Raw genomic sequence first — 72089 nt, 5'->3', positions numbered from 1 at the left:
TCCATGTGCGCTCACGGGGCCGGTTTGCCTGTTCTGGGGACGAAAAACTCGAGTTTCCGGAAAAACTCCTACCTTGGTTCAATTCATCAACGGGAATTGAACCCAGGTCTTTCCAACCAAAGAGCTTCGTCTATTCTGACTGAGCTACGCAGGCTCCCTTCTGCATAAAGGTTTCTAATTCATTTGCCGATATGTGCAAGATGCGGGTGAAGAAGATGGCATCTTTTATATCTGGATTAGTGAAAATAATATCATGAACATATCTGGTAGTTTTAGTTTTGGTTTCTTCTTGAACGCACGAGAATGGTATATAAACAAAATTAGCTGATTGGCGTCGTAACAACAGTTAATTTTGTTTAAAAAAACAGAGAAGAGAACTGTTAATATTCTGTCTTTAGCAGATAGAAGTTATATGCTCATAACCTAAAACTTAATTATCATCTCACTTATGTTTGGTTTGGTCTAGTTTGACAGATATTCGCTTGCACCCGTCTTGTCCTTCATGCCACTAGGCCACGGAAGGTATCTTGGAGGTACTGTGGATGAATTAGCCAGAATAACATCCCGGAGGTAATTTTACTTTAGATTATTTAAGGTTATTTAGAGAAGGGGGGGAGAGACTATGTTTTCTTTGTACTCAAGATGAGTAGACGTTTCATTCACCCTATTTAATGATGGTATGAAAATCAATGCCTAGAACACTGGTTGTCGAAAACTGGAGGATTTGCATAATTGCTCACTTTGAACGGAGAATACCTTCATTAGAAAATCTATGGAGAGGATTTAGGTGTGTATCAGATCATTTATGTATCCGGGTAATGATATTCTATTACAAACCCAAACAGACGATCATTTATGCATCCAGGAAAGAATGGTATGACAGAATCCCGAAGCAGATCTGCATTGGTTAGGATATCTGAACAAACTCTGTGTATTTAAGACTGAAATTTTCTGAATAATAATAATAATAATAATAATAATAATAATAATAATAATAATAATAATAATAATAATAATAATAATAATAATAACTTATAAAACTGGGAGGAGAATTCGAATTGGACAGGATTTTCTCTTTATGGCACACAATACACGCACGCGCGCGTGCATGCACACACACGCCCACACACGCCCACACATTAATGTATATATTTGCTTTTAAGAGCTTAGAAATATATAAATGTATTTATACTTCCCTCAGAGGACTATTTTTATTTTTGTGACCGAAAATGAAACCATATTTTTGCTGGCGAGTTACATCATATAACCATGAATTTGATAATAATATAAATTTCTAGTGGAGGATTTCAATAACCGAATTTTTTGAAAATTATGTTTAATGTTACTCGTTTAATATTTTCAATATTTCAATAAGCATTTTTATGAATATGGCTAAAAACGCGTATTGAATGTTATATATATTTATATACAGGGGGATCAAAATTAAAGTATTCCTGTTTAAGGCCTTGTGGAGCGCCACCCAGTGATTTAAACGCTTTGCAGGAATTGTGACAGCGACATCTGAGAAGAAAAAAGTAGTTCTAAAACTCACCACCAGGGGCGCTGTATGATGTACTAATGTAGATATAGTTATTTTTCTGTGGGTTTAAGAAGGAGAAAAGCGACACAAGCATAAATAACACATTATTCACTTCCATTATGCATTCACTGGCTCTACTGTTCAGTGTGCTGCCCTTCCCGGTATGCTACAAACTGCATTCTTTGCACAGTGTGTTCAACCGCAGCTGATCTGAATTGATATTGCGCACATGCTACAATACGATGTCTTTCAGCACTGGAAAGTTGTCAGGATGAATTTGATAAACCCCGTCTTTGAGAAATCACCACAGTCAGAAGCTACAGGGGGTCGGATCAGGTGAATGAGACCGGCATGCAGTGGGAATTGCACGGCTGATCATTCTGGCTTCCGTAAAATTGTGTGTGTGTGTGTGTGTGTGTGTGTGTGTGTGTGTGTGTGTGTGTGTGTGTGTGTGTGTGTGTGTGTGTGTGTGTGTGTGTGTGTGTGTGTGTGTGTGTGTGTGTGTGTGTGTGTGTGTGTGTGTGTGTGTGTGTTGCGTGCGTGCGTGCGTGCGTGCGCGCGTTCAAGTCTCATTCTGTATGAAAATAACTGAATCCATGTGCACATGCTCGAGCAAGAAATGTTAAAGCGAATGTCAATTGACTTCCAAAGTCCTACGGGCGTAACTCCTGTGTCAGAGTTATCTTGAGTGGGCAGAAATGCAGAATCTTCTGTGTGTCTTGATACAGCACGTTACTGTAGGAATCAACGATGCTATTCGTGGCGTTCCACAACGGCAGTAGCAACTGCATTCACTTGTGGCGAACTGACTGGTTTGCGAACTCTGCCAGATCTAACTCTCAACGATCCCATTTCTTCAAAACGACTAATCATTCCTCGTTGAGCACATGGGGGTAGTGGACCTGGTCGAAGAGATTCTTGGAGTGTTTTATAAACTTATAAAACAGTATTTTATAAACTTGGTTATTTTACTCCTAAAATAACCAAGTTTATAAAATTACTTGGTAACCCTAATATACATTATTCCCAAGGTAAAAACCTATTTACATCTATATCTCCTCCAGAGATTCTTATTCAAAATAAAAACACCTAGTAGCAACTTGTATAGGTAAATTTGATAAGGCTCTGTATTACTACAAATTTGGTATTGAGTGAATTGTGATTATTATGGAGTGTTGTTGATGCTGTCATTGTGATCGGACGTATTCCTTTAGACTCTGCCTAGTTGATTTTTATATAAGGTTTTTCGGGAAGCTTGCATTGCACTGCAACTAACACAGTTCGTGACCTACTATCTCCACCTCTGTATGAAATATGCAGAGGTCTAATGGCCGGCAAGCCCCACCCGCAATGAGGACCAGTGATGGTTGAATTTTTTTAGGGAGGTAGGTCGCTGCACTGTGTCCAAATAAGTTCCCGAAACTCCTTTTTCCTCGTTTTTAGGTTAGTCAGCTATAACAAACTAACTTTTTGCTGGTAGACGCTTACTCTAAGCTGTCTACGGGATTTGCTAGTAGACTCTCAATCTACAGGATTACTCGGGAAACCGCTATTTTCTCTCAGGCCAAACTATGGACTCTCCATACGATGAGCTTTATTTCAAGCAGCTATTGGCAATCTTTAAGCATGTAGGAGGCCTACTACAAAGGAAATGGCCAGGAAAGGTGGCAATCCACCTAACAGAAGAGGTTGAAACAGAGGACTGTCAATCCCCTGACCCTCTCCCCAGCACTTCTCAAGATAACACCAGAGAGATTATGTCACCGGTTAACGACCAGCCCCTAGTGGACTCATATAACTCTACAGACTTTCAGGTTGTCAGCAGAAAGAAGCGTAAGAAGGGTACGCCAGCAGCAGATCCTGAAATAATACGTCAACCCTTGGAAAAAACAACTCCAATGGACTTAACAGCACAACCTGATGAAAGAATAGAGACTGACTCCACGGCACAACCCAAAGAGAGGATTCCAACTGTAATTTTAAGAACAAAGGAAAAATGGTCTTCAATTACAGCGACGATGAAGAACGCAAACATCAAATTTACATCAGCCAAGAGTACAGATGAAGGAATCCGAATTCAACCAGAAGGAATTTCGGACTACCGCCAGCTCACCAGACTTATGGATGAACTAAAAGTCCCATATCATACGTTTCAGCCTAAAAGCGAAAAAAATTTAAAGGTGGTAATCAGAGGGCTGGCTGAGACCATACCAGCCGAAGAAACAGCTACTGACCTCAGATCACAAGGCCTTGAGCCGATTAAGATATCGCGTACCGATATCTTAATCGGTACCGATTAAGATATCGGTACGCGATATCTTAATCGGTATAAGATGTACCGAGCAGACAAACGCCCCATGCCTCTGGTCTTGGTCGAGATCAGTAAAGACCATAGAGAAATTTACGACCTTAAAATAGTTTGCAGCTTAATCATCAAGACCGAACCTCTCAGAAGAAAGGCTTCAGCTGGTCAATGCCACCGCTGTCAAAAGTATGGGCATGCGTAGAAACTCTGTAGGGCGGAATACAAATGTGTGAAGTGCGGAAATAATCATCCCTCGCACGCATATGCCAAACCAAGAACCACTCCTGCTAAGTATGCCAATTGTGGCGGCCCACATCCAGCTAATTACAAGGGCTGTTCATTCCACCCATCTAACCTGACAAGGACTAGGGAGGCAGTAACCCCGCCCACTCAGAAGCGAGTCACACACCTTAAATCGGAAATTAAAGTCCGGAATATTACACCTGATAAATCATATGCCTCTGTAGTTTCCTCATGCAACAAATCAGCAGAAACCACACCAAGCAGACAACATTCTGTTGCAATGCTTGCTGCCACTTTGGGAGAAATGCTATCAGCTTTTAGCAAATCAAATCCAAACCAGGCTGACACAATCAGATTTCTCAAAAATACCCAAGTCATATTCTCGTTGATTAATGGATAATTCGGCCATCACAATAAATTCTATACAGGTTGCATTCTGGAATGCTAATGGACTCAGCAACAACATTCTAGAACTTAAAGAATTTGCTACCCATTTACAAAATTGACATCCTGTTAGTTAATGAGACCCATCTGTGGCCCTGTGATAATCCTAAACTAAGAAATTACTCGTTAATTAGAAACGACAGACCTAATGCCAGAGGTGGAGGTACTGCAATCTTTATCAAGAAAAACATCCGTTATAATGAGATAAAAAAGATTCCTACAACTAATCTGGAAAACACTGGCATGGAAATTTACACCATTAATGCAGGCAACTTAAAAATATATTCTGTTTATAACCCTCCAGGCAGAACTCTGCTATACTCTGATCTTTCTCAGCTGCTTGACACTACGGAAGCAGCAATAGTAGCAGATGATCTAAACTCAAGACATCCCTTATGGAATAGCAAGTGTACCAATTACAACGGAAAAATCCTTTCAAATTTTGCTAAGCTGAGAATTATTATCATCGCAGGCCCAATTGTACCAACACACTATGGAACACATGGCAGGCCCGATGTATTAGATATAGCCATATTCAAAAACACATCTCATCAATTCCAGCTGCAAGTAGTTAACAACCTCAGTTCGGACCACAACCCAGTACTTCTAAAAATGGGAGAGGATCCGAAACTTATTTCCCGTCAGTCATTTACTAATTTCACAAAATTCAAGGCTACAATCAACACTATCATGGATTCAGTGTTGAATAGCTCCACCTGTGAAGAAATTGACGCAGCAGTCAACAACCTGGAAATAAAAATTCAAATTAGCTTAACTGCTGCCTCTTCTATCTCCACTCCAGCTCAAATAAACCAAATTCCAGAAGAAATCCTTGCTCTAATCAAAAATAAAATCAGACGTCGCTTTCATAACACACTGTCTCCTCAAGATCGCCAAGAGATGAACAGAGCATCAAACTTACTTCGCTATGCACTAAAAGATCACAGAAATTTGCAATGGGAAAGAAAATTTTGTTCCCTGAAAACTGAAGATAAATCCTTGTGGAAGTTGGCAAAGGCTATCCGTACGGACCGTTCCAATATCCACTCCATTCACGGAGAAGGAGGTATAGTTTATAGGGACGATGAAAAGGCAGAAGCCCTCGCTGAAGCTCTTCAGTGCAGTCTTAATTATGCGCATGCGGATTTGATCTTCATAGAGAAAATTCACCGTCGAGTCCGTACTGCGCTCCAGCAGCCTAACAACTGTGAAAATATCTGTCCCACCTCTCCTAAAGAGGTCTACTCAATCATTAGGAAGCTTAACAACAAAAAAGCCCCTGGCCCAGATGAAATTAACAACAAAACAATCAAGGCCCTTCCGCACAAAGCTGTCATGTACTTGGTAGTAATCATAAACGCAATACTCAGACTAAACTATTTTCCAATCCGATGGAAACAAGCAGATATAATCTTCATTCATAAGCCGGGAAAAGCGCCTCAGTTACTTCAAAGTTACAGACCCATCAGTCTCCTTTCATGCTTGGGAAAGATTGCAGAAAAAATCATCCTCAATCGACTTCAAGATGTGGTGAACATTAACAACACAATACCGAAAGAGCAGTTTGGGTTTCGAACCGGACACAGTACTACACAACAAGTTCACAGACTGGTCGAATTTATCACTACTGGATTCAATTGGCGACAACATACAGGAGCTGTTTTTCTGGATGTAGCAAAAGCCTTTCATAAGGTTTAGCACAAAGGCCTCATCACAAATTATTTATGGCCAAAGTTCCCCTCTACCTTATCAAACTTATCGACTCCTTTCTAAAAAACCGGAAATTTCAGGTCAAGTTGAGAGGGCTCAAATCCTCTTTGAAAAGAATCACTGCAGGTGTTCCTCAAGGCTCGTTGCTCTCTCGCTACTTTTTAACATCTTCGTTGCTGACGCCCCTAACATGACATCAACCACCACAGCTTGCTATGCGGATGACATGGCAATTTTGAGTAGATATCTCAGTCCGAACTTAGCTACACAGCGCTTGCAGACCGCAGCAACAAACCTGGAAAAATGGCTCAGGATATGGAGAATAGCTGTGAATGCCGACAAAAGTACTGTCATTCTCTTCACAAGACGGAAGGCATCCCACTACGGAGAAATCAAACTTTTCAACACAACTATTCCATGGAAATCCAGCAGCAAATATTTAGGTATTCAACTAGACAACTGCCTCAACTTTAACTCTCACATCGACTATGCCTGCAGCAAGGCAAACTCCACAATTATGCAACTTTACTCTCTTCTCAACCGAAGAAGCCGTGTCAGCACAGAAAACAAACTACAGATCTACAAAACAATCATTAGACCCACATTAACTTATGGATCACCTGCTTGGGGTCACACCTCTTCTGGCAACATCAAAAAGCTACAGGTCATCCAGAACAAATGTCTCCGTAGATATTCAATGCTCCGTGGTTTGTCGGGAATGCTCTCCTCCACCGAGATGCTGACATTCCTGATATTCACATTTTCTCAATGATACTGCCATTACATATTTCACCAAAGCAGCTAGTCATCCCAATCAACTCATTCGAGTGTCATCTAACTACGATGAAAACGATAGATGGAAACACAAGCGTCCGAAAGCGGCTCTGCTCATCGGTACAGACGTTCCCACACTGCCCTAAAATGGGTGAGCCAGGTACTAGATAAATTCTCATTAATTTAAACAATTTTCATAGAGATGAATGGATGGTAACCATGGGATTGAGGTCCATCTAGCCAAAGAAGTTATCAGTTATCAGTCCATTTCTTTGATAAAATTTATTGTGAAAGCTATTCTGTTAGATGGCGCGCAAGTAATTAAAATGGTATTTTGTGTAAATTTCGTTCAGTGAAATTTCAGTGAAATTCGTAAGAAGGAATTACTTTTTATTTATAACAGTTATATGTGGTACATTTTAGTATACATCAGGTAAGAAAGTGTATTTTATTTCTAAATAACAGAAGGTTCTCTTTCAAAGAGTTTAAATCTTAATGTTAAAATTATCATTGAATCTGTTCCTGAATATTTAAATATTACAACCAGGATCGGACATTTTATTATATGTCGTAATGTCCAACATCGTGTGATGGTTTTGTATCTAAAGAAATTGAAGTAAAATTGGAAATTACAAAATATATGGTTTTTTTGTAACTGCACTGTTTGTATTTCTGTTGCTTTTGTCAACAGGTAATATTATATCAAATACGGGGATTTGTCTTTTTTTTTCAACCTAAGAATTTTTGTTTCAAGCGCTCCTTTATGTCAACAGACTCATTTTCTCTTAGGGATTGGCTTTAGAAGTTCTTCACAAGTGTTTATTTCTTATTGTTAATTTGTTTTTAATTAACTGTGTTTAATTTAGATCGGCTAATCAGCACCTCTTGGATGAATGTAACCTTTTTTAATTTTCAAAATTCAGGAATCAGTATCAGTGAAGTATATTATTTTTGAAAAAAAAAGAATTCAAAAAATGAGGGGGTGATCAGCATATGGACCTTTATTATAGGAAAATTACTATTAAAAATGAACGGGCCTGTAGTGTCGATATATTTGGATGATCACATTATTTTTTAGAATTATTGAATATTAGCAACAGATGGTCCTCGCCTATTACGGTTATGTTTCGATGTAGTCCGCGATTGCATATTAAGCTCTTTTCTTTCTTTTTTTTTTTAGTTGTTGTTTGAATTTTGTGTCATATTTAATACTTTTTTGACATTCATTATTCCTCTATTTACTTTTATTAGTTAGTAGAATATGATTTTTTTTTAAATATTAGTCTTGGATTCCTTGGAGGTGTCCCATATCGGTTTAGTCGGAAACATGTTTCTTTAGTAACAAACAAACGGTTCTTATAAACTGTTTAAGAAATTACCATTAGTTTGCGCGCGATTCGTAAATTCTCAACAGGATAAAAGGCAAAAGGCTACGCTAAGCGAAATTTGTGTTTGAAGGAAGCTCTTTTCAGGAAGGAATATTAAGTTGCACACTTGGATATCCTGTAATGTCTCAAATACATCATCCAGATGATTTCACACGGGAAAGAATTATTGGAAAGCTTGAAGAAAGCCTCAGAATTTGGAATCTCGTATAGCGGTGTATCCAAGCTCTAGGCAGCATTTCAAACCAATCGAATGGTTCCAGGTGTTTGCTGAGAGATCACCCATGCTCTACCATGGAACATGAAGACAGATATTTGGTTATAACAGCAAAACGTAATCGTCCACACATCACGGCAGATCAGCGTTCATGTCTACTCCATTCAAGGACAGGTATGCAGATATCTCGACAAATTCTTGTAAGAAATCTGCGACAAGTAGGCCTGTTGGACTCTTTATGTACTCTTTACAGGTCAGAGTCGTTTAACCACCGAGAATGTTCTTGAAAGGGATAGATACGGCGGTATTGGGGTCATGGATTGGGTAGGCATTTTGCTGGAAAAAGGGACTATGACTGGCGAAAGATATTGCAACGAAGTTCTTCAACGTCATGTTCGATTGTTCTGTGGTGCTGTAGGCTAATTCATTTTACTGGATGACAATGCTATACCATATAGTGTAGCATTGTGGATACCGAGGATATTAATTGAAGCGAGTGGCAAGTACGCTACCCAGATCTCAACCCCAAAGAACACGTTTTGGATGCAATAAGGAAGCGCATTGCTGCTTGACATTCCTCTCCTGAAAATAAACAAGGCTCTCCAAGCTGGCCTACTCCCCCATTAAGGAGTGGGCAAGTTTATCGCAAAAACTCCTGAATCACTTGGTTCTAAGCATGGTAGGACGTTGTGAGAGCTGCATCTCAGTTCGGGATAGACATATTCCATGCTGAAATGTCTCTCCGTACAATTTTCTGTAAGCACTGTAAATTAATCCCTTAACTACGTCCTTAGAAAATTTGTATCTTTGCCCAAAACGTATTGCAATTTAATTTGTACGATTTTAACACATTTTTGTATAATATAATTTATTAGTATGCTGGCAGCAACTTTATGTCCACATTTGGCTATAATCATGAAAAAGTTTTGATATATAGATAAAACTGTAGTTTGTCCTCAGCTTTTCAGGGATTAGGGTTCACAAGCGTTTTCTCTTTCTACTCATGATCGCGTAAAAAAAGGATACTTAATATATAATAAAAAAATGTTGAGCGACCACTACTTTGCTGCATCAAAGCTGAATTAATACTAAAGTATGCGTCAATACAGCTGTTACTGTGGTATGCTAAATCCCTACGGTATTGTTTTAGTACCATCGGAATGTCGGTAATGCAGTACAGTACCGTATACTGTTATTTATTTTTTTTTAATTGTCAAAAATTATAAACTGTGCTATAGCGAAACCCGTGTTGTTTAAAACCGCACTATGTAAGGTATTTGCTGTGTACACCAGGTTCAGAGATTTTTCATTATGTTATCAGTTGTATCTGCTTCTCACGCATGAGTACTGTCTGCATTCAGGAAAATTATTTCATAAGTGCTCTCAATCTCATTCTCACGATATTCTCTCCACATTTTATTCGCATGAATCTTCAGCTTTTAATAAGGTTGCACATGGATTTCAATCCCAGTTTGATCGACGAACTCCAGGGAGGCATTCAAGGCATTCAGATACTGTAAGTATTAAGTTTCGAATGCAATGTTGATATCCTTCCCATTCAGTAACTGATACCATAGGATCGAGCATAGTTTCTGTTGCATTATTTTTTTAGTGTAGTTATACTTTGTACGGTCATTGATTTACACATTTGAAGATACTGTGGTCATTATATCATATTCAGATTTTGAAAATAATATAAATATCGAATTTCGTTCAGGAATGATAAGGTATTTGTAAATTTCTTGTCAGAAATCAAAAATAATACCAAAACATACCAGATGACTTGAGTATCATTTTTAGCAAACGAACATTTGAAAATACAGAAATCTGCATAACTGAAACAATTCATGTGCAAAAAAAGCCTTAAAAGCATTTTATATTTAAGTAATTTGATAGGTGGCGCATGAGTAACAAAAATAACGATATTTAGTGCTTGCCAAGTAAATACCCGTCATGTTTAATTTGGTAGTGAATTCCTTAGCTTCTTTTGTTGTTTTACGATAAATTGTGCAACATTTAAATCGATTACAAACTTTTGAGAAGAAAACAATTGCATTCATAAGGTAATTCACTTTTTAAATTAAAACTGCTAATTTGAAGTTTTTTTGAAGCTTGGTCCTCTTTAAAAAAGAACACGCAGCTATTTTTTCTCATTGACGATATCGGTAATGCTCAGTTATAATTAAAATAAACATGTGCCGCTATCTGACAGTCAGTGAACGAATTCGATAACTGTCTTTAGCATTTCTGTTCTCGGTTGATGTACACTTGAAGTGATATTATACGGTCAAAACCACATATATTTCAATATTAACGTAATACCAGAAACACTATCTTGCTTACAAGTTATTACCTGCGATCCAGTCTTTGTTACAATTTGGGTTCGCTTTTAATTCGCCAGCAAAATGTGCAAATTTAAATTGATGTTTTATGTATTATATCGCATTATATTTTATGTATTATATGGTATTATTGGGTGCATAAATGAGCCTGCGTAGTTCAGTCGGTAGAGACGAAATCCTTTAGTAGGAAAGACCTGGGTTCGATTCTCCTCACGTGACTTGAGGGAATTTTATCTGGTCTCATACAGAGATAAGTGATTTCTTTTTTTTTTTTTTTCACCCGGAAACTCGAGTTTTTCGTCCCACATAACGGGCAAACTGATCCCGTGAACACACGCATCTACAGACAATAAGACACTCTGCGAGGTATAAGGCTAACGACCTTATGCTTGAATTTTCTCCAAAAAAAAAAAAAGTTCTCAAACTGATTACTCACATTAAAATGAATTCGCGCGCTAGTTGCGTTGTTGTTTTCTTTCACGAGGACGTGGGCTCGCGATCGCCATAACTGAATAGCAGAAGGCTGAATAATATGTGTTACGCGCAAATCATGAAGGCGTACAAATCATGAAATGTGTATATAATTAAATTCATCATATGTCTAGGGAACACATCGCCGCCATTTTCCTGATCAAAAATTATACATCGTTATACAACACATATTTGTATTAACTGACTTACATTACTCTAAACCAGTTACTTATCATAACTATGAAACCATCCGAAATATATTATATTCTACTTGCATATATGAGAAAACGTTTTATTAACTATAATAAAATAATAGCCAAAATATGATAGTAATACTTGAATTTTATTTTGTAACATTGTACTGTGCATTGAATTGTATTGTGAAATATTATCATAATTATACACGTTGAATAGTATAATATGTATAATTTGTATACGTGATAATCTCATTAATATTCCTAACTCTTAATAAAATCTGTTTGTTTATACAACACATCGCCTAGTCAAAATGCTAGTGTGTGTGTGTGTGTGTGTGTGTTGAAGTTGGCTAGCATGATGTTTTGATGTGCTTTTAGTTTGTACACAATCGGGAAACAAGTGTTAAGATCTATGTTTTGAGCTTATAAGTTTTCAATTATTTAGATGAATTAGCAGCTTTGGATGTAAAGTTCATTGAATATGAATCGTGAAATGTTTAATGATACTAGCGAGTGTGCAAGAAGCTAAGCCTAATTGTTTTCTGTAGGAGCACCGTATAGTACAGTGCTCGGCCGATAGCAGGTACATATAACATACGCACGCACACCCATCGGAAGTTTGTCGTTAGTACTGGTCTACTCAATCTAGTTGAGGAATCCTTATATAAGCATTATAATTCTAATGTATTATGGTGCTTGTATTCTGTTGATATGGTGATTTGAGTTTAAAGGTATATGTATATTTTGTGAAGATTAATTTTTGAGGAAACGGTAACCAACATTGGACAACTATGGAATCTCAGTAAATTTGTTTGAAGTCGACTGATCATCGGCCGAATATGTTAGCAGCATTGGTGCAATGATTTACTAGTGAAACTCTAGTGGATGTAACATTAATGTGTGAGGGCTTTAGCCTAAATAGTGTTATCTGCGTCAAGTTCGTTCTTTCCCAGCTTATTTCTTGAAAATCCTTATACCCCTTCCACTGTAACTTTGACGCATATGACATTCTCTGATCTGAAAGCTATTGTAAGCTCTCAGATATATTTCAATGTTTAAGGGTGAAATTAACGTTTCGAAAGACCAGCTTGCTACGCTTTTAAAAGCAGCAGAGTGCCTAATGGTGAATGGTTTACCTGAGGCCATAGTTGGATTGTACAACATCCAGTCTTTCCTTGGAGCGCCTGGTTCGTGTGGTAATGAACAATCTTTGATTCCTTGTTCTGTGCCATCTATGACAACGGCATTATGCAATATTGCACAGGATATGTCTGGCTTGGGCTTGGTGTCTTGCCATTTGGATCGCCTGTTCTGTGTTCTTCTCGTGGTGCTCGTCCTAAGATAAGGAACAATATTTATGGATTGCCTTCTTTAGCTCGTTCCAGTGATCGTACGTTTAACAGGCAGCAGCAACCTCATGCGTCATTAAACGGCAAATGGAATAAGTTCGATGTTGGTACAGAGCATGGCGATTCATCAACACTTGATAGCAATTCAATTCTTGTGTCTTTTCCGCTCTCTAAATTGAAGAGGAGTGGTCTTCCAATTAACTATCCAACAAATGATACATCTGATGATTCTCCAACTTTCACTAAAAATGAAGATTCCTGTCAGAAGAGCTCATCATTCTTTTCTGGTTCTGAAATGTATGAACTTCATCTCCTGCAAGAGGAATTGGAAGTGCTCAGAAAGGAGGTTCAGGATATTAAGACTGAGTTAAACGTGATGAGTAGAGAAATTAGGACTATTGAGATAACTTTAGTTGAGGTAAGTAAAACAAGTTTACGTATGAGGGAGAATTTTGTGAATGATGTAATGAATAGAAAGGAAGTGATTGAGAGTTAACATAATGAATGCACAAGAGTTCGAAAGGAAATGAGATGTGAAAGTGAGGGAGTAAGTAAAGTAGTGATGAGGGAAAGTAATGAAATTTGGCGAGTGATGCAGAAGAGTGTTGAAAATGAGGGAATGAGTGACGCTTGTTTGGGTGTGAATGAAGTTATGAGTGATATAATCTATGGTGATTCAATGATTAAGGGTATGGAGAGCAGTATGCCTGAGGAGTGCTTGTCTGGGGGAACAATAGAGAGAGTGACTTTAGCAATAAAGAACGGGCAAGATGCAGAAATGATGATAGTTATGGTGGGCACAAATGACCTGAGTGGTAGTATTAATCGGGTAGCAAAGAATTTAAGAACATTGTTAGATATCGTGAAGAAGAAAAGTGTCAAAGGGAGGAAGTGTGTGTGTGTGTGTGTGTGCTGCCTCGTTTTGACAATTATGAGCTAAGTAGACGAGCGATGATAATGAATGATATGATTGCAAGAATGTGCAAAAAAAAGAGGTCTGGAATTTGTTGATGTCTGGAGTATGTTTGATGGCAAAAAACAGCTGTATGCAAGAGATGGGTTACATCTGAACTTGGAGGGGAATAAGGGTTTGAGGAAGTTACTGTTTTCTGAGCAAGTACAAGTAATTGGGCAGGGAAACTAAATTTTTGAAAAGGTTGAGTGTAACACAGAGAAACTTATGCAGTGAATGTGTGTTTGTTTATTCTTTTTCATGGAATCATTTTAAAAATAGAGTGGATAAAAATCGGCATGGGACTATTGTGAATACTAAAATTAGTAGAATGAATGTCAGTTCTAAAGCTGGTATAAGAAGAAAATGGGATCTGCAGTTTTTGTACACTAATTCAAGAAGCATACGAAATAAGAGGGAGGAATTTTGGGCATTAGTCAGTGCAATCTCACCAAACGTTGTAGGCATTAGTGAAACTTGGCTGTCAGCAGAAGATGTGGTTACTAGAATTGAATGTGATGGGTACAGTATTTTCAGGGAGGATAGAGAAGATAGAACTGGGGGAGGAGTATTGTTGATGATAGCTGATGAGTTGCCACCAAAAAAGAAGTAGTATACCAAGATGATAGACGTGTGAATGATAGTTACATTTGAGGCGGTTTGGTGTGAAATAGCGACCAACGCAACCAAATATACAGTTGGTTGCTGCTATTGGCCAGGGGGTGCAAGGGGTGATGTTGAATTCATGCATCAGCAAATTAGTTTAATGAGTGCAGGGAAATTAATAATTATTATGGGGGATTTTAATTATGGTGATATAGATTGGAAGGAGGAATTATCACTTGGCAAAAGTGAATCCGAATTCAAACACCTTCTAAGAGATAATTACTTGAAACAGCACATAACTGAAGGGACTCGTGGTGTGAGGGTATTGGATCTGGTTATAGGTTCGGAGGGCATATGCATAAGAAAGGTGCCCTCGTTACCTCCAGTTGGTAAGAGTAATCATGTAGTATTGACTTGGGAGGTTATAAAAATTTGTGGATTTCTCTCTTAAGAAGGGATATATTCGAAACTACAGGTTAGGTAACTATAACAAGCTTCGGAGTGAGCTTACAGCCGTCCCATGGCAGAAAATATTGCAGGGGAAAGATGTTACCAGTGCATGGGATATATTTAGCGGGTATCTGAAGGAGACAATATCAGAATGTATTCCCATGGTTAGGAAGATTAACAAGGTAGGCGTTAGATGGATGAATAGTAGTATCAGGTTAGGTTTGACCTACAAAAAAAATAAAACGTTATGGAGAATTTACAAGGAGAAAGGTGATCTGTACACTCATGAGCAGTACAAAGCTCAGGCTAGAAAGGTTACCAGCATAGTACGAAAAGCAAAGTCCGATTATGAGAAGACCTTAGCTAAGGGGATCAGGGGTAATTCCAAAGAGTGCTTTCGCTAAGTGGCAAGTAAATGGAAGAATGACTTTGGAAGGATAACCTTAGTGGGTGCCGATGGTATCGAGGTGACTAAATCAGATGTAATAATAGAGTTACTGAGTGAGCACTTTTCAAAAGGTCTATCACCGAAGTGAGGATATCTCTGTATCTGTAGCTATAACTAATGTGAGAATTCAAGATAATGAAACAGAGGTACTTAGAATTTTGCAGAATTTAAACGCATACACTGCTCTTGGTTTAGATGGAATATCAGCTCGGGTGTTACGCGAATGTGCAAGGGAATTGGCAACTCCTCTTGCTTGGTTATTTAATTTGAGTTTGAACTATGGTATAGTCCCTACGGAGTGGAAGGAAGGCAAAATAGTTCCTTTACATAAAGGTGGCTCCAAGACTTCGGTTGTAAATTACAGACCAATTACCATCTCGGGAGTGGTGATAAAAGTACTGGAAAGGTGGTTAAGGTCAGAATTCAGGATTGGGTGGATCAGAATATGATACTCCATAAGGGCCAACGTGGTTTTGTTAAAGGTCGGTCTTGCCTTAGTAATTTATTAACTTTTTATAATAGAGTGACATCTGAGTTGGACAAGGGGAATGGCTACACAGTAATGCTTTTGAATTTTGCAAAGTAGTGTATGGAGGAGCAGAGTCCAAGATGAGGCAGGTGACCAGTGGTGTGCCCCAGGGCTCTGTGCTTGGACCGTTATTGTTTACATAAATGATATAGGAAATGATTTAAAGGGAGATGTTCAGTTGTTTGCTGACGATGGAATGTTGGGAAGCGCAATAAGAAATCAAGCCGATGTTGAGAGTTTGCAGGATGATTTAAATAAGCTGGCAAAATGGGCAAAAGGTAATGGATGTCAGTTCAATTTGGAAAAGTGTAAAGTTTTGTATTTTGGGGTTAAAAGATTACCAGTTTTGTACCACATTGATTTAACGGTACTCCAAGAGATTGATGAGGCTTGGGGGTATTAGTGGATAGGGAGTTGAAGTTCAGAGGACACATTGCCAAGGTGTCCAAGATAGCACATAGGATTACTTGATTATTGAAGAACACACTAACATCCAGAGATAAAGAGGTTATTATTCCTCTTTATAAGGCGTTGATACTTCCACATTTGGATTACTGTGCTCAAGTCTGGTCGCTTGGATTCCTTGGAGATGAGGAATTGGTGGAGAGGAGAGTGACTAAGTTGGTGAATGGTGTACAAAATGCTCCCTACATTGATAGATTGAGAGCTTGTGGATTACAGAGATTGGTTGATAGGCGGAGAAGAGGAGAGATGATAGAAACATTTAAATTATTTAAAGGTTTTTATAAGATTTATGCAAGGGAAATATTTCAGCTGTCTGATAGTGATGGAAGAACAAGAGGTCATCCTTGGAAATTAAAAGTGTAGTTAACAAGGGTATGAGAACTAGAGTTTTTGCTTGCAGAGTAGTGAATGAATGGAATCCATTGCCTGACTCAGTTGTGAGTACTTTGTCTATAAATGAGTTCTGATAGATGTTGTTTTGATAGTTTGGGTCTCCCGCGATGAGTCTTCTGACTCCATGGAGATACCCATATAGTAATAATAATAATAATAATAATAATAATAAAATATGAACATCAAGTCTCTTTGCAGTACGTAATCATATCATTACCGAGTTTCTACTCTGACATAGTAAGTATTAGTTCAGCATTGTTATAATCATGTCGTTACTAGAGATAGGAATGTTTTCAGACATAGTCGAAATAACACGGCAATGATATCTAAATAGTAATGACGATATTAAATAATATCTAAGAAAGGGAGTCTTCTCAATGATATCATTCGATTGTTTACGTTTTGATGGTTAGATTAGATCTTGCCTGTTATTTCCAAATGAAGACGTGTAAATCCCAAATAAGTAAGTATGATACTCTGTGACAAAGATGTTGCAACCAGTTTCTTGATGGAGGTCCTGTGATAGGATTATGCATAATCAAGGCACAAATACTGTATAAACATGATTCCTAATAACTTACAAGTATGATAAGCATTTAAGGTAGAGCACTATGATGAAAAATAACAGTGGTTTTTCTTTCAATGCTCTTTCTTGAGATGATCACTTCACAACTGTACGATAGATCGCTAGCCTGATTGCTGACTGGTTAGCGTATCTTCTCTGTAATCAACAGGCTGCAAGTTTGAATCCCACCCTGAGCATGAATGTTTGTGATTGTATTTAGGTGGACGATGATTTCATCAACTGGTATGAGACGATGACCACCGCCAGCTTATTTAATTGTTTGAAGTGCCTTGAAAAAGTTCAGTGTTTGGTTTATAGAGCAGTGTTCTGGACTATGTAAAAATAAATAAAAAATATATAAAATTAATAAAATAGGAAAACATTCCTTGTTGTTGTTATGTTCTATCGAGTCGTTTTCGACTCCTGGTGATCCTATGAACATACATTCTCCATTCAAATCTGTCCCTGGCCATATCTTTCAGAATTTCCAAGCGCATCCCAGTTGCTTCTTTAACTCCATTCCATCCACCCATCTAATTCTTGGTCTTCCTCTTCTCCTGCTTCCATCAACTTTAGCAAGCATCATCATCTTGTAGACTGTCATTTACTCGCATAATATGTCCGAAGTATGACAATTTTTGCTTGATGATCATAGCTTCGAGGGAGCAATCTGGCTTTATTCTGTCTATCACTGATTTATTGGTTTGCTTTGTAGTCCATGGTATTCTTAGTAAGCGTTTCCAAACCCATAATTCAAATGCATCTATCTTCCTTCTTTCACTCTTTCTCAGGGTCCAACTTTCACATCCATACAGTACCACAGGGAATACCTTGCTTTCACGATTCTGATTTTTGTTGCGAGGCTAATATCTTTAAATTTGTCGTTGCTTTCTCCGAGTAATAATCTTCTAACTTCTGTACAATAACCATCTTGATCAATTCGGGATCCTAGGAGCACAAAATTGTTAACTGCTTCCATTTTTTCCCCATCCGCTTCAATATCATTAAGTTCACATGTTGTCATAACATTTGTCTTTTTGAGGTTAAGTTTAAGACCATATTTAGCACTTTCTTCTTTAACTTTCATAATAAGTTCCTCGAAATCTTCTTTGCATTCTGCTAGCAAGATGGTATCATCCATGGGTGGGAGTTGCATAAAAATAAAAAAACAAACATTCAACCGAAGAAACTGATAACTATTAGGAAATGCTTATGCAAAATAATATAGGTATCTAACTTGTGAGACATAAAAGTTTCCATCACATTTGTGACTCAAATTGACTTGCACTACGTGCAGGGTCAGCTAGACTTGCAACACTTGCAGGCGCAAACTTGACTGACTTGTCTGTTTGCTTACTTGGGAAATGGAGTAAAAAACCAGGTTTATATTTAAAATAGCTTGGTATCTTTAACACATATATATATATTTTTTTTTTAGTACACCAAGCACATCATATGATCAGTTTACTTAAAAAAATTGCACATCACAACCATCCAAATTTTCTGGACAAGGTATGAAATTTCAGTTCTCTAATATGATACGTTTTTTATCTTATAAAGTGTCAAAGATGATAAACGTGTGGTTCTCTTCACTCAAGTAAGCTCGTGTCCGGTGCAGATAACTGTTAACTTTTTTTATTATATTTATTTCTATAGTAATCACTTTCCAAACGTTTTCTTTTTAAATAATCATCATATATTGTTTTTAATTTTATCTTCAAATGTTATGGAGAAAGGTTATAACCTCTTAAACTATGCCTTACCTATGTTATTTGAATTTAGTTTAAAGAATATGAATAGACATTTTTGTCTTAGTTTATGTAATTGTCATGAAAATTGACTATTGTGAAAGAATGAATAAAAATAAAAAAATGGAATAATAATTATATTCCTGATACTGTACAATTCACGAAATGAGCAGATATCGTTATGCACATGTCATGAACTATACAAGAGCATTGTACAATTTGCTTAATGTAGAAAAAGTTGCTTATTTCATGAATTTTGTAATTACATTATTTGAGTGTAATAACACACACACACACACACACACACGCACGCACACACACACACACACACACGCACACGCACGCACACACACACACACACACACACACACACACGCGCGCGCGCGCACACACAGAGGGTGGTCTGAAACGTTCTAGGCCTAGCGCCATTAACCCATCCCTGTAGTAGTTCTCAGCCAGATCTGCAAAATAACCTTCTACAGCTGCAATCACCTCTTGATTCAAATAAAAACGCTGACCAGCGAGGAAGAATTTTAGTTTTGGGAAGAGATAGAAGTCTGAGGGAGACAAATCTGGGGAATAGGGTAGATGTTCCAACAATTAATAGTGTTGAATTGTTGGAACATCCACCAATTATCCTTAATTTTCCCATTGCCAAAACACATTTGTGTGCAGGCGCATTGTCCTCATGAAAGGTGATTTTTTTCTTCTGCAAACCGGGTCTTTTCTCACGCATTTTTTCGTCTAGTCTGGTTAAAAGATCTGAATAATATTCCTCGGTTATTAGTTTACCCTTTTCAAGATAATTAATCAACAAAATGCTTTAGCATCCCAAAACACAGATGCCATGACCTTTCCTGCTGATGGAACCGACTTTGTCTTCTTTGGCGCTGAACAACTGGCTTCTGTCCACTGTTTTGACTGTTGTTTGGATTCTGGTGTGTAATGGTGAATCCAAATCTCATCCATAGTTAATCGATGCACAAAATCAGTTTTATTCTTGTTAAAACGCTCCAAGCACTGTTCAGAGATTTTCATGCGAGTGCGTTTTTGATCTGCTGTGAGAAAGCGTGGCACTCATTTTGCGCAAACCTTTTTCATTTGTAATTCTTCATGAAAAATATATCCTACACGTTCTTTTGAAATGCCTATCATCTCAGCACTTTGACTCGCCGGTCATCCAATACTATATCGTGCACTTGGTCAAAGATTTCTGGTGTTGTTACACTTTTTGGACGTCCGTCACGTGGATCATCTCAAGGCTGGTACGGCCAAGTTTAAACTCGGCAGCCCATTTCTTCATTGCTTTTATGAACTTTGAATGAATTTCTTTTGGCGTTAAACCTTCTTTTACAAAGAATTTTATAACCGCACGATACTCAATTTTATCCATTTCAAGGGATACAGATGACACTTTTGATTCAGACAGCTGTATAAAACAAACTACTTAATAGAATGACTTGCAATTTCACATGGATGCTTATGACATATTATACCAACTTAGCAAAGAAAAATCTTGTCGACAGTGTTGAGATTTGTGGTCGAGGCCGAGAACTTTTCAGACCATCCTCGTATATATATATTGCTATTCCGTATTCGTTGTGTCAACCAAGTATTCAAGTAAAAAAACATACAGAAGCTAAAATCGTTCAAGAAACAGTTTCGAAAAACAACCGTTGAATGCTTAAAGGATTACGTTCAATTTGTGCATCTACAAAAGAATCGTTTTTTAGAGATAATAAAACTATCTAGGATAACAAAAAACGTCTGGCAACAGTTTATTATAATCCCAAAGAAGGATATTGTGGAATCAATGAATTATAAAGATACTAAACCTATTATTATACATTTTAAAAGAAGACTAACTTATGTTTCTCATATTGATGATCAATGGAAAGCTGATTTATTAAATATGCAACAGTTTAAAAAAATAATGAAAACATTAACATCATATTTTAATGGTGATAAATATATTTATTAAATATGTATGGGATGGACAGCTCCTATAAAAAATAAAACTGGACATGAAATATCTAACGCTTTTAAACTGATTTTTAAAGAAAGGATTCCTGAAAAGATTCCAACAGATCAAGGATTAGAATTTATCAATAACCAAACTCAACAATTATTTAAAGAGAAAAACATTGACTGAGTCACTACAGAGAACATTGAAATAAAAGCTTTAATAGTTGAAAGACTTAATAGAATTTTAAAAACTAAATTATGAAAATATTTTACTGCTAAAAATCCTAGAAAATGGATAAATGTCTTGGATCAATTAATTTATAATTATAAAGTAGAAGTAGGTAAGAACAAAATGAACATGACGTGTACAAGAACTTATTCATTAAAAAGATAAACGAAAGAATACCTAAATTTATAAGAGAAGATAAAGTAAGAATAACAAAGCAAAGAGGAAGGCTAGTAAAGGATTATCTACCTAACTTTATGGAAGAAATATTTATCTTTTCTAACATGTTATGATCATGAATTAGTAAAGTGTGACAAATGAGATGAAATATATGAAATAGAAAAGATACTTAAAAAGAAAGGAAATAAAATATTTGTCAAATGGTTATGATATTCAGATAGTTTTAATTCTTGAATCAGTTCAGATCTTGTAATGACCCCATGCCAACGCATTTATATGATTTTCTTTTGTCTCTTGTGATCATAGGGACTTAATGCTTACACACTTCTATCGAATGTATTTCATATTTAGTATTTCTAATTAAATTCATTGTTCTACTTGTTTCTATGTCTTTAACTAAACATTCTTTATAATCATCAAATGTTATTCTATTTTTAATTACACATTTCTTAATCTCTTCATTTTTCTTCTTTATTTCTTCACCTACTTTTAATGAACACATCTTAGAATACTGCAAACTCTGTCATTTTTGCACTATTTATATCTTAATGTTTCCTATTTGATTCTTCCATTTGGTTCTTTTGTATATTCTAAACCTACTCCATTCACAATCTTTATATGGTAGATATATTCTACAAAAAGAAACACGCCTGAAAATGTATGGTCTATATCCCTAATTAGTGTTATGATAATAGTCAGACTTTTCAGTTTAGGTAAGACCTATGAATGATCTTACATAATATAGTAAAGGCGATATAAAAAAACTGTGTTGTCGGTCTATGGAATGCACGTTTTCTTCTTGTTATTAACATCAATTATTTAAAGGCATTTTCTGTATTCATTTCTAACAAATGTTTGTTTGCTTTTCAGTTTCCTTTGGGTTTCAAATTCAAGCCGATTCATCTCTGGATAAACCATGGACAGGCATCTTGAGGAACTGATTACAGACTTCGCTTCGAGATAATCTTCAGACCATTCCAGAATCCGGATCCGAATACGACAAAACGGGTTACTGGCAAAATATATATTAGAGAGACACACAGAGAGAAGAGTTTGAATTCCTAAAGACATTCGCACCTGAAAATACATCCGTAAAGGTAGAAGGAAATATATTATTGTAATATGTGAACACGAGAAATAAGTGAAAACTCTCCAAAGCAGTACTGAACAAGATTCTCCCATTGGCGTCTATTGGTATATTCATAAATGCACTCTAAACCGAAGCCAGCAAATTAACATTGTTATTCATTTGTTGGCGTCTTTCTCCCATTCAATAGATCCAAACCTGTTCAAATTCCTCTTCATTATAATTGTTATTAGACATTCGTTTATTATTTTGTCTTCCTTGTTCTCTCCTTGATAGAAAAAAAAAGATTATATATATTTTTTTTTATATATATTGTTTATCACTAATAACGTTTCATTTTAGGTTCTGCTTCTTCGCGGAAATCGCCAGAGACTGAAATTTGTCCACCAAAACACTCAAATAAGAAGATCACTCTGTCAAGAAAGATCCTTTGTGATGCCAAATTTGTCCAAGATTTCTCATCTTAAAACGCACATAGAAGTGCACGAGAATGTTAGGAAAACATTCCATCGTAACCCAGCAGCACGTCTTCCACACATTCTCGAATGAAGTTTGGTATATTGCGCAGTTTTAGATATCCTGAAAAAAAAATGTTATGATTAGATGGAACATAAAACAAATAAACGTAAAACAAAAATGTGAATATTTGTCTTCAAAAAGCCAATTAAAGAAATGTTACTTAAAGCTAGATATTAGCGGTTTAGATATTGCTTATCTTATTGCCTTTCTAATTTCGGAGATAAAATGCTTGCTTCTGTGTTTGAGCTCTAAAGAGTTGATTTTCCCTTTTCTTTTAGAATCTTCCTTTTCGCTCGAAGAAACCCTCAGAGAACTGAAGTCACTGAAGAAGAAATCCCGAAAGAAACTCCTTTGTAACATATGCTATAAAAAATTTCCGAGCAAGACTTCGCTGAAAAAACACTTAATGTCACATGTTCAAAAGAACAAAACAGTTTTGTTGTAAAAGACTTTTTGTTTCAAACTCATCTTTTTTTATCATTTTTAAACATTCAGTACTGTTTTTTGTTTACTTTTTGTGTTATTAAATTGTTATTCAATACGAAATTGGATAAGTTATTTATTTCATTGCAAAAAAATATTGTGTCTTTATCAATACCGAATACTTGTGTTTCAACAAGGGGTGTGGAGGATACCATGATATTACTACATGACGTTTACACTATTCCTGACTTCCTATTCACAGTGATAATTGTCTGTTAGCATTCAAGATTCTAATATCGTCTTCTGAATTAGTTCAGTTAAAAAAATCTGCATGAGTGTCTTAAAGTGCGTAGAAAATAGTGAAGGATTATAAAAATAAATAAACATTCATAAATTTCGTTCTCTTACTACCCCCCCACCCTTAACCATCGTATCACACTTTTGAAAAACCTTAATATTCCATGTACAGAGTCTGTATTATCTAAATAGGGGGGAAAGGGTCATATTTTAAGCAATAAACAGAAATTAGGGAACTCAAAAATCAGTAAAATACAAAATATTAAATTCACTTTATAGAGAATAAGAATATAAATACAAAGTTAAAGGAAGTCTAAATAAAACATAATGCAGAAATACACGAAGAAACTATAATAATAATAATAATAAAGCCAACGCCTTTTATTTGCTTATAGGGAGTAGGCGAAGCCTATAAACCCTATCTAGCTTTTTGAGACTGGGTGTGTGGTTCTATCTCCACCAGTAGCCAATCAGAGATAGCTGGCCCATGTCTATCACTAATTATAGGCGGTCACCGATGAAGAGACCGTCAAGCCATCTCTTGGTACCTAACCCTAACAGAATATATTACTGTCAGAAATAATGTGGATTCTACGGTCGATTTTCTTGAGTTTACCAGACGAGAAACCCGATTTTCCGAGAGAGAAAAAGACTCGCTTGCCCATGAAATACTCGGGAACCGGTCCAGAAAAGGATTAGAAAAAGTTCCTCCATTTGGCGACTAGGCTTGAACTATAAGTCTATTTTTGGGAGGCTTAACTTAGAGGATGCAAGCGCCACTTCCACTGAGCTACACAGCCTTTCAGAAAAAAAGTATATTTTTTCTAATTTTGCTTTAATTTTTCATATATGTTTATCATTACAATATTATTTCAATTTTCTCGCGATGAACTGCTTGCTTAGAATAGTCCATGTACTCTGGTACAATATCTTTTTCAAATGCCTTTCCATACTGTAGATTCTTGATAGCTTTATCTATGATTGTACGAAATTCAAAATTTGGGTATAATAATTACATTGACGATAATCTATATTTAAAAAATCATTAAACATACAATAGCTTAAGTAATTTCGTTGTGACACTTCTCAAGAGGCTACTTATAACAATTTTTGTTTATTTTATTTATGGAGAACCCATCCACGAGAGGTTGGTCAAAATATAGTGCACTAGTACCGTGGATGAGCAATAAAGAACTTGTTCATATCCGATTTCAAAAGCTGTGGGATGGATTCCTTGGAAACATATGTGGTGAGATATTTCCAGAAGGAACGAAGACAAAGTTTTTGAAGTTAAACTGTGAAAGGGTGTTTGTTGGCTGCTGGATGCGTTTTGAGGGATTTTGCAAAAGAGTCGAGAGGAATTATTGATACCAATTCTGATGAACGATGGCCATAGAAATACTTATAAGATGCAGGCTGCCGAGACGTAACGCCATGAAAGCGAGTGGGGTTTATTTGTGAGAAAGGGGTCGTCTTTCCATGAAATAACAGAAAGTTTCACTTACTCTTCTGATCTTCTCGACTGATCTCGATAGAGAGCATTTGATAGTGCAAAAGCCATATTCTTCAAAAATAGATATGAAGCCTGATTTGAGGAAATGTTTTTAAAAACAAAGCGCCAAGCAAATCCTTTCACGTATATAAGAGTGAATGGATTCGTTTTGTTAATTGACTCCAATACGTAAAGGTCTATGGTAGGGAGGCTGTCCTCAAAGTCCTATCGTATTCTTACTAAATCCAGAACCGTCCCTAACAATGATAAATTACATGCACCTCCAAATGGACTTCGATTCGATTTAGAGACTATATCTAGCAAACACCGACGATATATTTGGTACTTTCTGAGACTGAAATCTATCCATATCTTCTTCGGTATACTGCAGCAGTTTAGCATGATTAGTGGTCTTTGAACACAGAAAAAAAAGGACTAATATTTTTGGGAACTTTATTTCAACATGTCTTAGGCCCATTGTTATTATTATAACAACACTTCGTGTGACTTTTCTTGCGCAGTGCCCTTTGGTTTGGAAAGACCAAGGTTAGAAATCTCGTGTATGAGGCGAATAACGTTTATCAGGACGTTTCAACTGAAGGTGAGATAGTCTCATGAGGAGGTTGCAGGATGTTTCTTCTGTAATAATTAGGTTTTTCTTCGCAAAACAAAGACACCGGCCAGAAAAATACGCACAATTCGCATAATATTCGTTTTATAGTTTTATTCAATCCAACCTTGTGTGAGAAAACTAGGGAAAGAGAGTCTTCTCTGGAAAAACTTAAACCCTCCCAAGCATCAGTTATCTTTAATCGGGCAGCTCTAGTAATGAAAATGACGTTCATTTTGGATGTTACTCCATACCATAAACATCACAATTTATATTAGAGGGGAGAAAAGAACATTTGTACAGTCTATTAATCCCGATTTTCCCCGAATGAAGTACTTAAAGAACCTTTGACCTACATAAGGACCTACATTTCAGACGAGATAAAAGTTCCTCACGTCCATGAAGTGAGGAACTTTTATCTCGTCGCTTTCGACTAAAGGTGAATTAAATCGCCGGTCTCACTCTAGTGATTTATGCATTACTGAGGGCAAGGGTAGGTGAGAAAAGGCAAGACTGTTTTGGTGTCATCGAAGCTGACCAGATTACCCTCCCTCTATATCATTGATTGATAATGGTGATAATTACTACTAAATGGATGCAATTTTCAATGTTGTTGAAATTATGTACATTTTTATGTATAAATAATTAATCTGTTATCTGATTGAAATGGTACAACGTATGCTTTTCTCCTTACAGCGTGTCTACAAGATTAGAAAGAAAGTAATCAGTTTTCGATTTCTATCTTTATCTAAATTTAATCTATCTATATAAATATGACTTGTTAATTTAAGCAGAAGGTTAAAGAATTCACCACTTACGCATATTAAAATGGACACCTGATTTATTTCAAAAACCATTTTTGTTCGTTCACAAAACCACATATATAATTGCAGATGAAACTCCCTTGAGTAGGTTTTTCACTAAATACTTAACAATTGAATTGAAGTATTTTAGAGCATTCATATATTAAAATATCAATCAGTTCCTGTAGTTCGGTTAAATTTGTTTGTCTCATCGATTTACTTCTTCCCACGCCCCAAAAAAAGCGTTTTGTAGGGATTAGATGGAGCCTTTATTGCTCAGTGTTGGTATAGACGATTCCTCCTCTGGTTGAAACGATTCGTATCCCGTCTGCGAGGAACGTTTATCAGGTCTTTCAATCAAATGGCGAGTTAGCCGGTCTCATACTGAGGTAGAAGGTTTTCTCCTGTAAATTGAGGTTTTTCTCTCTCAGAACAGGCAAATGGATCCCGTGAACATACAAATATAAGGCCAAAAATACTTGCTCCTATGGGATACAGCAGAGGAACAATGTGCTGACTGCATTAATTCGTCGCGAAACTCAATCAGGGCACTCTATTCGTCTTAAGGGACGGATTGGTTTTAAGAAGAGGATTAGACAGGAACGTTGCGATGAACAACAGTTGCCTTCATAGGCATATGTTTTCCTTAAACCATATCACAAACTTCATGCAGCATGACATGGAGCGATAATACTTTGATGCTCAACTAAGTTAATTCTAGATGAGCTTGTGTAGGCAAATGAATTTCAGAATGTTATTAAAAAGTTCGGTTTTATTTACCGGAGGTGGGGGGTGAAAAGCTCTAATAAATAAACCTAGAACAAAAATGATATTAAAGTAACTGATATAACCACAAGAAAGAAAATATCATAAACCCTTTAACCCCCCATGTTTCACCAAACTGTATTTGGTGAAATTATTTTTCTTTTAGGATATATAAGAAGAGTTGCATTTTTCTTCTAGGTGTTTATCAGAACTTTCCAGCCCCACCCCGTATTTTTTATTACTTCAGCCCAAGAGAAGCGTCCTTACACTTCATATAATGAACGCAACACATTCTTTTAAGGATCTACTGTCTCTTCAGGGCAAATTGACGCCATTGTAAGGAACCTTTTCTGCAAAGACTGAAAACGTTATTTTTTCAAACCAATTAGGATTATAAGCGAGTCAGTAATCTGACAAAATATTATTTTTCGTGTTTAGAAGTTCTACTTCTCTTTGGTTGATTGCTAATGTATTAATTGTGTCGAACTCGTGATATGAATAATATCCAGCATGCGGCTCTATGAGAACTCTTCTCTGGGTCGACTGAGTCAAAACCATTGTCCGATTCAAGCACAAGAGCATTCAGTGGGAAACGACGTACAATTCAGTTCCTTTCAAGAAAGGTCCCTCAGCCCACTGGTTCTTAACCTTTTAATACCGATACATAATCATCATCATCATCATCATCATCATCATCGACAACAACCATGGGTCCAATGCCCATAGGTGTCTGATGCCATTTTGATATGATTCTCCCATTGCATTCTATTTTGTGCAAGATGACTCAGTTTGTGTATAGAGTTTCCGCACCATTTGACAATGTAATCGCCCCATTATCAGTTTGGTCTTCCTTTTTTGTTCTTTCCTTCAATCATCCCAGACAGCAACATTTTTATTTCCCTCTCATTATTCATTCTACATATATGGCCAAAGAGACTTAGTTTCCTTTTCATTATTTTCTGGATCAGGTTTTCTTTTGGTTGTATTCGTCTGTAGATTTCCTCATTGTTCACTTTCTGTATCCAGCTTATTCTCAAGATCTTTCTATAGTACTTCCTCTCAAATGCTAATATGCTCCTTTCAAATTCTCTCAGGAGTACTCAGGCCTCGCATCGATAGAGCATGCTGCTGAAGATACAGTTTCTACAATGCGCAGTTTAGTTCGCATCTTTATAGCTCGGCTCTTTCGTATTTTTGTCCATGGCTTTTAAAATAGTTGTTGCTATGGCTATTCTAATTTTTATCTCTTTTTCGGGGTCCTAGTCATGCGTCATGTGGCATCCAAGATATGTGAAGTGTTCCACATTTTCCAGTTGAAAACTGTATATCGTAACTCTGTTCAGTAACTCCTTAGTTTTTTCCAAGTTGACATTTAGTCCAAATAATGGACGAAATATCTTTTTACTTCTGTGTATAGTGTTTGCAATGTCAGTTCGAGCCTTGCTGCGTCTTCTTCGATCAGGACGATGTCATCTGCAAAGCAGGGGTAGTTCATTCTCATGCCATTTATTGAAATGCCTCCACCGTCTTCTTTAATCTTATCTAGTGTTCTCCCAGATGTGTGATGAAGATGCTTGGTGATATTGGGTCCCCTTATCTTGTGCCTTGACTAATGGCAAACCAATCTCCAGTCTCACCTGCTATCCTGATTTTTGTTTGTGCTTGGCTGTTTATATCTTTCAGCAGGAGGATCAATTTATTGGCCACACCATAGGATTCCAAGACAGCCCATGTTATATTTTGGTCAATCTTATCAAATGCTTTTTGAAGTCCATGAAACAGCAGTATATCATTTTGTTCTTTCTTCAACCTTTCTCTGCTATTAGTCTTAGTTTTTGTTTCACTGTACTTTGATCGTTTCGAAATCTGGCTTGCTCATCAGGATGTACCTCCATATGACCCCTACAGGCGTTCTGTTAATATTTTCATCAGCACTTTCCCAAGATGATTCATTAATGAAATAGTTTTGTAATTGGTGCATTCTAAAGCACTGCCTTTCTTGTGAAGAACAACCAAGACCGATTTTTCCACTCTTTGGGTGCATACCCTGATCTCCATATTTCATTGAATAGCTTATGCATTTCATTTACAACTGATTCTCCGCGATATTTTAGCATCTCGTCTATTATGTTGTGATCTTCAGGATTCTTGTTGTTCATGAGTTGTTTTATAGCCTTATTCACGTCCTCTTGCAAGATGTCATAAAGATCTCTGCTGGTGGAGAGATTGCTTTTAGTTCTTTGATTACTTCTGTTGCAGTATTATTTATTTAGTTGATTTTTATATAGTTCGCTGCAGTATCTTGTCCATCTGTGTATGATTTCTGTCTTGTCCATCAATATTTTACCATCTTCTTCTTTGACTGCTACTGATCCTGCTTGCCACTTCCCATTTTATTTTCTATTGTAGTTTTGTGTTCTCCATAGTACTGTTCAATGCCTTTGCACTGGTCTTCCAACCATTTGGCTTTATCAGATCTTGCTGCTTTCCGTACATCATTGCATTTTTGACGGTATAACTCATCTGCTGACTCTGAATTTTAAGTTTCAGTTCTCTTTTCTCTTGTACAAATTTTAGGGTTTTCTGAGTTATATATTTCTTGTTGATATTTTCTCTTTCGGGAATTACTTCCTCTACTGCTTTTTTTTAGCACTGTAGTCAGTCGGTGTGCTCTTGTATTTATATTTTGTTTTTTACTTGTCTTAAGCTTAGTTTCCAATATGTTATGATATGCTGTTCTTAGCCTATCTTCATTTAGTTTTGAGATGTCTCTAGCTTTTTGGAACTTTCCATTGTACTTCTATTTCAGTTTTGGTCTTATATTCGCAATCACTAAGCTGTGGTCCGAATCAATATCAGCTCCTTGGAACAATCTGCACTGTTGAACTGAGGTTCTCCATTTCTGGTCTATTAATATCAGGTCAATCATATTCCTGTGTTTGCCATCGAAGGAGTGCCATTTACGACGATACTTTTGGTGGAATTTGGTATCGTGAATCATCAGGTTTTGTTATTCGTGACAAATTCCAGAAGCATCTCTACACGTTCATTTCTTTCTCCATATCCAAATTTTCCCATAACCTTTTTCCATCCAGTGTTATTTTTTCCAATCTTTGCATTCCGGACTCCTCCAATGATGAGTATATCCTGCTTCGGCACCTCATCAATTTCTAGTTGTAGGCCCCTGTAAAATCTCTCAATTTTTTCACCTGAACTCTCTGCAGTGGGCGCATATATTTGAATGGTCGTGATATTAAATGGTTGGGCACTGAATCTTGCAACCATTATTCTTTCACTAACTGGTTTGTATCCTACCATTGCCTGACAGGCCTTGTTACTTAACAGGAAACCTACGCCTACTTCATGCTTACTTTCATTTCCTTACCAGAGAACTCTTCCACCATTTGATTCTCCTGGCAATGTCCATCTCATTTCTGAAATACCCAATATATCACATCTGTATTTCTTCATTTCTTCTTAAAGCAACTGCAATTTTCCAGTTGCCCAGAGTGTACGGAATTCCATGTACCAATTGATATTCCATCCTTTACAGGCCTGAGTGTGATTTTTTTGCCTTTGTTTTCAGTAAATGATTTTTTTCAACCCTGATTACTCGAATGGGGACGCGAACCATGTTTGACCGGGCGACGTCCGAGCCGGCATGAGTCTTTTCTCTTGTTCTTTGGCATCAGATTTCGATCGTGTTTTCTTTTTACTGTCAGCACATCGACACTTATCTGACAAACCTTCAGTCTTCATTGAAAAGCTTGGGAGACAATCAGAAGGATCATATAGATTTAGGCTTAGGGGGGGGGGGCCTAAGCTCGCCTTGACGCAGTACCGTCATTGGACTTCTGTGGCATCTTATAGAGTTACTGGAGTTCTTCACTAACCCAGCATGTCCGGTTAGTATTGCCGCTTCTTGTCCGGACTGCTTATTGGCTATTCTCAGTTAGCTACCATCTCTGGTGGCCATTCCCCGATCTTACAACGTTACGATCTATGCATTCATACTAGTATTGTTTAAAACTTCAGAGAATCACTTCTATCACACGTCCAGTAGGCAGATGTCACGACTTGCAGCGTTGCCAGCAGCGAAAAGTCGACTTGTGGCGCCACCACAAAAGAAACTACTGCATTAAACTGCATAATTCAGATTATTAATACAAAACGATATAAGTTTGAAACAAAGTAAAATAAGGAGCAAAACATAATTAATTCAACAGATTTCAAAACTTTAAAAAATAGAAACGTTCTATTAATTTTCCGCGGTCCCCCAGGGGGATGAGGTCCACCAGTTAAGAATCATTGACTTAGCCTATAAGTTCACACTCATTCTCACCGCCACGAGGCGTGTTATGGCATCTGAGAATCTCAATTTTATACATGTCAGTTATATATTATTTCACTTACGAGTAAGCTCGTAAGCACTAAAAAAAGGAGTCAGAACAACGAACTAGTTCATAGGATGACGCCACTTGCAAGACAAGACTTGGGCGAAAAATTGTACACTCACGATGCCCAGCGGCATCATCCGTAACATCATCCTATGCCATCTGTACACACTCTCTTACTCCACTGGTATATATCCCAAAGCCTGGCAACTGGTGTATACTCAACCCATTCCTAAAAAGGGTGACAAATCACTGCCATCTAACTACCGCCCTATCTCACTCACTTCAGTCCTAACTAAAGTGAAGGAGAAACCATCAACTATCAACTCCTAATCTACCTTCAAGGTACCTTCTATTAAGCGACCACCAGTACGGATTCCGTCAAAGCAAATAAACAGGAGATCTACTCTCATACATCACCCATCGCTGGACAAATGCCATGAAGAAACTCGGCGAATCCCAAGCAGTGGCACTTGTCTCTAAAGCATTTGACCGGGTCTGGCACAAAGGCCTTCTAAGCAAACTCCCATCATTTGGACTGTCTCGGAGCTTCTGCAGATGGACTGCTATCCTCCTGTCTGGACGAACACTATGTGTGATAGAAGACGGCTCCCTATCTTTTCACTATCCAACTAATGCTGGAATGCCAAAAGATTCAGTTCTCTCAACGACCCTCTTCCTTCTATATATCAATGACCTACTTCAGTTGATCTCTAACCCAATACACAGTTTTGCAGACGACAGCATATTACATTCCTCCCTCTCATTTGACAAACCCTCCTTTACACAACCCACAGAACATCAACCACCACTGCCCTTAATTCTGACCTCCAAACCATCCTCCAATGGGGCTCAGATAACTTCGTCAACTTCAAGGCTAGTAAAACCGAGATCTGTCTTATTTCTCACAAAAAAGAACCATTTTTCCCATAGCATTGTTTTTGATAACACTCAAATTCCCAGACAAGATGAGATCTCTCTTCTTGGAATTACCCTGACATCAAGCCTCTCCTGGCATAAACACATCACAACCACTGCATCCTCAGCTTCCAAAAAGCTAGGTTTTCTCTTTCGCTCAAGACGTTACAGGCTGTTAACATTACATAAATCACAAATCGTCCCAGCTATTTGGGGCTCCTAAAAGTTCCCTCAAAATGCTTCCCTCGATACAGAGGAGGGCAATTAGAGTGATAAATAATGACTCATCTCTCACCAACTTGCTTCCCTCACTTTCGCATAGACGCTTGGTCTGCAATTTGTATATTCTATAAATATTTTCATGGGAAATGTTCAATTCCCCGACTCTGTACTAAGCCCATTGAAACACGTACAGCTGCCTCCCAACATCCTTTCACAGCACACTTTGAAACCCACAGAACAACTTTCTTTTCCTCCTCCTTCATCCCTGCCACTGAGGTAATGTGGAACAGTCTTCCCCCTGACGTATTTCCCAAGGAATACAACATAGAGGCTTTAAAATCAAATGTAAACAAGTTTCTCCTTTCCCAACCCACCACCCATATATGGTAGTAATGTACTATAGGTTGACTAGCCAACCTTTCGTATATGGGCCCAACATAATAAAAAAAAATAAAAATAAAAATAAATGGAAAATGCGTGCCCGCAAAGTTCAGATTCCGGTTATTTTTTGGTATCCTCTTCTAGTATTTTCATAATGATGTCTCGAAAAAAAGTAAATTGTTAAAACCTAACTAATTCTGTTTTAAACATCGCCTGATAAAAATCCCGAAGATATATTCAAGACCGTAAACATATTTATTTAAATTTAAATGCTTTTATCAAAAATGTGAAGTTTTGCTAAATTTTATTCCAAGCAAAATCCAAGAAAATAAGTAAACAGAACGATGTTCTTCTAAATTGGATATCTATTATATTAAAAAATTATTCAATTAAAATTATTTCTTTTGTTTATGGTGTATTACAAGATCAGAATAATGGTTTTTAGATCAAGTGAAGAGTACTCACAGTTTTCTCTCCACCAGAAGGAATCATAGACATTCCACCCTGTTATGTCACCGTTTACTGTGCAACTGTGTAAATTAAACTGTACATGGGAATGCTTAATATTTGTATTTTGGTTCGAATTTTAAAAACATACCAAGACAAAGAAAAAAAAAACAACAAAACGTATTTTAAAAAATAAAATTTTATTTACGAAACAAATTTTTTTAAGCCGCGGTTAGGACTGGTTACAATGAAGACATATTGGTGAATGACGTGCAAATCTCATTTCTTCAATTCTTTCTTATTTCACCTGCAAGAGAGAATAATCATAATAATAATAAAAACTTGTTGAAAAGATTGATATACTTCTGAAATACAACTCTCTCTCTCTCTCTCTCTCTCTCTCTCTCTCTCTCTCTCTGATTACATTAGTTATTTACATGAAAAGTACGCACCAAAACATTAATAAACTAATTTTTAGCAAGTCTTCTATTACCTTAAGCCTACTGTCATGCGTACAATTCCTACTCACTTTTCATCTTTTGTTTAGTATCCTCCATGGCCTCCGTATCCATCTTTTCCTCCGTAGCTACCTTGACCACCTCTTCCTCCACCGTATCCACCACCAAGTCCTCCTGCTAAACCACCATCTGCTCGCCTGTCATACCTAACGCTATCGCCACTGTGACCGTGTTTGCTTTCGTGGCGAATGTAGTCTTGATAATCTGCCAGTACCACACTGACTGCAACCAATACAACAAGAAATAGGAGCTGTCCAAAACAAATTATATATTTTACTTCCCACTGATAGATACCATGATTAAAATTTATATGAAATTAAAAAAAAAAAAAAAAAAAAAAAAATCAGCTAACGCCTTTTTATTCCCGTATATACGGGAGTAGGCGAGGCCATTTAGCCCTATCTAACTTTTGGAGACTGAGTGGGCAGTTCAATCTCCACTGGTACCCAATCAGAGACAGATGGCCCAAGGCTATCACTAATTAAGCGGTACGCAGTGAAGAGAGACGGCTCAAATGTGCCGCCATCTCGTGGCCTCTAACCCTAACACAATATATTTAATGTCTGAAATAATGTGGGTTCTACGGTCGATTTTCTTGAGTTTACAGGACGAAAAACCCGAGTTTCCGGGAGGAAAAACCTGCTTGCCCGTGCCAGAGATCGACTAACTCGGGAACCGGTCGAAAAAAGGCTTAGAAAAATTTCCTCTAGTCGCCGACTAGACTCGAAACCAAGACTTCCTTCGTGCGGCCTAGCGCGGTGGTGTGCAAACGCCACATCCACTGAGCTACACAGGCTCTTGAAATTATAAACAAGAATTGAATTACTTGCCAGAATAAAACAAGGTTGTTTTGAATTAACTCACCGTAAATCGAGCCATTTTATTTCGAGCTCTTCGAGATGGGACTCTGATGTCTGCTTGTATTCGGATCTTTATATAGTTTGTGGTTAACCTTAGGAGGAGTGTCTGATTACGTGATTTCAATGTTGTTTGGTAGTACAGTTCTATCAGATGAAGTGCATTTGTCCTTCACCCAAATGCATTTCGCTCTCATTTACTTATCGTAGAGTATACCTCGTATTTCACAAGAAAGCTGCTCAGTATTTTTCTACTTGAATTAATACTGATAAACGTTTGGTTAATTAAATATGGATTTTTATTTATGCTTCTAATTCTGTTCTTTTTCTACATTTCAATAACAATTTAGTAACGACGAAAGTGACATCTAGTTATTATCATAATAACATCATAATAAATGTGCGTATTAATAATAAATTAATAAATTTCAATAACAATTTAGTAAGGACGAAAGCGACATCTAGTTATTATCATAATAATATCATAATAAATGTGCGTATTAATAATAAATTAATAAATTTCAATAACAATTTAGTAAGGACGAAAGCGACATCTAGTGTATAAAGTGCTTATCTCATTTACAATATATGCGTATTAAAAATAAGATATTTTCTTAATAAATATTTTCACATATTTCAAGTATTAGAAAGTCGTGGAGTATTGTTTAGAGGAAATTAGCCGTAATGTATACAATGACGTAGTAGTACCAGTATCCAATACTGGCCTTGAACAACTAAATATCACGCACGAATGATGGATCAATGTGATTTTTTTTTCCGTTTTGAGCTTGGTGAAGTGCTTCGGTTTTCTTGCTAAGATATGCTTCAAAATAAAATCCATGTTTACATTTCGTTCATTTCATTTCAGAGAAGTATCCATCTTCAATGTCGTGAAACTAAATAGTATTTGGTAAACTTGTAATGTATCTTAATGTCTATTAAAATTCATTTTCAATCTTAATTAGTTAAGAACTTCATGGTCGTAAAATCATTTGAAAATGTTACCGTCATTTAGAAATGCAACTGGTGTGATTAGAATACTTCGGAAAGTAGAAAACCGATTAGTAAAATAAAATATGATAAAAATGCTACGAAACACATGCAAATAAGCTTTTCATGTTTAATTTTCATTTCACATTTCACAACGAAAAAATATTTGCAACAAAGAAGATCACATGCATGTAATGTTGTTGTTCTTTACCGTATATTTTTTTCCTGATATGTTTATATATTGGTACCGACAATGAAGAGAAAAGATAATGGGAAACCTCGTACACATGATATATCATTTCTAATAGCATCTTCATATGTATAAAAATGAGCCGAGTACTGAAGAAGCAAGGGTGTTTCAATTTGGACTGATTGATTTCGATTTAGGGTCAAAGTAACTCTGACTATGAGGGCAGTGTGTGCGTAGTCTGTTAGTTGCATGTTTTCCAATGGCCAGTTTGCTAGTTTTGAGGCTAAAAAACAACCCGAATTTCCGAGAGGGGGGGGGACCCCTTAAATCCCAAACGGGATTAGAACCCAGGACTTCCAACCAAAGGAATATTATGATATTATTTTTAATAATTAGTCGTGTTATTGTTGCTGGTTTTAACGTATTGCCGAATTTCATAGTGATACGTCCCCTCTCAACCTTTAAAACAATAATATCATGCAAGTAACTGCCTCTAAGAGTGTTAGGAAGCCCGCTCTAATCCATCGTTAGACCATGATGGGCCGAGAGATATGAGACGAATAGTACCATTCATGGCAAAGACTTTGCCAACCAACAGATTTAATGATGGCTTCAAAAATGGTATGTCATTTTTGAAGCCATTAAATAGTAGGAGATATATTTGAGCATCTAAAAGAACTTAATCGACAAATGCGAGGATCAACAGAAATTATATTAATATATTTCTCGTCGAAAGTCACGATTCAGAATTTGAGGAAGTCACATTTAAAAAAAATCTTGATTGGGAATTGCCAGTAGCTCTTTCGTGATCCGCAGAAACAAGCACAAATCTCTCGTTGAATTATGGTAATTAATTTTATTGTATTCTTTATTATTTATTACACTTTTAATCTATTATTTAATAAATTATTATTTCATTATTATGAAAAACATTTATTACGAAGAATCGCATTCTGTGTTTTCAAAATCATTTGATGCCCCATGCAATATACACTATCTACCAATAATTGTCCGAACACACCTGTTATTTGAAGTTATGGACCATTCCAGGTTTGTTCATAACATAAAAACCGGTACACAGATAGTAGGAAGCAGTATTTCTTCGTAGCAGTTGTATACAGATCGAATGACAACACCACATGAACTCAGTGACTTCGAAAGAGGTGTCATTGTGGGCTGTCACATTGGTGTCATGTCCATATGTGCAGTGGAGGCTCGTGGCTTGAAATCGTAGAGGTGCTGCAACTTTCGAAATGTACATACACACTGTAAGTACAGTGTATACGTCTTTGGATAAAATATCAAAATTATGGTAAAAATTTAAAAAAAATTAAAATGAAAAAATATTGTTTATTATCGATAAAATTATACAGTTTGGTATAATTCAAAATTACTTAAAAATAAAATCCATTCCTTTAACTGTAACTAAAGGAATGGATTTACAATTTTTATACATTACAATAAAATCCTTTAATTGTAATGTCCAAATATTTAAAGAGACGGAGTAAACACGATAAGCACTACGAACACCCTACTACTGGCGTAAACTGCATATAAACAACAGTGAAACTGCACGACGGACAGTGCCGCATTACGCTAATAGCTCGCATCTCACTATGACGTGCATATGCTTGCGCGCGTATCAATATGACACTGTGGTAAACACAGTGCTGCTAGCGTTCTTCACCCTCCTAAGTGCTACAAGATGGATTTTGATTATTTTTATACAAAATAAGAGAATTGTATAGGATTGTTTATGATAAAACTAAATATTACAAGCAAATATAAATAAATTAATGAATATATTTATATATCGAGAAAAATTGGGGGTGCTGCAGTTCTGCAGTACCTATGCACAAGCCACTCCTGCATATGTGCTATTGGCGCTCAACTTCTTCTTTGACTACACGTTATTCCTGCTTCCTATGCCGGGTTCGCATGTTACTTAGATGCGACTTCTTGTAAATACCACTCCCAACCGACCTGTCGCCTAGTCTGTCGCTGTGGGGGAGATATATTTTTGGCTCTAGAAGCAATATGTTCACGGGGCCGGTTTGACTGCTTACAGGATGAAAAACGCCAGATAAACTGGCGTTTTTCATCCTGTAAGCAGTCAAACTGGGCGGAAAAAACCCTACTGCCCACGCCCAAGACCGGCTAACTTGGCTATGCCTGGGGAAGATCCTCAAGTTTCTCACGTCTTCGACAGGAATTGAACCTGGGACACTCCTTCCTCAGGCATATGGTTGCGAAGTGCAAAGCCACTAGGCTAACCATGAGGACCCATTGGCGCACAACTGATTCTTCCAAAATCAATCAACGGTTGGTGATATGATCAATGAATAGAGACTGTTGGATCGTAGCTTGTGCTCAATCAAGTTTTATCGTCTTATAGTTCTCTCTCGTTAGTATTTAACTAGTTGTAGGCGGATGTATCATCCAAACATAAAGAAAATTTGTATTATACTGCGCCACTCTATGTTCTGAATTGCAACTTTGATAAATCAACCTTCGAACTGTACCAGGTTATTATAAAGCTGATTTTAGGCCAAGGTTCTCGCTATTAAGCAAAGCTCCCGCTTTTGGTTCGAAATATTTAATGAGCAGTTCAGTGAAAGAAAATCAGGCAAACTCTAGATTGATCTTAGATAAAAAAACAAAACATTTAATGCAGTGTCACATATAATTACACCATAACACAGTGTTCCAATAGGGACATTACAATTAAACGAATATAAAACTCTCATTACGATACTAGTACTCTACTCAGCTGAGCTTGAAATTTATAATTAAAAACTATATTAACAGATCTTATTCTTCTTGTTACAAAGAACTTCTATCACAACTTCACTCTGACCAAGATTGCATCTCAAAACATTTTAAATATCAAATCAGTTCAAGATATTCAGAAAGAATACAACTCGTGAACCATTAGACATTCAATAGTAATTCTCTAAGCTCATTCAATCAAAATTGGTTCTTATAAGTTCGAGATTCCTAAATTACAACAAATAGGCTTCTCAATATTCTCATTCAGTCAATGTACACTTAATTCAATAATATAGCATTTGTCACTTGAAGAGGAAAAAGTCTTAGCACATCACACATTCAGTCTTGACTCGCTGAATACAGCAACTAGGAATAAATTACTTTCGGCAGAATTGATTTTCGTTACTTCACACTAAGTATAATAAGGTAATCTTACCAGGATATAGCTTCATCACATCATAAGGAGATCGAACAACATCTTTAAAGTCCTTGCTGACTTTTATTTTGTAGTAACACAAACTTAAAAGAATCTTCTATTTCCGCAATTGAGTTATAGACTCGGGAGAATATAACCTTTATGCACTTGGTATAAATTAACTACCAATTTCTTCCTTTTCTTATTCGTATTATCTTTTGTCCTGCACTTCCATTGCTAAGGTTAGGAAGTTTTGGTAAAAATCTAACTCCCAAAAAGGTAAGAATGGCAAGTGATTCCCAGTCCTTTCTATTCCATTATCGGCATGTCAAAATCCCCATTCAATCACTAGCTACCGTTCTCTATACTCTCCCCTTCGTTTCTCTTTCTTGCTTTCGTTTTTTCGTGTTCACTCGTTCCTTTTTCCCGCCTGGCGGGAAAAAGGAACGAGTGAACACGAATTACAAAATTACGAATTACAAAAAATAATTACATTTTTTGGGTTCCCACTAAAGAACAGCGGCACACAAGCTGAACATCATAACAACGAAAAAGGCGGCTCTTCTGGCATGGTGCCAAGAGCATGTGAACTGGAGAGTTGACCACTGGAAAACGGTACTCTGGAGTGATGAATCAAGGCTGACGTTTTCAGTCTGATGGCACGGTCTAGGTGTTGTGACATCCTTGTGAACGCTTGTTACCACAATGTGTTTTATTTTCAGTAAAGTTTGATGGTCAAGGAGTAATGGTGTGGAGTGCATTTAGCTGGTTTGGAGAGGGACCAGTCGTCGTTCCGTGATTCCGTGAAGGCAGTTCAGAATCTTGATATTCTGGATAATCAGGTGCTGCCTACACTGTGGAGTTTTTACTGAACAGACCTGTGTTACTATCAAGACGACAAATACCTATGCCCCAAAGCTGCAGCTGTCATGGAATGGTACGAAGAGATGGGTGTTAAACGATTACCGTGGCCTGCGCAGAGTTCTGACGTCAACCCTATCAATCACCTGTGGGACGAATTGGAGTGGTGATTTAGGCCTAGAACAGCACGACCTCGATCTGTCTCAAAACTCAGTGGTGCTTTGATGGGGGAATGGAGGCAAATTCCACCTGATGTGGAATTTGCCTCCATTCCTTCATACCAATATTCCTTCATACCTATATTGCCTTCATACCAATATTATGCCTCATATTGGTATGAAGCCTCCCCAAAGGATGCAGGAGGTGATCGAAGCCAAAGGTGGACATACCCGAAATTAGGATTTCTGGTATGTCCACAATTATTGGTAGATAGTGTATGTTAAGTTTGAAATCACTGATATATATAACGATTCTTCAGCGCAACGCACAATGTTTTAATTTTATTAAAGTGCCGTGATGAAAAACGATTGAGAAACATTGTTCTAGAGCAGCGCTTCCCAAACTGTGGGCCGCGGCCCCCTTAGGTGCCATAGGTTTTGTTGAGGGGGGCCGTGAAATAATGAAAACAAATTTAAAATGTTTTAAGACTAAGTAGATTTTTTTTATTTTAAAAGAAACGTATTTAACTTTTATTATTTATTATTTATAAAGTAGATTTTTTTATTTTAAAAGAAACGTATTTAACTTTTATTATTTATTATTTCTTTTTTGTTATTTTTTATATTTTAATGGAAAAATTCACACATTGGTGTTGGTTTCACAAACTTTGCTTCCTGCGTATTTCGGCGCTTAATGAATATTAGTAAATGTTGCTTATTCATGTTTCATTTCAAAGCAGTGGTTAATTGTATTTATTTCGAATGCTCTCCAGGGAAGCTCCAAATCTTCCTGTCCCTTTCATCAGGCGTTCGTAATCAGGGACGTTGATATTGACTTTATATACATATCAAAACTCGTTTTATATTATCACTCTCATCCGAGCTAGTTTTCTGTTACCAATAAAAGTTTCGCATATACTTCACACATGAAAAAAAGCTTAAACAAGTTCATGTGGGGAGATAGTAACCCCCTTGCAGTGGTAAACAACACGCCCTCCCTAACAGTCACTATACTGCAGAGGCAATAAAAATAAGTACTTTTATTATGCCAGTGAATAAGGTATGAGGAGTCTGTGTAATATATTTCTCAACAAATAGTGCAATTAGAGACAACTGGGATAAAAATACACTAATTAATGAATCACATCTCCCCTCATACAGAAATTATGCTGTATAGACTGAAACAAAACCACATGTTGCATGGGCAAACACAGTATCTAACTAAAAACTATTGTTATTAATTAGATGTGTGTGAGTTCGATTTCCCAAGGCAGCAATAAAATTCAACCGAACGTGTTAAAATTCGTAAAAGTGTTAAAACTAAGTAATATATATATATATATATATATATATATATATATATATATATATATATATATATATATATATATATATATATATATATATATATATATATATATATATATATATATATACAGGGTGTTCGGGATAAATTTGACAGTTTGGTAAGGAAAAAGAAAATCTTCTTTGTATCTATTAAATTTAATGAATTGACAAAAAAACATTACAGGCAGAGTTAATTACAATACTATCAACAAGATTTACTCAAAATAACCACCATTAGCATCGATCACAGCTTCAATTCTGCTTCGGAACCTCGAACAAGCTGATGCTACAGTCTCCCTGGGAAGGGCCGCAAAAACTGTTTTAATTTTATCCATTAACTGGGCTTTTGTATTACTGGAAGTGCGATTGGTGTCTTTTTCAACTGCGCCCCATACAAAATAATCCATGGGGTTAAGGTCTGGGGAGTTTGGAGGCCAAACATTTGGACTGGTGAAGTCGTAGAAATTTTCAGACAACCATTTTTGACTTTTCCCAGAGGTGTGGCAAGGGGCCGAATCCTGCTGCCATACATACGGCCTACCATTGGCTACCCTTGTTATCCAGGGCTTGACTACAGTTAGCAACTCCACGAACAAAGCCCGAATTCCAATGCCAGGGTTCTTCAACACCTGTTCCTGCAGATTTGCGAGGAATTCTGCTGTACGAACGCAATCAGATCGTCTGCTAGGGATCTTTCTTCTTGCTACATCCTCGTAGTCACCATTGCAAGTCTCTAGTTCATGCCTGATTGTTTTTACTGTATTCAGGGAGCATTGGGCAGCAGTCGTAATATCCTTATTTTGATGGCGGGCACGAATCATCATGATACAAGTTATTCTCTTCCATGATTCAGGTGGGTTCCAGCTATCCATCCTTTCTGACATCTTGTATATGAATGAAGAAGGGTCCAAACTTTTAAATGAAGAGAAGTGTGTGTTAATACATGTAACTTACGGAAAAATATAATTAATTATAAATATGTCAAATTTATCCCGAACACCCTGTATATATATATATATATATATATATATATATATATATATATATATATATATATATATATATATATATATATATATATATATATATATAATGATCTTGTGTTGTGTACAATTTATGGCAGTTTCACATATGGAATTCGGTTGAAGAGAGTTAGCATTTCAACTCAATCGTCAGCTATGCTTTTATCTTTCGGTTGCGCGATCTTTTGTTAATACCGCACCAATCTTATGCATGTTTTAATAACCTGCCTTTGCTGTCTGTTTCGCGTTAGGCTTAATTACCTTAAAGGGAGAAAAGTCACAAAATAGAAAAATGTTCCTGGTCAGGGGATTCCCTTACTCAGATAATATTCACTAATTTCATGTTATCAGTCTGTGGTGTGCCAGTATCGGTAAGTGGTGCTATTATTTGATCTATTCTACGTTTAAAAATTTAACCCTGAGATGGATAAGTGACTGACAAAAAATAAAAAAAATTCCCGCGGACAATCAGCAGAAGCAGAAGCAGACTCAAAAAAAGGACAGTATTTCATATTTTACCATAACAGCCCGCATCGTCTTCAGAACCAAACAGTAAGAGGCAAAAAATGTAATATATGCATTTGATTTTTGCAATATTCGCTGTGTACGTTTTGTATTGAATATAAATACAATAAATATAATAATAATATATCTTTCTATTACGATTTTTTTCGAGGGGGGTGGGCAGTGAAATGTTTTAATTTTTGCAAAGGGGGCCCTGACATCCAGAAGTTTGGGAAACACTGGTCTAGAGGATCTTTTACCACATACACACTGCAAGCTCTGAGTACGTAATTAACGAAGTAGTATATCAAAATATCAAGACAGCGTAATATTAACAGTTACGATATCCTTGAAATGAATAGCATAACGAAAATTTCAAATGGATTACAAGTTACCTTCTTCTCTCTCTCTCTCTCTCTCTCTCTCTCTCTCTGTTGACGTCGTATTTATTCTTAGATATTCTGAGGCAGGTAGTTCATTTTTCTGATCATATGTAACACAAAAACCTGTTAGTAGGTCTAAAATGTCACCGTTTGTGTGACATTTTAGACCTACTAACAGGTTTAACAGCATATTTTACTAATAGGGTTAACAGCATTTTCGCATTCAATGCGAAATGTACGCTCACCCACTATTTATTGTCGACTTTTCTAACATCGAACCATGTTTGAAGAAGAAGAAATGTACTTCTCTACATTGATAATAACTGATTAAGTAAATAAATCATTTCCCGTGTGTTAGAATCCCACTGTGGGCATCAATAGTTGAATAATTTAAGTGCAAAATGAATTCATTTCCTCTGTGTGCAAACATTTTATCTATTGCAGGACTAAAGTGGCTTGTGATAGTTCAATTAGTTTCCACAGCACGGTTTCCCGAATCTTAAAACTTACTACGCCCATTGTGTTAATAGTAAAATAATGCAGGCTTAGACTTGGTAGTGCGATACTCGTCAGATAAAGAAATAAATAAGTGCTATTCCTTTATTTATCAAAATATGTATTGTAAGAAAATTATAGATTTCTTAATACGTGTACGTCCATTGGAAGTCACATCTATCTGTTAAACAAATTGCCAGTTAAATACCCTAAATACCCTTCATTCTTCTTCATTTCAGTGTTATCCAAGATTGTGCGTGCGTGTGTGTGTGTGTGTGTGTGTGTGTGTGTGTGTGTGTGTGTGTGTGTGTGTGTGTGTGTGTGTGTGTGTGTGTGTGTGTGTGTGTGTGTGTGTGTGTGTGTGCGTGCGTGCGTGCGTGCGTCTTCTGACCAGTTATCGTGTTTGCTTCTGCAAAGCCCAAGTCATGACTAATGCTTCAGAAAGTAAACAAGGAAATTATTACAAAAATAAATAAAGCTTTATTTATGACATAACGTTGGTGGATACTACAATATTAGAACCGACAGAATTGCACATTAAAATTGGATTCCTGCTTCAAATAGGCACCTGTGTTTCCTGCAAGAAAAAAAAATATAATGCTATTTTTTCCTGTTATTAATACTATATATACAATAGGGTCTCTTTTTATGCGGTAGATGCGTTTCACAGAAAACCGCATATAAAAAATCGCACAAAGAAAAGGCTTTAACTTACGTTGAAAAATTAAGGATACGTTCTATAATTTTCTAAAACCGCATAAAACCGAAGCAATGAGTTAAAATAAACCTAAAATCGCATAAAAAAAGTTTATGAAATTTCGGGAATATAAGAATGCCTAAGTTTGTTTTAAAGCTTTATTCATTTGATTTTATTTAAATGTAACATTTTTTTTAAACATTTTGTGATCATTATTATTATCGCTATTAGACAATCTTCAGCAACTTTGCGAACTGGTGCAAAATCACTTTCATCTCCAGAAGAGATAGTCAGCGCGCATCAGATCTGTATGGTAAAGGGAATGGTTCTTCACAAACAGAATTAGCTTCACCCTCGTTCTGTGCTGATTTTTTTCTTCTGACAATGTAATCAGTGATTAAACTTTGCGATGATGATTTTAGTAATTTTTTTATACAGCTCGCGATATCCAGACATACAATTCTTCAACTCACGTTGGAATTTAAAAGCTCGTTCAGAATTTGTGTCATTAACAAGAAAATGATTTTCCAATTTACTACACAGTTCAAGACCTTCTCGGGCGTACTATCCCGCATAACTTCAAATCCGCATAAAAAGAGACCCGAGTGTATACATATATAATATGTCTCTCTCTCTCTCTCTCTCTCTCTCTCTCTCTCACACACACACACACACACACACACACACACTCTCTCGTTCATTCTTTTCTTTAGTTTATTTCTATCGCTGCATGCATAATTCATACTTACATTGCCTTTCTCATCTAATATCCTCCGTGACCGTATCCACCTTGCCCACCTTGACCTCCGTAACCTCCTTGTCCGCCCTGACCACCGTACCCACTCTGTCCACCCTGATTTCCAGCGCCTCCTTTTCCTCCATAACTACCTCCTAAACCAGATAAGCCTCCCAGACCACCGTTACCTCCATCAGCTCGATGGTTATACCGGACGCTGTCACCCGTGTTTCCATGTTTGGTGTCGTGGCGAATGTAGTCCCGATAATCAGCGAAAACAGCACTGGCCAGAACCAGTACGGCTACAACGAAAATCTGTCAAAATAAAATTAGATTGGCAAAATCAAAGTTTGTTCGTTGATTTTGAATTATTAAGCATGTACTTCAGGATAAGACTGAAAACTTTAGAATACTTCTGTCTTAAAATATATGCTAAGAAATAGAAAAAACAATTAATAGATTCTTCTGTGAAATGAATATTTAATAAATTACTTCTTAATTTACTTAATTTAGTCACAAGATATTTCTGTGCACTTACCGTGATGTGGGCCATGGTGGACAATGAATATCGATTCTTGTAGAGGCTAATGACTGTGATTACTCTCAGTCACTTGCAGGCTTTTATATATGGTAAGTGACCTTACGGTGGAATTGATCTGCGTGGTTTTGAGCGCTGTGCAACACTGTTTTGCTAGTAGGTCAACAGTGCCCTTCGTTTTGAAGGTGTTATACTGTTACCGTTCCAACTTCGTCACGAAATAAATTCATTGAGGTTAACCTATTTTCGTAAACTTCTCAACATCAATCAAGGTTAACCAATCAGTTTGTTAATTTAATCATTTTATGTATCCAGTTGAAAACTAAAAATTCATCACAATATCTAGAATTAACGTGATAGTATATGAAATGTTCTTTATTTCTTATCTTAATTTTCAATTAATTTATGTTTATTAATAAATATTGTAAAATATTAGAACATCGAGTTATCTTTTTCATGAGGTAGCATTAATACCTATGATATCTTGCTAAAAAACGACAGAGGAAATATGATCCATCACTCTAGTAAATGTCGTTCATAATTTATTAGTGAATAGACTGATTGTAATAGTTGTTTTCACTAGCTTACTGCTTTTATTCCTCACTCACTACGTTTCTGATACAGTCCATACTAGAAATGTCTTTCTATTCGAAAAATTGACATCACTTAAAAAACGTCTTAAAAAGCAACGACTGTAAAATTGGTGATACTGTGGTCAAAAAATATATCAATAACCTGGACTACTAACCTTTAGTCCGGTGGTTCTCAAACTGGGTGCCGCAAGTATGCCACAAGGGTGCTGCGAAATTTTGAATAGTTTATTTGAAAAAAGCAAAATATTCAATTGCCACAAATAACTAAATCAAAAACAGAAAAATTATATATTTTGATTTTAATGGATGAAGCATATATAAAAATTATCATTCTTTGTATCACTCTTATATTATATCCTGGGATTTCATTAGATCACCGCGTGTCGTAGTAACTAGATATGTGACGGCACATAAATACTGGGGAAAATGAACTAATGAATGGTTAGTTGTCTTGCTGTCTGTTTTAGTATTTCTCTGTTCAGTGTGACAAGTATTGTACATGATCATTTCCCCTAAACAAAAATCATGAGTCTTTTGTCGTCGGTGAGAATAAACGAAGCAAGATATTAAAGTCGTTAAATTCAGCAACTATAACGAGAGACATCGTAAACAAATGTTTTTCCTTTTTCCATCCGGAAAAAAAATTATTTACTTGAAATAAATTTTAAAATAAAATATTAAAGTTACATATGCTCTTCAAAATCATGAATAATTTTTTCCTTAAAACAAGAATTGAAGATTCTGACGATCAAGAAATGTCTACTTGTAGCAAAGCTAACGAATCAATTCGCACTAATAAATTATCAAAAACTGATACTGCATTAATGAAGATTTGACTATTTTTAATGTTCAGCAACACAAAAGCACTAATAAAACAGCAGAAACAGAAAGAATAAGTTCATGTAAAAAGGGAACAATGAAAAAGAATATAAAAACTCGTTTATATCAAGAGAGCTATCTAAAAATGGGATTTACGTGGTGTGGTGATAAATTAATTCCCAGACCTAAGTGTATTTCGTGTGGTTTGGTTTTATCAAATGAGGCTATGGTTCCTAACAAATTATTGCGACATTTCTCCACAAAACATGACAACTTGCCGAATAAAAATCCTGAATATTTCAAAGAGTTAATAAGATTACAATATGAGTGAGTTAAGTCTTATAAGAAGCCGAAGAATTAATTGATATAAGTAACGATCGTACGTTGAGATTGAAGCATTCAGAAATGTGTCTGAATTCATTTTGGGTAACAATTATGAAGGAGTACCCCATTATAGGATTCAAAGCACTTAACATCTTATTGCAATTTTCTACATCTTATTTGTGTGAACTAGGTTTTTCTGTACTCGTAAATATTAAAACAAAGAGGAGAGAAAGACTAAAGGCTCTTGAAAATGAGATGAGAATATGTCTCTCAAAAACAAGGCCTAATATCAAAGAAATATGCAAACAACACCTGGCAGATATTTCACATTAATTTCATATTTTATTATCTGAACCTTTATAATAGCTTTTGTTTTGCATGTTTTGGGGTTGTTTGAAAATAAACCAATTTAGTTTAAATAAAATCTATTTTCTTTTAAACACGCTTTCCTTCATATCTTTAGTATCTGTAATATCAATTTATTTATGGGTTATATATGCGAGTCTTTCAGAATCAATTAATCGGCACTTTACTCTCTATAAAAAGCAAATAATAGTAGGGGGTGCCGTGAAATTTATTTTTTGATTTTAGTGTGCCGCCAGACAAAAAAGTTTGAGAACCACTGCTTTAGTCTATTGACTATTAGAATATAAAGTGAAAATATATAGCTTTGAAAGAAGTCATCGGAAAACATAATCTGTGTTGACTTCTTTCCAAGCTGTTTACTTTATGCCTTGTCGCCCACTTTAATAAGATGTGGGACCTATTTTCAGTGTGATGGCCCAGTATTGCTACGGGACATATTTTCTTAAAGCGTACGATAGCGTCAGTGGTCATTTCTCACCATTCTTCGTATAGTCTCGTAATGAGGTCCTGGATTGTTGTGGGACGGACGTGTCGTGATCTCACCCGCTGCTCCAGTTCATACTGATTTCATAAAAAGGGAAATAAAACGGAATGTGAAAATTACAAGGGAATTTCCCTGTTGAGTGTTCCTGGTAAGATTTATGGAAGTATACTTGAAAATCGGCTAAAGAAAATTGTGGAAGGAAGCTAAGTGAAAAGCAAATAGAGGATGTGAGGACCAGAATTTCAATTTAAGACAAAAGTTGAGAAATCTTGGGAATATAACAAAGATCTGTATTTAAGTTTTTCGTTTTCATCTGATAAAGGCATATCACAAGGTACTAAGAGAAACGTTATTCAAAACGCTACAATTATATGGTATAAATGGGACATCATCTCAAGCAATACATGATCTCTAATCAAGATGCAAGTCAACAATTAGACTTGAAGGAGGTAGAGGAAGATGGTTTGAGTTAAAATGAGGTGTGCAACAGGGTTGGACATTACTTCCACTGTTAAGTATCTTCTATGTGGATCACATTATGAACGAAAAATGCTTTCGTTCATAATCTGATATAAAATTAAATTAATGATGTTATCTTAGGTCTTTACTTTATTCAGATGATGTAATGCTTCTGCGTAACTCCAGTGTACGTCTGCAAGATTCTCTGACTAAATTGAATAACTGTTGTAATAACTTTGGTATGAAAATAAGCAATACAGAAACAAAATCCGCCACAAAGACAATGAAAATAGGCAGAATCATTGAAAACATCAAGTGTGTCGGTAGAACAAGCAAAAGATTTCAACTCTTTAGCCACTATATTTAGTGAAGATGGTAAATTAAATATGAAACAGACAAGAGAATTAGTAAAGTTGGCATGGTAGAAAGTCAGCTGGATAAATGTATGTGAAATAAGAAAGACATTAGTCAAAACACTACATTAGCTGTATACAAGACAGTGTTCAAACCAATTTAACTTATGGATCTGAGAGCTGGGTTAGAAATTAAATACTTGACCAAAGACTAGAGACCTCTGATATTTTAGAAGTTAGTAATGGTGCAACTATTTCATGTTGTAGTATCACAATTTTGCTGTGCACCCCCATCGAGGGTACCTATCAGGAATTTGATGATAATGATTAAATATATTTTATAAACCTTGGAAGAAATTTTATATACCTAACTTGCGTTGGATTTATAATTTCCTTCATAAGCCATTTAATTACGTAAATATCAAATATATAATTAATCTTGTCTGTGTTTTCTAATTAGTTTTATTTCCATTCCTAAATTTTAAAAGGAAATAGCAAATACCGTATGTTTTTTCACTTGTTTTGAATAAACAAAGTTTTGTTGACTGAATGTTCAAATATTGGTACCTAGCTTCTATACTGGCAGCAAATTTCCGATTAAACGTTTACGATTGAAACTTATAGTTTATATTCTTTTTCTTTCTGAAACAATTAATATCATATGGTTAAGTATTTAAGTGATATTTCATACAAATAGATATTTATGGTTGTAACTACCTACCACAATATTCAGCAAAACTCGAAACGAATTTTTTGCGCAACACAAGTTTGCAAAATGTCGCCATTAGTTGTCTGTTTATAATAAAGCGAAAGAATAAATTCTCCTTGATCGGATAAAAGGGAAAGCTCTTAATGACTTTTGCACGACCTCAAATGACAACTTAAACGATGAATATGCTTTCAAAATCAAGGCTGGTAAAGAAAAACAAAACAAAACTTTCACAATCTGTGGCTTATTCACTGACATTTAGTGAAAAGGTCAAAAAATTAAAAAGCACAAAACAACTAAGGATACTGTTCGCATTTCACGTATAGAATGTGTCGTTAACAAGTACTTAGTGGTGGTGGGAAACCAAACCTGATTGAGTGTTTCTATAGCTTTTATTTTTAATTTTTTCTCACATAATAATTTAACTTTTTCTTCACTCTGCTTTTGAATTATCAAACTCTGATCTTAAAAATTGCTGAATGTGATAATGTTTGCCGATATCTCAGTTGCCAAATGTACTTCAGCATTGCGATTCAATCAATGAATATTATTTGGAATAAACTTTGGATAAAATTAAATAAAGTATTACTTTTAGTTTTGTATTCATTAAAGAGAAACTACTTTCAGTAAATAAGTAAAAAAATAAAATGAAAGAGTTTCCTATAGAGAAAAAAAAATAACAATTATAAATATCAGACCAATGGGGAGAAGCGTTATACTTGTCATTGTAATTTAAATAATTCGCAGTAAGCGTATTTAAGTCAAATACTGTAATTGACTGATACTTCTCTGGTGAAAACTGTTGAACAATAATGTACAGATACGAAAATATTATCGTTACCGATTTGGTAAGATATTTTCGTTCATTTTTTCGACGTCAAACAAAAAAGAGGAACAAAATAAAAGAGAGAGAGAGAGAAAGAGAGAGAGAGAGAGAGAGAGAGAGAGAGAGAGAGAAGGAAGAGAAAAACAGAGAATAAAAATTACTGAAATAAAATAGTTTTAATTCGAAACACATTAAACGAAGTTACTTTTGAACAATTAGAATCATTTACAAGAATAAAGGGCCAAAAGGCTTCACTTCGGCGATGCAAAATTATCAAAATTAATTGGATATTAAATCCAACATCATTTCAAAGCCGAATACGGAAACTATAAAAGTTTCGTGCGGATATTGACCAGAGAGATAACGGGAATACACAGTCGCCACACTACAAGTTATTATCGTCGCCGAACCTAATAGGAAAGCACGGCCGCTAAAAGCGTCCGTATATTGCCTTCTATTGGTCCATTTCGATAGGTTTCACAAGTCTGACAGCTGTTTCAAACTCATTGGTTTTCGTCAGAGACCAGGCAGAAGCCTAAAGAGCAAAACCTCTCTGTGCTAATGAAATCAAAGCGTTTGGAGATGTATATTTTTCGTAAGCGAACACTCGGTCGGTGCGTCAAGTCTTCCGTATTCGGCTATTTTATTTGGCTATTGTATTCAGCTTTGAAATCATGTTGGATTTAATATCCACTTTATTTTAATAATTTTGCGTCGTCGAAATGAAGAAGTTTGACTCTTTATTCTAGTAAATACATTACGCACCTACCGAGTGTTCGCTTATGAAAAATATATATCTTCAACGCTTCGAGTTCCTTAGCACAGATAGCAAAAACTCTCTGTGCTAAGGAACTTGTGGTTTCTACTAGTTCGACTTCCGCTGAGGGGAGTTAGGATTTTGGTGGGTTGAGAGCATTTTTGAGTGTCCATGGAGAGTGCTTTTCGGCATGGGCCGCTTCGGGGGGTACTTTTCTCTGGAATATGAGCGGTTCTGCTCAGTGGTGGGGTGAGCCAGTCATTGAGTGGAACCAATGACAAGCTCAATGGTTGGACGATCTTTTGGTCACTCGTAGGGAGTGGTCACGGAGATCGCTTAATTTTTAGAGGAGACTTTTCTTAAACATTAGTCCGACTTCCGCAGAGGGGAGATCGGATTTTGGTGGGTTTACCTTGAGAGCATTTCGAGTCTCCGGGGAGGGGTGGTTCGTGTGGGGCCTTGTTGCTGGATGCTTTTCCCTGGAATAAGAGCGATTCTGCTCCGTGGTGGGGTGAACGTGTCGCTGAGTTGGACGATCTTTCGGTCACTCGTTTCGAGTGGTCCGGGGGATCGCCTAATTTTTAGAGTGAGACTTAAACACTAGTCTCTGACGAAAACCAATGAGTTTAAAACAGCTGCCAGACTAGTAGTGAAACCTTATAATGAACCAATAGAAGGCAATACACGAACGCTTTTAGCATCCGTGCTTTCCTACTAGGTTCGGCTAGTGTATCTCGTAGTATGGCGACTGTGTATTCCCGTTATCTCTCTGGTCAATATTTACACGAAACTTTCATAATTTCTGTATTCGACTTTATAATGATGTCGGATTTAATATCCACTTAATTTAGATAATTAGAATAATTTTAAAGTCGTTACAATTTTAGTCATTATTTAGTAGTAGAGGCCTTTCTTGTATCCGTTTTCTTAGTCAACTTTTCAGAGTCAAATATAGCGCTTCACAGGAGTACGCGATCTCAAAAATGGAGATCAGTTTTCTGACACATTGCTCAAGTGTTGGATACCGTTGGTACGGAAGTTGATTCCAAAACTCAGTTACGGAACGTCGGCGTTGCTTCACTAGCTTCAGTCCTTCGTCCTATTGAAGTTCCAAAAGCTTCAGTTCTGCAGCTGCGACATCCCTCACAATTGGTTTTGAAATAGGACAACCGCTCTGAAGCACGTTCGTGAGAAAAGAATTTTCCAAAAAAAGCGAATGTGGGCTTAATTTCTCGAAGATCGCAAAATCGATTCTTGAGTTCTTCGGCCAGATCATATAATTTGCTAACATAAGATCCCGTTTATAATTCCAGTGCTGGTAAATTTGTCAGTATTTTCTTCAGACAAACAAAGTGATTAAATGATTTAATTGTCCAAGTCTCTCTGGAAAAGTTGCTGTTTGCTTTGGAAGCTTAGCAGGATCTGTACGAGATCAGTTATTAGTTTTTAATTAAAGTGAAAAGTTTTTCCCTTGAAGTGAAACGTTTAATATCTGTAGATGCTGGAAAACATTGGTGAAAAATGCCATGTCTAACAACCACTGAGTATCATCGAGATGAGGGAAAAATTTACTTCTCTAAGAAACTGTTTGATTGGGTCTAACAGCAACAAAAAGAAGTTGTTTAATCCATTGCTAACTGAGAGCCACCTTACTAAGCAAACCCATGACACGTCATTAGGAATCTCGTCACAATTCAACTCACCGAGAAAGCTTTCGAATTGTCGGTGTCTTTTAGCACCTGAACGAATAAAATCGACACTTCTTAGAACTACTTCCATTAAGTGTTCAAATTTAAAACACTTGGCAACTAGATGTACCTTGCGAATAATGCAATGTACAGGAAGGCAAGCGGAATATGATTCATCATTCTCAATGAGCCCTTTAGTTTTATCCCTCATAGCTAGATCACCATCGGTTGCAATGCTGACGATTTTTTCGCCCGACATCGAAGCTTTAATAAGTGCAACATCGAGAGGTTCTTTGACGTCAGAGCCACATGTTGTATCTTTCAAAGCGTTAAAATCCAATAACTCTTCTTTGACGTCCAGGTCGTGAGATACAAACGTATCTAGTACTGGTTTGTCCAGAATATCTATAGATTCATTCAAATGCACTAAATGCCGCACAGTTTTTCAAGTCATGGTGTAAGTGATTTACAATGTCAGCACTGGTAACGGAAATTCTCCTTTTAATTGCATGCCTGGAGACTGGCATTTATACCATCACTTTGAGAAGTTTTTTATTATTCGGGTATAAAAATTAAATTATTTGTACAGTATTCTTGAAAAATTCTACTTTATGTACGGAAGTTTTGCCTGTGATATTAAACTAAAATAAAACACGCCTCAGTAGTGACATCAGCCTCTTTAGTAAATTTGGACTTCAATTTACTCTGACCATGGAGTTGTTCTTTAAAAGTTGAAAGTTTAGTTCGCCTCAGATCAAAGCCAAGAGGAAATTCTTTGCCAAAATTACTGTGATGCGCGTCATAATGACGCTTGAGATTGCTGGCTTTGAATTGCCCAAGTGTTCATTTTTATTGTTGATATTTGTTCCCTTTTTTTAAAACTGATTTTAAGGTTGTTACTTCATTCGTCTGTTGTAGCATTTAATGTTAATATAACCATTCTCGTCCTAAAGAAGCCAAACAGACTCAAGCTGGCGAAACTAGTTGGCGATTGTATGCATATATTTATGCATACAATTTATGCATATTGGCATATGTCACGCATTGATTTACTTTGTTGTTTCGCAGAAAGAAACTCCCCTTTCCCCTCTGCCCTTAAACTTCATATCTTCCTCTTAATATGTACGTTTTTTATGCGACATTTCTAAGCACTAGAAAAAGAGTTCAACGATTACAAGCTCTATCAGTGAACTCACGCAACAATATGTTGAACGATACCGATAGATGAGCGCCGGAAGTGTAACTAACGTGCTGTGGCGTGGAGGCATAGCTTCTGAATCCCATCTCCCCACAACCCACCTCGCCATACGCAAACCCACGTAATCCTATACCAATGCATACGTCAAAGATAGTGACTCTTTTAAGTCTTATCGAATTATTTTGGCTCCAAAAGGACGCGTAGCTAGATACCCACGGTCTAGGTTGATAATAACTCAATTATTTAATAAATTTTTTGTCAGATTGTTAATTAGAAAACTCATTAGATAAACAAATAAATATGTCTTCGTTTATTTATCACAATATGCATTGAAACAAAATTACATATTTCTATATAATTTTATATATATATTAAAATGTTTACGTTCATTGGAAGTCACATCCATGTGATACCGAAATTGCCAGTTAAATACCCCTCTCTTCCTTATTCTTCTTCTAATGTCAGTTCAGTGCTATCCAAGGCAAATGACATCCAAATGCTATGATTGGCCAATCAAAATTTCGTAATATGATGCAGCATTTAGTTCTTGAACCCAAAAATAAATACCAGAATCTCTGATAAGAAATGTAATTGAATGTCCATGCTTCTATGTACAATTATGATTGCATATACTGCTATGTTTTTATATTTATATTTTTTCAATTCCCATTAATTTATTTTTCATTTTGATACATTCAGTGATTACTTATTAACAGTTCTAGACATGCAATTTCTCTCTCTCTCTCTCTCTCTCTCTCTCTACAATATTAGAACCGACAGAATTGCACATTAAAATTGGATTCTGCTTCAAATAGGCACCTGTGTTTCCTGAGAGAAAAAAAAATATAGTGCTACTTTTTCTGTTATTAATACTGTAATACTATATATACGTGGGCTGTTCAATAAGTAATAAGACTAATTTTACTGTGGCGAAACCACTTATCACAATATTAATTTCTGTGGAATAAAGAAATGTTGCTGTCTGTATTAACAAAAGAGGTTGATAGATGGCATATACGGGCTGATGTGCCAGAGTGTCCCGTAACTAAACGCAAGTGCTCATCGGCGCGCCTACGAAGTGCGACCAATCTTCCAAATGGAAGCATCCTTAAAGTTATTAAACGTTATGCGCTTCAATTTTGTGTGCGTTTGCAAAAATCGGCATCGGACACTTTTAACATGATACGCGAAGCTTTCCACGATGAAGGAACGTCGAGGGCAAGTGTTTTTCGCTGGCATAAAACTTTTTAAGGAAGGAAGGCAAAATGTGGAAGATCTTGAACGTGAGGGAAGACCTTCAACGTCCATCACAGAGACAATGATCAACACAGCAGCGATTATCATCAAGCACGTCAAAAGGAAGCGTCCATTGCTGAAGAATGGCTTCTTATTGCATCACGATAATGCAAGGCCACATATTGCTGGTTGTATAGTGGACGTTTTGCAGAAGAACAATACAGATATCCTACCACACCCTCCATACAGTCCTGATCTCGCACCGTGCGATTTCTGGCTGTTTCCTCAGCTCAAGAAACCACTAAGAGGCCGCCATTTCGAAAGCAACATAGCATGTGTAAAAGCTGCAGAGGCGGTGTTGAAAGAACTCTCAAAAAACTGACTCTCACAAGTGTTTAAGAAGTGGACGCAACGTTGGGACAAATTCATCGCATCTCACGGTAGTTACTTCGAAAAAGACCATGTAAATGATGACGATTAAAGGTAGTCTGTTTTCTGTATAAATATAGTCTTATTACATATTGAACAGCCTACGTATATAGGCTGTTCAATAATTCATACTTACATTGCATTTCTCATCTAATATCCTCCGTGACCGTATCCACCTTGCCCACTTTGACTTCCGTAACCTTCTTGGTCACCCTGACCAGCATACCCATTCTTTCCACCCTGATTTCCAGCACCTCCTTTTCCTCCATAATTCCTCCAAAATCGCCTAAACCAGATAATCCTCCCAGACCACCGTTACCTCCGTCAGCTCGATGGTTATACCAAAATTAGCAAACAAACTTTTCTTTGCAGTTGGCAGGGGGTTACATGAGAGGACGACCAAGATGTAGATGGATTAATACAGTGAAAAGCGCCTAAAATACAGAAATATAAGATCTGATTATGTCAATGTCTTGACAGATAACAAGTTAATTCGAAGGAATATTATTGATCGGAAGTTAGTAATGGTTTAACTATTTCATGCTGTACTATCATAATTTTACTTTATACATCCCCCCCACCCCGAGGGTACATATCAAGAATTTGAAGATAATGATGATGATGATGAAGTAAAATTTTATAAACATTGAAAGAAAATTTATATACCTATCTTAGGTTTTTATTTTCATTTATAAACCATATAATTTATTAAATATCAATTATATAATTAATATTGTCTGTGTTTTCTAATTAGTTCTAATTCCATACCTCTGATTACAAATGAAATAGTCGATATGTTTTTCGAATTGTTTTCAAAAACAAATTTTGTTGACCGAATGTTCAAATTTATCCGAGCTTCTACACTGACAACAAATTTCCGTGAACGTTTACGGTTTAAAATTATAATTTTAAATATATATATATATATATATATATATATATATATATATATATATATATATATATATATATATACAGGGTGTTCGGGATAAATTTGACATATTTATAATTAATTATATTTTTCCGTAAGTTACATGTATTAACACACACTTCTCTTCCTTTAAAAGTTTGGACCCTTCTTCATTCATATACAAGATGTCAGAAAGGATGGATAGCTGGAACCCACCTGAATCATGGAAGAGAATAACTTGTATCATGATGATTCGTGCCCGCCATCAAAATAAGGATATTACGACTGCTGCCCAATGCTCCCTGAATACAGTAAAAACAATCAGGCATGAACTAGAGACTTGCAATGGTGACTACGAGGATGTAGCAAGAAGAAAGATCCCTAGCAGACGACCTGATTGCGTTCGTACAGCAGAATTCCTCGCAAATCTGCAGGAACAGGTGTTGAAGAACCCTGGCATTGGAATTCGGGCTTTGTTCGTGGAGTTGCTAACTGTAGTCAAGCCCTGGATAACAAGGGTAGCCAATGGTAGGCCGTATGTATGGCAGCAGGATTCGGCCCCTTGCCACACCTCTGGGAAAAGTCAAAAATGGTTGTCTGAAAATTTCTACGACTTCACCAGTCCAAATGTTTGGCCTCCAAACTCCCCAGACCTTAACCCCATGGATTATTTTGTATGGGGCGCAGTTGAAAAAGACACCAATCGCACTTCCAGTAATACAAAAGCCCAGTTAATGGATAAAATTAAAACAGTTTTTGCGGCCCTTCCCAGGGAGACTGTAGCATCAGCTTGTTCGAGGTTCCGAAGCAGAATTGAAGCTGTGATCGATGCTAATGGTGGTTATTTTGAGTAAATCTTGTTGATAGTATTGTAATTAACTCTGCCTGTAATGTTTTTTTGTCAATTCATTAAATTTAATAGATACAAAGAAGATTTTCTTTTTCCTCACGAAACTGTCAAATTTATCCCGAACACCCTGTATATATAATGGTTGTAACTAATTTCCACAATATTCATTAAAATTCAAAACGAATTTTGCGCAACACAAGTTGCAAAATGTCGCCATTAGTTTTCTATTTAAATAAAGCAAAGAATAAATTCTCCTTGATCGGATAAAAGTGAAGGCTCTTAATGACTTTTGTGACCTCAAATGACAGCTTAATATGCTTTTTAATTCAAGGTTGGAAAAGAAAATCAAAACAAAACTTTCACACCCTGTGGCTTATTCATTGACATTTAGTGAAAAGGTCAAAAAATTAAAAAGCATAAACAACTTAACAAACTGCTGGTAGTCACATTCAGAATACGTTGTTAACGCGTCTTTATGGGAGACGCGGGGGCACGCATGATTGAGTGTTTTGATAGCTTTTATTTTTAATCTCACCTCATATAATGATTTAAAACGTTCTTCAAACTGCTTTTGAATTATCAAACTGTAATCTTAAAAATTATTGAATGTGACAATTTTTTGCGATATCTCAGTTACCAAATGTACTTCATTTTGGTTCAATCAATAAATATTGTTTGGAATAATCTTTGGGTAAATTTAAATAAAGTATTAAATTTAGTTTTGTAAGCATTAAATAGGAACTACTTTTGAATAAAAACAATGGATTTTTTTAAAATAAATAAAAAGTAAGATGAAAGCGTTCCGTACACAAGAAAAAAAAATTAACAATTATAAATATAAGAATAAAAAAAAATATACCAATGAAAAGAAGCTTTATTTTTGTTACTGTTATTGTTTTTGTTATTATATTTGTTATTTAAATTTCAGTACTGTATTTCGCAGTAAGCGTATTTAAATCAAATAATTGCCTGATATTTCTCTACGTCAAAAAAAAATTGAACAATAACATGCAGAACATTATCGTTAACGATTTGGTAAGATATTTTCGTTAATTTCTTCGTGTTTCTAAAATTTCGTTAATTTCTTCATGTTTCTAAAATCTTTTAACTGTATAATCCAGGGGTGACCACAACGTCGCTCGCAAGTCGCATACGGTTCGCGTCCACGCGTCTTACGACTCTACACGCTCTACCAGGAAATAATAAAAAGAGAAGAATGGACAACAAAAAAAGAGCAATAAAATAACAACAAAAGAAAGAGAAGTGATTGAGAAAAAAAGGTTTAATAAAAATCACAGCAATAAATAAGTTTAATCCGAACCACATTAAATGAAGTTTACTTTGAACAATTAGAATACTTTTAAAGTCGAAACACAATTTTGGTTACTTATTTACTAGTAGAGGCCTTCCATGTATCCATTTTCTTATTAAGCTCCTTAAAATTAAGTCTATAATTCGTCAAAGCAGTTCTTGCAAGCTCGTTCAAATGCTCACTATTTAAAAGAGATCTATATTTAGATTTAATAAATTTAAGAGTTCGAATATAGCGAGTCACAGGATAAGCTAGCTAGTAATAAGATAACACCTTTTATTCCTTATAGGGAATTAGGAGAGGCATTTCAATGCTATCTAGCTCTTATAGAGACTGATTGGGCAGTTCAATCTTTGGTAGCAAACAGAGATAGCTAGCCCATGTGTATCACTAATTATAGCAGCCACCGAAGAGATCGGCAAACAAGTGCTGCCACCTCTTGTACCTAACCCTAACAGGATATTATTATTATTATTATTATTATTATTATTATTATTATTATTATTATTATTATTATTATTATTTGACACCTCCAGGGAATCCAAAGACTCATCGAGGGAGAGTGTGCCAACAGCATCGAACGATTGGGCCCCTTCCAACTACTACCGCGCTCAAACTTACTTAACTGAGCCATTAGTAGCAGAAGCTCTACTAATCGACCAACCTTTGCCGGTATGTTACTGTCTAAAATAATGTGAGTTCTACGGTCGATTTTCTTCAGTTCAATTTAGAGGTGAAAAACGCCAGTTTCCGGGATAAATAAAAAAACCCGCTTGCCCATATAAGAGATCGATTAACTCAGGAACCGGTCAAAGAAAGGTTTAGTAAAAGATCCTGCAGTCAGCAACTAGACTGCAATAATAAGTCTATCTTCGTGCGGCCTAGCGCAGAGGACACAAGCGCCACTTCTACTGAGCTACACAGGTCTTGACGGGATTACGTGGTCCCAAAAATGGATATCAGTTTTCTGGCACATTGCTTAACCGTTGAATACCGCTGGTCCGGGACTTGCTTCCAAATCTCAATTACGGAACATCTACTTTGCTTCACTAGCTTTAGTCCTTCGTCCTCTTGAAGTTCCAAAAGCTTCAGTTCTGCAGCTACGGCATCCCTCACAATTGGTTTTGAAATAGGATAACCGCGCTTAATCACGTTCGCCAGGAAAGGATTTTCCAAAAAAAAAAAAAAGCGAATGTGGGCTTAAGTTCTCGAATATCGCAAAATCGATTGTTGAGTTCTTCGGCCGGATCATTTAATTTTCTATCATAGGATCCCATTTCCAATTCCACTCTTGTCCAATTTTCTGGAAAGTTGCAGTTTGCTTTGGAAGCTTAGCAGGGTCTGTGGAAAATCCGTTATTAAATTTTCCTTCCCTTGAAACGAAACGTTTAATATCTGTAAATGCTGGAAAACATCGGTGGAAAATGCCATGTCCAACAACCACTGAATGTCTTCGAGATGAGAGAAAAATTTCTCCTTCTCTCTCTCTCTCTCTCTCGCTCTAAGAAACTGTGTGATTTTGGTCTAACAGCAAAATAAGAAAACTTGTTTAATACATTGTTAACTGAGAGCCACCTTACTAAGCAAAAGAATGACACGTCATTAGGAATCGCGTCATAATTCAACTCATCGAGAAAGTTTTTGAAATGTCAGAGTGTGTTTTAGCACTTCAACGAATAAAACTGCCAATTCTTAGAACAACTTGCATTACCTGTTCAAATTTAAAACACTTGGCAACTAGAAGTTCCCTGTGAATAATGCAGTGTACATGTAGGAAAGCAGGATACGATTAACCATTCTCAAGGAGCCTCATGGGCAATTTAGTTTTATCCGTCATAGCTGGAGCACTATCGGTTGCAATCTGACGATTTTTTCGCTGGACACCGAAGCTTTTGTAAGTGCAATATTCAGAACTTCTTTGATGTCAGAGCCACATGTTGAATCTTTCAACGCCGCCAGGTCCAATAGCGGACAATTGTAGCTACTTTGTGGTTTGTCCTGAATATCTGTACATTCATCCAAAGCCAGACTAAATTCAGCACAGTTTTTCAAGCTATCGTGTAAGGTAATTTACAATGCAAGCACTGATAACGGAAATTTTCCTTTCAGTTGTATGCTTGGAGAACGGCATATATTCAATCAATTTGAGAAGGATTGTTTTTTATCATCCGTGTCTGAAACTGAAATTATTTGTGCAATATTCTTCCTGACAAATTCTCCTTCCATGTATGGACGTTTTGCCTGCGCAATATTAAACGATAAAAGAAAACCAGCCTCGGTTGTAACATCAGCCTCTTTAGTAAACATGGACATCAATTCACTTTGACCATGGAGTTGTTCTTTCAAGGTTGAAAGCAAATCAGAGGAAATTCATTACTAAAATTACTGTGATGCGTGTCATAATGACGCTTGAAATTGCTGGCTTTGAACTGGAGAAGTGCAATTTGGCATATAGCACACAGTCAGTATTCCTTTTCATATTTACGTTTTTATGTGACATTTGTAAGCACTTGAAAAAGGGTTGAACGATTACAAGCACTATCAATGGATTCACGCAACAATATACGTTGAATAATATTGACAGACATGCGCTGGAAGTATATAACTAACGCATTGTGGAAGGCAGGCATATCTTCTGCATCCCAACCTCCCCACCACCAACACACGTCATGCGCACACTCACTTACTCCTGTACCATCGCATCAGTCAAAGGTCGCGGCTGTTCAAGTCTTACCGGAATTATTTTGGCTCCAAAAGGATGCGTAGCTGGTCACACCTGGTCTAGATTGATAATAACTCATTCAGTAAATAAATTATTTGTGAGATTGTTGGTTAGAATGCTCATAACATAAATAAGTGCTCTCCGTTTATGTATCATAATATGTATTGCAACAAAACTATGGATTTCTTAATATGTGTGCGTTCATTGGAAGTGAAATCTGTATGTTACACAAATTGCCAGTTAAATATCATCTCTCTCTTCCTCTCGCTTGTACTAATATCATGTCAGTGCTATCCAAGGCCAATGACATAAATCTCCTATGTTTGGCCTATCCAAATCTCGCAATGTTATGTTAGCATTTAGTTCTTACACCCAAAAATAAACTAAAGAATCTTTGATACAAAATATAGTCGAATGCCCACGTTTCTATGTAAAATTATGTTTGAATATGATTTTATTTTTATATTTTGCATTTCTATTTATTATTTTTTTTCCTTTTGCAGGCATTCAATGATTACTTGTTAATAGTTCAAGGCATGCAATTTCTCTCTCTCTCTCTCTCTCTCTCTCTCTCTGTGTGTGTGTGTGTGTGTGTGTGTGTGTGTGTGTGTGTGTGTGTGTGTGTGTGTGTGTGTGTGTGTGTGTGTGTGTGTGTGTGTGTGTGTGTGTGTGTGTGTGTGTGTGTGTGTGTGTGTGTGTGTGTGTGTGTGTGTGTGTGTGTGTGTGTGTGTGTGTGTGTGTGTGTGTGTGTGTGTGTGTGTGTGTGTGTGTTCAGACCAGTTATCTTGTTTGTTTCTGCAAAGCCCAAGTCATGACTAATACTTCAGAAAGTAAACAAGGAAATTATTACAAAAATAAATAAAGCTTTATTTATGACATAACTTTGGTGGGTACTACAATATTAGAACCGACGGAACTGCACATTAAAATTGGATTCCTGCTTCAAATAGGCACCTGTGTTTCCTGCAAGAAAAAAAAATGCTATTCTTTCCTGTTATTAATACTGTGAACATATACTATGTTCCTTTCTTTGTCTCTTTATTTTCTTAATTTATTTTTATCGCTCCAGGCATAATTCATACTTACATTGCCTTTCTCATCTAATATCCTCCGTGACCGTATCCACCTTGCCCACCTTGACCTCCGTAACCTCCTTGTCCGCCCTAACCACCGTACCCACTCTGTCCTCCCTGATTTCCAGCACCTCCTTTTCCTCCATAACCACCTCCAAAACCGCCTAAACCAGATAATCCTCCCAAACCAGCGTTACCTCCGTCAGCTCGATGGTTATACCGGACGCTGTCACCTGTGTTTCCATGTTTGGTGTCGTGGCGAATGTAGTCCCGATAATCGGCGAAAACAACACTGGCCAGAACCAGTACGGCTACAACGAAAATCTGTCAAAATAAAATTAGATTAGCAAAATCGAAGTTTGTCCGTTGATTTTGAATTATTAAGCATGTACTTCAGGATAAGACTAAAAGCTTTACAATACTTCTGTCTTAAAAAATATGTTAAGAAATAGAAAAAAAAACTTAATAGATTCTTGAATAAAATGAATATTTACTTAAGTACTTCTTAATCCTACTCAGAAGATATTTTTGTGGACTTACCGTGATGCGGGCCATGGCGGACAATGAATGTCGATTCTTGTAGAGGCTAATGACTGTGATTACTCTCAGTCACTTGCAGGCTTATATAGATGGTAGGTGACCTTAAGTGGGATGGATCTGATCACGTGCTTTCAGTGCGGTGCAACACTGTTTTGTTAGTAGGTCAACAGTGCCCTTCGTTTGAAGGTGTTAAGCAGTTACCATTGCAACTTCGTGATGAAGTAAATTCATTGAGGTCAACCTATTTTCGTAAACTTCTCTACATCGATCAAGGTTAACCAATCAATTTGTCAATCTAATCATTTTATGTATCCAGTTTAAAACTACAAATTGATCACAATAACTAGAAATCACGTGATAGTCTATAAAATTTTATGAATTTCTTATCTGAATTTTTTATTACTTTGTGTTTATTAACAGATATCATAAAACATTAGAATATGAAGTTTAACTTTTTCATAAGGTAGCATAAATACCTATAATGTCCTGCTAAAAATGACAGAGACAGTATGATCCATTACTCTAATAAATATATTTCATAATTTATTAGAGAATAGACTGATTTAAACTATGGTTTTCACTAGATTACTCTTTTTGTTCCTAACAAACTACGTTTCTGACAGTTGTTACTCGAAATGCCTACTTGAGGAGTTGAGAAATCTTGGGAATATAACAAGGATTTGTATTAAGTTTTGTCAACATGGAAAATGCATATGAAAAGGTGCGAAGCGGAAAGTTCTTCAAAACGCTACAGTTATACTTTGTAAATGGGACATTATATCGAGCAAAGAAATAGAGACTATGTCAGCTGTAATTCAGCAATTAGACTTGAAGGAGCCACAGGAAGATGGTCTGAGATAAAATCAGGTGTGCGAGTAGGATGCACATTAACCTCTCTGTTTTTCATTATCTATATGGATCACATTATGAACGAAAGTGGTATTAAGTGTGATATCAAAATTGGTGATGTTAAGCTTAGTTGTTTACTTTATGATGATGTTATGCTTCTGAATAACTCCAGTGCAAGATATTCTGAATAAAATGAATAACTATTGTAATAAATTTGGTATCTAAAATCAGCAATAAAAAGACCACAACTATGAAAATAAGGAGATTCATTGAAAATATCAACTCTATCCAAAATGGGGAACCTACAGAAGAAATACGTCAGCTATTTAGATACATTTTGTTAGTGAAGATGATAAATTTAATATAGAAATGGACAACAAAATTAGTAAAACTGGTATGGTATAGTCAACTGAATAAATTTATATGCGATAAGAAAGAAAGAAATTAATCAAAACTAATCAAAACACTAAGTTAAATGTGTATAGGACGATGTTCAAACCAATTTTAACTTATGGATCTCAGAGCTGGGTTAGAAATAAAACACTTGACCAAAGACTAGAGACTAAACATATGGAAATAACATGCCATATCTTGCCAGTGACAAGTGCAAACGAATATCGGCGAGTCTAGCTAGAACAGACCGAACGTAATAATTCCGACACTGCGTTAGATCGCAGTGCATTTGTTTCGTAATCTAAAACGTTAACCGAACAATTCCAATTATTAACTATTCAATCGATGCAGAAACATAAGCTGTAACTTTTAACATGTATTATATTTATATAATATTGTAAACATTGTCATTATTTATAAACACAAACAAAATTTAATTTTTTTTTTCATTTTTCCGATTACATATCTTCAGAGTAAGCTTATAACGTTATAACAGAAATCGACGTTCGCTGGCGGTTCTGCCACCTAGCGAGACAAAATTGTTAAAATTGAAAATTTACAAGGCTAATGTTATTGTCTTGTATTCATATTCTTCGTATTCTTAATTATTATATATTTAAATATATTATTTTATTATGATATAATCTGCCTATTGATCCCTTAGCCAGCCCCTCTATTGACTCGAAAGACCCTGTTAGGAATTCCTGGTATAAAACTATCTTGTAATACGAAAATCGTTTTATTCTTTTTAAAATTAAAAGTCAATCATTTTTTTTTTTAATAAAAAGTGCATTTCTCACGATCTGGGCTGTTTCCTGGCCACGGTAGTCGCTTACTCGAGTGTTCGTTGAATTATATTTATTAACCTGCAACAGAAATTAACACTTTTTTTTAAAAATACTAAACTCACTTCGTATGGTACTTTTTATGATTATAATAGCATTACTTATACATTTTGCTCTATGACAAGGGGTCGAGGTATCGTGAAAGATGCAGTTCGTCATTATGGTAAGGTGGTCTCTGATAGTAGACAGTGATTCTATTTCTAAAATTTTCTGGTATACTTATGCATTAACTGAACCTTTTGCAAAATGCAAGCGACCAACACCATGATATGACACATGAAGCCCAAATCATATGACTGGCTGAGAATTTGACTGTTGACACCCGACAGTCAGGGTTGAATTTTTCTTCTGGTCGTCTTCGAACTGTCTGTCTGCTGTAGGCGCTCTGCAAGTGAAACTTTTTCTCGTCAGAAAATGTACTTTCCCACTCAGGGGTCCATTTTGCATGTTCTCTGCACCAATTCAACCGAGCCAAACTAATTTTTTGGTCAACAAGGACTTTTTTTTAAGACACCCGGCTATCAGTCACTGTCGAATGAGTTTTCTCTTGACAGTTACAACGCTTGCCACAATTCCTGTTTGTTCTTCCCAGTCCGGTTTCAGTTCTCCGGACGACGCACAGATGAGTAAACCTAATAAATGTAATAAATCGTTTTGAAGGCTTCAATGGCTTAGAATACGATATGATTCATGAATGATTTTTTTTTCTTTTCTATATACAAGTGACCCTCGTATAACGCGGTGTTTGGTTCCACAGAAATGCCGCGTTATATAAATCGCGTTATGCAAGACTCAGATCACATAGAAAAAGTAGGGTTAGGTTCCGAAATCGTTTTTTTTTTAATTATATAAACAATAATGACATTCCCAACAAAAAATATTTTTATTTAATTCAGGTAATTCATGTAAGTTAAGAAAACAAATAAACTATGAAACAAAATGATTGTATAAAATTATAAAAATTACAAATTGTACGTAAACTTCATTGCAAATGATACATAAATTTTAGACAAAATAAATAAAGTGCATATTTTAATCGTGATCACTCTCTTCAAAACTAACATTTTGTAGATGTTCTTTATTTACGAGTGGCCGGACGTCGTCATCCCTTGAAATCTCTTGGACATCATTTGCATACTTTGGCTGGTTTAGTTATCAAGAAATCAGTAATAAGACCTTGCTTACGACTATGCTGCAAATTTTTACTAAGTTCATAATACGGAGCTAAACAAATATCCAATTGTCTCGTGAATTTTCCGTAGCGCTCCATTGAGAGATCATTATTCATAAAATAACTTTCTTGCCAAGTTCAATCCTGCTAATTTCTTTAAACTGAATTCTTCAGCGGATTCATCACAATCAGAATCTTCGGCGTAACTTTTCCTGCTGTTTGGTTCGACGTCATCTATTAATCGTACCAGTTCCTACTCATTTAAATATGTTTCGTCATCAATTAAATCACTAATTTCGTTTTCAACTATATCGCAAAAGCCCTCTAAGTGGCCATTACTATAAAAATAAATTTTTTACACAAAAAAGCAAGCATTACGTATTGTATGTAACTCACCAGAAAATAAAGTGCTCAGCTTGAGATTAACACATTTATGATTTTTAATGCACTTTCCTGGCAGAAAACGAAGTTAATTTTCAATAATAAACACTTTATGCGGTAAATAATTGACGTGCATACGTGGTAAGGGGTATTTCCCCTAATATAAATTCGCTACTTATAACTACATACGCGATACGAGCAGACGCAAATTTAACGAAGGTGAAATTTGATTTTTAAGTCGCGCGGTGAAAAACATGAAAAGATGAAGGGTTACAATTTGTAAACGGCGTTATATCGAAACCGCGTTGTATAAATACCGCGTTATACGAGGTTACCTGTATTCTTTATTACTTTCATTTCAGTATCCGTCATAAGGAACCCAGCATGGGGAGAAGAGCGGAACTATTTTTCACTGACCTCAAATCTCACCCATCATGACCTGGATGATGCTCGCACACCCGATGGAAGGTTGTAGATGGAGAGGCGATTCTTTCTCTTCATTGGACAAACATTATAGTGCTCAGACTTTCCATGTTTCCTTTGCCAATAATTTAAGCAGCCACTTTGTCATTGTGCAGTAGGATGACAACAGTTTCTTTAATTTAAATGACAACACGTGACAAAGACCTCTCCTATTTTTTGAAAAAAGATATCAATTTAAGTTCTCCACTTTTGATAATAACCAATTCGACAGAGAACAAGGTCTGACACTTCTAGCCTTCCTGGTACAGAAATACATCTTATGTAATATTTTTTTTCTGAATCCAGCCACAAATCATAGAACTATTCAACTTTGGAATACTGTTTTCACATTTGCGATTGTACACTAATTCTTTCACATCAAATTCATGATGTTGTCCAGAAACGTACACTTTGATCATTCAATGTTTCGTCTCTTATACACAGTCTTCAACCCTTATCTCACGTATTTTCTATTTTCACTTTGAATTCGAATCCTTTCTTCCTTTCTTACTATACTAATATTTCCTCCTTACGTGATGTGTGTCCACACATGGCACAAGTTCGTATGGTTTGTTCTTCAACTTTTATATATAGAATTATTATAAACTACCGAAAAAATCCTCTTCTGGGTATTTTACTGATAACTATAATATACAGCACTCTGAATAAATGTAAGTAATATTCTGCTGTCTATCCTTTGGACTTCGAATGTAGGTATAATCATGTCTTATAAGTGCTTACTCGTCCTGGATTGATTGTTATCTTTTTAAATTTACTTTTTCAATTATGTTTCAGGTTTAATATTTGAATGCTAGTTTCCCATAAAGAAAAATTGTGAAGGAAATTAATTTCGAATAGAAAAATAAAATCCAAATATAATTCCTATGACAAGCACAATCTTAACGCCAATTCATAAATATTATTCTAGATTAATTATAAAATTTGTTAGAATATTCTTAATAATAATTTTGGAAATATTTTCAATTTAAAAATATTATTTTGTCTACTATTAAGGTTTAATATAATTTTATTCGTTTTATTTCTGTCGTATGGTTCATAGTAACTTTAATCCTACTTTCAATGCCGACGAATTCGTAAATTTGAACGAAAAGAGGTGTTTTAAATATTTTTCTCTTAATTTGTATACAGAAATTCCTTCCCTGGTTTGGGGATTTTGGTTCTTCCTGGAAAGCCATCATTGAAAACAAGCCGTCGTTAATCGAGCCCTAATTTATCACAGGATAAGTGTCGAATTCAATCGAAGTTTCGTTCTTGGAAATACAATTGGAACACTACTTCAGAGAATAATATGTAATTTTAGGACTAGAAACCACGAGATGGCAGCAGTTGCCTGCTCTACTCTTTCCGGGGTACCATTTAAAATCATTGATAAGCTTGGCTACCTATCTCCGATTAGATAAGTATGAATAAGAATGTCTGATACTGACTCCCCTCCACAAGTTTCCAAAAGTTAGGGTTAAAGAGTCTTGTCTATTCCCTTTAGGAAATAAAATCCATTACTGACTTTATTCATTTATAATTAAAATTCATTTATTCTATTAAAATATTTCGAAAAAAGTTCTGAATAACTGCGTGATGTTCTGTATTTTAATTAAATTTTCCTTTATTTAGCTTGCATTCGTTATTCTTGGAACGACCTCAGTTTGTAAATTAAATTTCTGTTAAAATATTGATTTTTTTTCTTTTACCGGTGATGTTAAATAATATGTCAAAATTGATTTATTAAGATGTACAACAAAAGTGTAAATTAGCGCGTTTGTAAGGATTTGTATTTCTATATTCTTATAATTATTTTAAAACTGTTTTAAATCAATCTCTTTATCTTTTTTTAACCCAAAATTGTTATTTTATTTCCACAGTTGATGTTTATCGTAGTACTCGTTGCAGCCAGTGTGGTATTGGCAGATTATCAAGACTATATTCGTCACGACACCAAACACGGATACTGGTGACAGCTACAGGTTCGACAGGAGGGCAGATGGTGGTTTAGCAGGAGGCCTAGGTGGTGGTTATGAAGGACGACAGGGTGGCAATGGTGGAAAAGGTCAAGCTCAAGGACAGAGAGGATGTGGCGACCATGGTGGATATTAGACAAATGCAAAATGGGTATGGGGTATGCTTATCAGAACTTTGAAAAATACAGTCAACCAATTGATCAACCAATTCCGACGTAATTACTATTCTAAATTGTCTTTTTTATTATTTCAGGTGGCAGAATAATAAAACAAAGTGAAGAGCTCTTCAGGAAATAATAAATCAGTGTCTAGTGATTTATTATAACCATGTTGGTTAAAGTAATCTCGTCATAAATAAAGGTTTATTTTTTTAAAAGACTTTTGTTGTTCTTTCTTCGATAGAATTGGCCAACATGTTAATACACCAACTTTAAATTATACTTCAACCTTTGAGTCATTCAGTCTCCTTTGAAAGTTCCAGTTAAATTGAAAATAAAAATAAAATACAAACGCTTAAAATAATGATGTTAAATGCGATACATAAAAAACTATGGTGATCCAACCCCTGAAACAGGAAACTTAGGGCTTCGGAATTAGTTTTCCCTCTGATGGACTACGAAATCATCTGCAATGAGTAAAATACTTGGTCTATAAATACAATCAATTAAAAGAAGGGAAAAAAAAATTGCTTCGAGTGAAACATTTAAGCGTTCTCATTCTTTGAAATGCTACGGTAGTGATGGACCATATAATCATCAACACCTGTAGAGTTAAAAGTAAACAATATTACAGATAACTGACTGATAAATGTAGCGGAGCTCTCATAATTATCTTTCTCCTATGATGTATTACTTTCAGGAAATTCAGAGGAAGACCCTATTGAAATATATGTATACTTAAATGCCTTTAAATGTCTGGAAAGAAAAAATGCCGAACAAGAATATTATATTATATATAATATATAATATAAGACAAAAACTATGATCATAGCTATTCAGATAAAAAGCATGTTATTTAGCATCGACATAAAATTCTAGAAGCCGCATTAAATATTTGGGATCAATTATTTGTAAAAAAATATATCGCAGATTATTCGAAGAACTGTAGCAGAATCGCATCAGAAGTAAGATTGTATAGCATGCTAAACTAGAATTAATTAAAAAGGAAATAAATAGGAAAAAAGAATTGTCAGTTTAAGGGTAAGTGTATTCCAAATTGTGAATACGCTGAAACTTAATGGTTTGAACTTATATACAATATGGTGAATAATAGTGATAGATTCTGAATAAGGCTTGGGAAGACATGGTAGAGGACCATCCAAAACAAACCGAGAGAGAGAGAGAGAGAGAGAAGAGTAGAATGGATTGGAAGGATGTCAAGGTTCTAGCCTGAAATCGGAAAAGAAAGGAAACGCTGTACGCCCTCTGTCCAAAAGGAAACCGATATTTTCGAAAATAGAAAACACTAGTGGCGCCACCTGTTGTATCTTTTTGTTGTCGAAAGCAGCAACCTTCATTAGTGTTGTGTCAACTATTTATGACATTTGTTTCATTAGAAGCCGAGTTATAGTGCCAAGAGTGACAGTGTGTTTAGACGAACGGTCGGAAAATGAGTTTCAAACAGAGAGCTGCGATTGACGTTTTTGTTAAACTTGGTAAACGTTTTACCGAAACACATCAAATGCTTCAAAAAGCATACGGTGATGAATGCGTATCACGTACTAAAGTTTACGAGTGGTTTAAGTGATTTCAAAGTGGTCGGGAGATGCTTGAGGAGATGAAAAGATATATATATATATGTGTGTGTGTGTGTGTGTGTGTGTGTGTATACGACAACATTATATATATATGTATTTATTTATTTATTTATTTTATCCAATGCAGAGGGAAGTTGGAAGTAATAATACTTATTGGAAAGTCTAACTGAGCCTAGTCTAAAAAATATCGCTGGATTGTTTTCGTAATTAGCATATGGAAGTATCCGGGGTACCAGTATTGGCATTTTGTTCGGAAATGAGGTATT

This window comes from Typopeltis vanoorti, chromosome 18 (genome assembly GCF_054136105.1).
Source record: "Typopeltis vanoorti isolate ZY-2024b chromosome 18, IOZ_Tvanoo_1.0, whole genome shotgun sequence".
Classification (NCBI taxonomy): Eukaryota; Metazoa; Arthropoda; class Arachnida; order Uropygi; family Thelyphonidae; genus Typopeltis; species Typopeltis vanoorti.
The sequence above is the reverse complement of the archived record's forward strand: the minus strand, read 5'-3'. Positions refer to the sequence as shown.